Raw genomic sequence first — 57,729 nt, forward strand, 5'->3', positions numbered from 1 at the left:
CTGCTGAATTCAGGGGCATGTTTCTTCTCTCTTGAAACCCTGACACCCCTGAGGGGCAGCCCCAAGGCTGTGTCCTCACTCCATGACACTAATTTTATCCCACTGCAGAAATGCTGTCATGAATAATTTCATATCTCCTTTCCCTTAGAATATCTAAGCCAGTGAGATTAATTTTTAAAGGCAAAATACAGCTGTGTCATATGTGCTTTCTCATTCTGAGTGATGTAACCAAACTGTTCTTTTGAAAGGTGGGCAGGTTGAAGTTCCCAGCAGTGAGAGGTGACAATGTGTGTTTCCTGAACTTCAGTCTCTGTCTGTGTGTCAGTTCCCCTCACCAGTCTCTTTCTGTGTCCTTCCTCTTTCTTCAGCTCTCTCTTCTCTCTAACCCTTTGTCTCTTTCTCGACAGCAGCCACAACCCTGAGAAATGGCTCATCTCTCTCTCAGTCTCAGAGGACGAGTCTCTGCACCTGGTCTGTGCTGTCAACAGCAATCCCCCTGAGCTGAACTTGGAGGAGCCAGACCCTGAGCCCCTCACAGCCCTTGAGCCCTGGGGTGCTGGAGCTTCCCCGAGTGCACCTTGGAGATGAAGGAGAATTCACCTGCTGGGCTCAGAACCCTCTGGGCTCCCAGCACGTCTCCCTGAGCCTCTCCCTACAGAGTGAGTGCAGAGGTGTCAGGGGAGGGGCTGGGGGGAGAACACACCCGCTCCCCTCACCATCCACCCAGCAGCCCACGGGCTTCAGAGGGAGCTCAGGTACAGTCTGTGCTCAGCTGTGAGGCCTGGACATTTCCTGAACTCAGAGCACCCCTGTCCTCTTCCTGCTTGTCAAGTGATGTGGGGTGGGTGAGGGGAGAAGGGGGGTCTTGGAGAGGAAGGGCAGGGACCTGGACAAGTGTGTTAGGGAGACAAGGTCCCTGCTTTGTAGGACCTTGAGGGTGAGACATGTGAGCCGCTCGCCTTGGGCACCAAACTTTAAAAGCCAAACATAAAACAACTCAGGGAATGAGTGAAATAATATTGTGATTCAAGGATCTTTTATGAAATAACATTGCAAAGTCACTCCATGGTGAACACAATGCCAAAACTGCAAGTGAAGAAAGGACCCCCCAGCTCTCACGCCTCACTGTCCTCACCCTGTCCCATCCTCCATCCTGCCCTGTTCTCTGTGTCTGGGAAGGGGGAGGGGAACAGAAGTCCAGGGCCTCCCCAGGGAGCAGGACAGAAGAGACCAGTTTCTGGGGTGAGTCCCTCCAATAGCTCCCATCCTCCCACAGGGGGAGTGTTGCCTGTGTCAGGAGTGATGCTGGGGGTGCTCGCGGGAGCTGGAGCCACCCCCCTGGTCTTCCTGTCCTTTTGTGCCATCTTCATCGCGTGAGCATGGACCTTTGGGAAGGAAGAGGGTCCCAGAGGAGGGTAGACCAGGAGCAGAGTCCCTGGGGCAAGAGCTGGAGGGACCTAGATGGGCCAAGAGCTTGAAACAAGGGCAGGAAGGAGGTCATGGGGGTGGTGAGAATGTCCCAAGCGCTCCTGGATGTGGGGCCCACATCTGTGTAAATCTTGGGTCCCAAGTCCAGGAGGGAGATCCTGTGTTCTCAACCCTGGAGTTTCCAGGACAGGAACACCCCTCTCCCACCTCTTCACCATCTAGCCCATTAATAGAAAACACAGGTGGGCACACCGGTCTGCCCACTGCACCCCGATCCGGCCATACTGAAAGGCTCTCTGGTCTCTCACTCAGACTGAGGTCACTCAGGAGGAAGTTGGCAAGGCCAGTAGCAGGTGATGCGGATGCGAGCATGGAGGATGCAGTGGTTGTCAGAGACTCCTGCTCTCAGGTGAGTGATGTGGGCATGTCCATATTCAGCCTCCAGCTTGGACTCCTCCAACACGATGGACCCCAGGATTGCTCAACTGGACATGACCAAAGTGTCTCTCCTCCTTCTCTCCACAAGCCGCCTTCTCTCCAGGATTCCCCATCCTGCCTGACAGCAGGACGATGCCCGCCACCCACTGCAGGTCAAGGTGTAGGAGTCACCTCCTTTCTCTCCTCCCAATCCCTTCATCACCGAAGCCTTGGGATCTCACCCTTGGACCCCTCACTTCCCTGCCTCTTGCCTCCCCATCCCCACCTGGAGAGACCCTCCAGAAGCCATCACTGTCCAGTTCCTCTACATCTGGATGACTGTTTCCCACTCCACACTGTCCAGGTCAGAAGATGGAAACCCTTTTCTGTAAAGCCAGAGAGTAAAAGCATCAGCTTTCTGGGCTGTGCGGTCCTTGTCAGCTCTGCTGTTATAGCAGGAAGGCAGTCCTGGATCCTGTGGAAATGAGGCTTTGGGCTGTGTTCCAATAAAACTTTATTTGCAAAATCAGCAGTGGGCGGGACTTGACCCAAGGGCTGTAGCTTGATAACCTCTGACCTAGAGTGAAAATCCCAAACTCCTCAGCCCGTGGCCCTGCACATTCTGGTGTCTTAAGCGCCTGCCTCTCCAGTGGAGTGGGAATCAGGGTGAGGTAAGTGAGATTCTTGCCTCAGGTGCAAAATGTGAGGGGGTGTCCAAAATCTCAGTATATGAGACAATGTTTTAATGCACGATATTTTTAATGACTAAAATTAATGGAAAAGTTGATGTGCAAAATATCAAAATTGTAAATAATGGCAGTATCAGTAATATGATGTTAGGAATCATCCAAGATCATCACTTAATCAAGAGAAATTGTCAAGCAGGGTGGCATTCTGTCAAGCAGTTGAAAATAAGAGAAATTAAAAAAGGACATTTTGAAAGTATGATCTCTGCTTTGCTTGCCATAGAGTCAGGAAGACAGATGAAAATAAATTTGCTTTGAGTATACCTAGAATTTCTAAACTTTAAATGTTTTAATACATATTATTTTTCAATTCATCAGTAGTATTTCAATTATTTTAATGTTCTGGAAAAACTTATCATTAAAATACATAAAAACATATAAATAGGGAAATACTTTTTTTTTTTTTTTTTGCCTCTGACTCTATTTGGCTCAGTAGAACATTCTCACTAATCTGGGTTTTAAAATTTTTGGTTCCCTGTGGATTTTTTTCATGAATTTTGATTTTAAAGATACCTGCATGAATACATTATTCATAGCAATTACTGAGATTTCATGCACTCTGTTAACTTTGTGCTCTCTAATGAGGTTCTCACATGCCTTACCCCAATCTCTGCCCTTCCTGCCACTTCCTCTGTGCCCTGTCCATATTGCACCCTTCACTGTCACCACCAGAGCAAGGTTGAGTGTGCGTCTGGCTCCCTGCATGGGCTGTTCCTCCCTCCTCAAATGCTCTTCCCGCTCCACTTCTCCACCACCATTCTTGTTTATGCTTTGTGCTCCAGGATACTCCATTTATCAACTGGTTTCTGAGTGTGCCTGGAAGTCTGCGGAAGGTTTTTAAGCAGCTGAGTAACATCTGTCCTTTCATTCATTAATTCATTCAGGAAAAGTGTGAGCACCTTGCAAGAGATGAGCACTGTAGATGTCAGGGACCGGTGGAAACAGTAGAAATCTAGGGCTCCATGAGGTTTTATTCTAGATGTGGGCTGTGTCCAAACTAATGGATAAAAGAACCAACCAGACAATAAATAAACAAATACAGTATAAACACAGACACATAATTTGGGGAAAATGCAGAGTTCAGAAAATAGGAAGTGCTGAGGAGTCGCCTGTGGGTTTATTTTTGTTGTCTATCTGTCTACCTACCTACCTACTTGTCTATATCTACTTACCTATTTACCGATCTATTTATTTTTATCATTTATCTGTTTATCTGTCTGTCTCTATCTATCATCTATATACCTATTCTCTCTATCATCTCTATTTACTTATCATCTATTTATTCTATATCTATCAACCTATCAATCAATCTCTATCTAGCTATTCATTATCTATTATATCTATCATCTATCCACCTATTCTATCTCTCTATCATCTATTTATCCATAATCTATCATTCTATCTCTATCATCTATCTGTCTTTATCTCTATCATCTACCTACTTATTCTCTCTCTGTCATCCATGTCTAATCTATTAACCTATCATTCTGTCTCTATTATCTGTCTTTATCTCTATCATCTACCTACTTATTCTATCATCTATCTCTAACTCTATCTACCATCTCTCTACCTATTCTATTATTCAACTATCTAATCTACTATCTATCTACCTATCTACCTATCTATCTTTCTATCTATCAATCAATCATATATCATCTATCCATTTACCTATCTATCATGGTAAGAAGAAAAGTGTAACACAAGTTAACCATCTTAACCATTGTTAAGTGTACATTGGGTAACACATCCCAGAACTTACAGTTCTACAAAACTGAAACTCTGTACCCATTGAACAGCTCCTCATTTCCCCTTCTGTCCCCCTAGTCCCTGGCAGTCACCATTCTACCTTATATTTTTATGAATTTGACAATTCTAGATACCTCACAGAAGTGGAATCACACAGTGTCTATCATCTTTTGGCTGCCTTTTGTCACTTAATGTAAATACTCAAGTTTCACCCATGTTGTCATGTGTGACAGGTTTTCCTTCATTTAAAGGGTGAATGACTCCCATTATGTCTTCGCATCACATTTTCCCTATCCATGCAGCCACTGATGGATATTTGGATTGTCTTCACCTTTTGGTTATTGTGAATAATGCTGTGGTAAGCATGGGCATGCAAATCATCTTTTCCTGATCCTGCTTTCAATCCTCTTGGCCACATACCATAAGCCGAATTACTAGATCATGTATTGATTCTACTTTTATTTTTAAATGGATACATATTACTTGGTCATGTTATGGATACATGTCATATTTTGTTACACATGTTGAATGTGTAATCATGTCAGAATTTTAAGGGTATTCCTAACTTTGACCAAGTATCATTTCTATGTGTTGAGAACACCTCAAGACCTCTCTTCTAGCTATTTTGAAATAGTCAATACATTGTTGTTAACAGAAATCACCTTACTCTTCTATACAACATTAGAGCTACTCCTTCTAGCTAACTGTATGATTATACCCATCAACCAGATTCTCTTCATCCCACCACTCCTCTCCCTCTTCCCCTCTCCTCCCAAAAATTCCCATCCTCTGGTAACTGTCCTTCTATTCTACCTTCCTGAGATCAACTCTGTAGCTCCCACATGAATGACAACACCTGATATTTGATTTGATTTTCTGTGCCTGGGTTATTTCCCTTAACATAATGACCTCTGATTCCATCCCTGTTGCTGCAAATGATAGAATTTCATTCTTTTTTAATGCTGAAAAGTGTTCTATTGTGTATTTATACCACATTTTAAAATCCATTATCTGTTGATGGAAATTTAGGCTGATCACATATCTTTGTAAATAGTGATGCAATAAACACGGGGGTGCAGGTATCCACTTGATATACTAATTTCCTTTACTTTGAGTAAATACCCAGTAGTAGCATTGCTGAATCATGAGGTAATTCTAATTTCAGGGTTTTGAGAAATATCAGTATTGTTTTACATGATAGCTGTATTAATTTACATTCCTAATGACAATGCATAAGCATTCCCTTTTCTCAGCATCTTCACCAGCATCTGTTATTTTTTCATCTGTTTGATAATATCCATTTAATTGGGATAAGATGATATCTCATGGTGGTTATGATGTGCATTTCCCAGCGATTAGTGCTGTGGGGCATTTTTTCATATATCTGTTGGCCATCTGTATGTCTTCTTTTAGAAATACTTATTCCCATTCTTTGTCCATTGCTAAATGGGATTATTTTTGTTGTTGAGTTGAGTTTCTTGTATATTCTGGTTATTGGTTCCTCCTTGGATAAATCGTTTGAAAGTGTTTTCTCCCATTCAACAAATTTTCGTACTTAGTCTAGCAAGTAGTTCATCAATTTTATTTTTTTCCAAAAGCCAACTTCGTGTTTTATTGATCTTTTGTAGTTTTTTGGTCTTTATTTCATTTTGTTTTCATCTGTTGTTTATTATTTTTCCCTTCTACTAATTTCAGGTTTGGCTTGTTCTTGTTAATTTCTTCCCTTGCCTGACTGCTCTGACTAGGGCTTCCAATGCTACGTTAAATAGGAGTTGTGAGAATGAACTTCCTTTACTCGTTTAAGTTCTTAAAGGGAAAGCTTTCAACTTTTACCCATCTAGTATGATGTTGGCTGTCAGTTTGTCACAGATGGATCTTATTATTTTAAGGTATGGTCCTTTGTAACCCAGATGATTGAAGATTTTTAACATGAAAGGATGTTGGATTCCTTCAAATGTCTTCTCTGGGTCTGTTGAGATGATCCTGTGGTTGTCTCTTTTAGTTCTGTTTATGTGGTGGATCACGTTTGTTGATTTGCTTATGTTGAGCCAATTATGCATCTTAGAGATAAAACCCACTCGATCATGGTGTATAATCTTGATGTGCTGTTGGATGTGGCTTGCTAGTATTTTGTTAAGGATTTTTGCATCTATGTTCTTCAGGGCATAGGCCTGTAGCTTTCTTTCTCTACCTTTGCCAGATTATGGCATCAGTCTGCCATTTGCTTTGTAGAATGAGTTAGGGAGGAATCCCTCCACCTCAGTTTTTTGAAATGTGATCACTTGGATTGGTATCAGCTCTTCCTTGTTTGACTGGTGGAATTCAGCTGTGAATTCATCTGGTCCAGGGCTTTCTTAGCTTGGCAGATTTTTTTTTTTTTTACTGATTCAATTTTGTGACTCATTATTGGACTGTTCAGGATTTCAATTTCTTCCTGTTTCATTCTTGAGAGGTTGTATGTCTCTAGCAATTTATTTCCTTCCTCTAGACTTTCTAGTTTACATGCATGGAAATGCTGATAGTAGTCTCTGATAATCGTTTGCATTTCTGTGGGATTGGTTGTAATATTGCCTTTTTCATTTCTGATTTTACATATTTGGATCCTCTCTGTCTCTCTCTTTCTCTGTCTCTCTCTTTCTTTCTGCTAACCTGACCGTAGTATATCAATCTTATTCATCCTTTCAAAGCACCAGTTTTTCATTCCTTAATCCTTTGTAAGTTTTTTAAAATTTCAATTTCATTTACTTCTGCTCAGATTTTGATTATTTCTTTTTTCCTGCTACCTTTGAGTTTAGTTTGTTTTTGCTATTTTAGCCCCTTTCAGTGCAATGTTAGGTTGTTTCTTTGAGATTTTTCTATTTTCTTGATGTGGGCATTTAGTACTATGAACTTTCCTCTTCACTCTGTCTTTGCAGCATCCCAGATGATTTGGTATGCTTTGTCCATATTTTCATTTATCTCAAAGAATTTATTTTTAATTTCTGCCTCGACTTAGGTGTTTGCACAAAAGTAATTCATAGGTGAGTTGAGTATCTATGTATTTGTGTGATTATGAGAGTTTCTCTTGGTCCTTATTTCTATGTTTATTCTGCTGCGGTTAGAGAAGATGCCTGGTATAATTCTGATTTTCTGGAATTATTTAGACTTGATTTTTGTGTGAGCTTGTGGTCCATCTTGGAATATATTCCATGTACAGACTAGAAGAATGTGTTTTTTTCTCTTTTAATTTAAAATGTGGAGGTACAATTCAGGGTTAGATATAAAAATATTCACTGTGCAGGTACCCCTGTTAATGAGATGTGCCCCCCTTCCCTGGGCAGATATCAACTACTGTCAATCCCACCTCCCTGTCCCCCTTCCCCCCCAATGGTTTCCTGCTACTGTCAATCCTTTTCTTATAGTATTATGGTAGTTGTTCAAGGTCCACTTATGAGTGAGAAGGTGTGATACTCAGCTCTTTGTTTCTGTGAGAGATCACTCAGTATTATAAGCGCTGATTCCATCTGGGTTGCTGCAAAGTTCATTATTTTGTTCTTTTTTATGGCTGCATAATATTCCATTGTATGTACTACACTTTTTTTAACGAGTCCTCTTTTGATGGGAAGCACGGTTGGTACCACATTCTTGCTGTGAACAATGCTGTGATAAACATATGTGTGCAGATATCTTTTTTATAGAGTGGTTTGAGTTCTTCCAGGTATATACCCAGTAGGGGATTGTGGGATCATATGGAAGGTCAATTTTTAGAACTTTTAGGAATTGTCACACTGATTTCCACAGAGGCTGTACTAGTTTACACTCCCACCAACAGTGTAGAAGTGTTCAAATATTCATTGTGCGGGTACCTTTATTGATGAGGTGTGTCCTCCCTTTCCCAGGCAGATATCAACTATTGTTAATCCCAGCTCCCCACCCCTCCACTCCCCCACCCCTCAGTTTCCCGCTACTTTCAATCCTTTTTTTATAGTAATACGGTAGTTGTTCAAGGTTCACTTATGAATGAGAACATGTGGTACTCAGCTCTTTGTTTCTGTGAAAGATCACTCAGTATTTTAAACTCTAATTCCATCCAGGCTGCTGCGAAGTTCATTATTTTGTTCTTTATGGCTGCATAATATTCCATTGTGTATATGTACCACATTTTTTTATCCAATCCTCTTTTGATGGGAAGCATGATTGGTTCCATGTTCTTGCTTTGTGAACAATGCTGTGATAAACATATGTGTGCAGATATCTTTTTTATAGAGTGACCTGAGTTCTTCTGGGTATATTCCCAGTAGGGGGATTGCAGGGCCATATGCAAGTTCATTTTTAGAACTTTTAGGAATTGCCACATTGATTTCCACAGAGGCTGTACTAGTTTACACTCCCACCAACAGTGTAGAAATGTTCCCTTTTGGCCACATCTTCTCCAGCATCTGTTATTTTTGAGTTATTGTTGAGGGCCATTCTGAGTGGAGTTAGGTGGTAGCTCAGTGTAGTTTTAGTTTGCATCTCCTTGATGACTAGTGAGGCTGAACATTTTTCCATGTATCTGTTGGCTGCTCTTATGTCTTCTTTTGAGAATGTCTATTCATATCTTTGTAATGGGGTTGTTTGCTTTTTTCTTTTTAACATGTTTGAGTTCCTTGTAAGTCCTTGATGTTAGGCCTTTGTTAGACATGGAGTTGGCAAATATTTTTTCTCAGTCTGAAGGCTGTCTTCCTGCTCTCTTGATGGTTCCTTTGGCTTTGCAGAAGCTTGTCAGTTTAATGAGGTCCCACTTGTCTATCTTAACTCTTATGGCCTGGTCACTTTGGGTTTTGATCAGGAATTGGTTGCCAGTTCCAACTTTCATAAGAGTGTCGCCTGCGTTTTCTAAGGTTCTTACAGTTTGAGGTTTTGCATTTAGGTCTGTGATCCATTTAGAATTAATTTTTGTGAATGGGGATAGGTAGGGGTCCTTTTTCAACCTTCTGCCTGTGGTCAGCCAGTTTTCCCAGCACCATTTACTGAATAGGTTCTCCTCTCCCCCGTAGTGGGTGTTGGAGGCTTTGTTGAAGATGAGTTGGTTGAGAAATTGAGGTTTTGTTTCTGGAATCTCAATTCTGTTCCATTGGCCTATATACCTGTTCTTGTACCAATACTAGGCTGTTTTGATTATTGTGGCTTTATAATAAAGTTTAAAGTCTGGGAGTATGATACCTCTTGCTTTTTTTTTTTTTTTTTTGCTGAGGATTGTTTGGGCAATCTGTGGTCGTTTATGTTTCCATATGAATTCCTGTATTGTTTTTTCTAGGTCTGAGAAGAATGTGGCTGGTAATTTGATGAATATTGTGTTAAATTGTAGATTGCCTTAGATAAAATGGACATCTTAACAATGTTGATTCTTCCAGTCCATGAGCATGGAATATTTTTCCACTTATTTGTGTCATCTTTGATTTCTTTGAGCAGTGTTTTGCAGTTTTCGTTGTAAAGGTCTTTCACATATCTGGTTAGGAAGATGCCAAGGTGTTTTATTTTTTTGTGGTTATTGTGTATGGAATTGTACTTTTATTTGAGTTTCTGTTTGTTTATTATTGTGTATAGAAATGTGATTGTCTTTTGCACATTTATTTTATACCCTGAGACTTTGTCAAACTCCTTTATCAGTGCAAGGAAGTTTTTGGCAGATTCTCTTGGGTTTTCAAGGTATACAATCATGTCATCTGCAAAGGAATAGAAGAATGTTTATTCTGTGATTGTTGGCTGAAGTATTCTAGAGATGTCTATTGCATCCAATTGGTCAAGTGTTGAATTTAAGTTCTGAATTTGTTAGTTTTCCACCTTGACAGTCAGTCTAAATCTGTTAGTGTGGTGTTGAAGTCCTCACCACTAATGGGGTACTAAGGCTTCTCTTAGGTCTAGTGGTAATTGTTGTATATATCTGGATGTTCCAATGTTGGGTGCATATATATTTAGGATGGTTAAGCCTTCTTGTTGAATTGACTCTTTATCATTATGTAACGCCCTTCCCTGTCCTTTTCTGTTATCACTGGCTTGAAAATGTTTTATCTGATATAAGAATGATGACCCCTACTCCTTTTCCATTTTCCATATCATGGTAGATCTTTCTCTCTCTCTCTTTACTTTGAGCCTGTGTGTTGTTAGAAGTGAGATGGGTCTCCTGAAGAAAGCAGAAGGGTGGGTCTTGCAATTTTATCCATTTTTCCACTCTGTGTCTCTTAAGCGGGGTATTTGGGCTATTGATTTTAAAGTAACTGTTGATATGTCTGGGTTTTTTCCTGTCACAGGGTTGTTAGCTATTTGCTTTGTAATTTCAGTTTGTGGTCGTTTTTAGGATCCATGGGCTATAAGTTATGTGTGCTTGTATGTTAGGAGGTATTGTTCCTTCATTTCCATGTTTAGAACACCCTGAAGCATCTCTTCTAGGGCTGGTCTTGTGGCAAAGAATTATTTTAGTGACTAATATCTGGGAGAGACTTTATTTCTCCTCTGTTTATGAAGCTTACTTTGATGGGGTTGGAACTTCTTGGTTGGAATTTCTTTTCTTTAAGAATGCTAAAAACAGGCTTTCATTCTCCTCCACTGGTTTTTCAGGTTTCTGCTAAGAAGTCCACAATAGTCCAATGGGTCTCCCCAGTGGGTGACATGGCTCTTCTCTCTAACTGCCTTTAAGAATTTGAATAGTGTGATGACTATGTGCCCTGGGGATGGTTGCCTCATATAATATAGGAGTTCTCCCAATTTCTTGTATCTCTATGATGATCTCTCTAACAAGATGGCAGAAGTTTTATTTGATTATGCCCTCAAGTACTTTTTCTGGGTTCTTTCCAGTCTGTTCTCTCTCAAGCATGCCAGTCAGTTGTAGTTTTGTTCTCATAACAAAATCCCATATTTCTTGAAGGCTGTGTTCATTTTAAAAAATTTATTTTAAATTTATTTTTGTCTGACTGAGTTCATTTGAAGGATTGGTTTTCAAGGTCTGAAGTTCTGCTTGGTCTAGTCTTCTCTTAAGGCTTGCAACTATATTTTGAAATCCCTGAAGTGAGTTCTTCAATTCCAGAAGTTCGGTTTGGTGCTTTCTTAGTGTGGCCCTGTGCCCTTTGAGTTCTTGGATTATTTTCCTGCCTTCTTTGTTTTGGATTTCCGCTTTAATTTGGATCTCATTGGGTCTTTTCTGTCTATATTGAAATACTCTGGCTTTTGGCATTTCTGGAATTCTTACACGGGATCCTTCAAATCAGAAGAGTGGACACTTTCTTCTATTTACTTGATTTGATATCACTGGGATTAGGCTTCCTGAGATTTTTTTTCTTTTCCCTTTGGGTATGGCTGTGGTGTGTGTTTGTGTATGGTGATCAGCGTTTGTCTAGGCCCTCCACCCCACTTCTTTGTCTCCCTGATCCCCAGGCCGCAGGGTCGGAGGCAGGGGTGGTGGCATCTGGGAGGGGCCTGACAGCAAACGCTGGGCTTTGAGCCCTCAGAAGAGCTCTGTGACGCAGTTTTCAGGGAGCGGCGGGGGCGGGGGGCGCCGGCATGTTGTCTGCTCGTTTCTTCTTCCCTGGCTGAGGTGTCCGTCCGGGGGCTGCACGAAAGCGCCAGCCGGGCTTCCCGCGGGGCGGCTGCGGCCGGGGCTGGACTGCTCAGAGCAGGAGTCCGCGGGGTTCCACGTGGCCCGAGCAGTGCCCTGTCCAGACACTAGGGGGGGCCCTGCATCTGCTGGAGACCGGGGCGGGGGCAGGAGGAGGGATTTCCCAGACTCCAGTTGCAAAGTCCTGGCAGAGGCCTGGAAGCCCAGGGCTTCTCTTCCCCCAAACTCCTTCCCCGCGTTAGGATCCTCTTGCATCTCCAGCCGGAGCCGGCTCTGCGGGCTGCCGGCCTCTCTCCCCTCCACGCTCCGAGGCTCCCGGGGCTTCTCTGGTGTATTCAGCTGCTTCCCAGACGGTCCACCCGTGAACAATTCTCCCTCGCTGTTTCAGTCCCTCCCGTGATAGAGGAGCCCATCAGATGCCTCTTCTCAGGCATTTCCAAGCGGATCAGTACGGCTGGAGCAACGTATTAAATAAGGAAAGCAGGCATGAAGGAGATTTCAACAAAATGCACGTGGGATGAATGGAGGAAGGACCTCAGGGAAGACCTTCCTTGCCTCTAACTTATCCTGTCTCCATTTTTCTGCTCTGTTGCCCTTCTCTTTCTCTCCACTCAGGGCCCCCAGACTGGATCCCAGGTAGACGACAGCACCCCAGACCAGCCTCCTCCAGTGGAGGCCATCCCTTCCTCCAGGAAGGACCGAGAGCTTTAGTATGCATCCGTCACCATTGATATGAAGCCTCGGATCCCTCAGGGCCAGGAGGCCCTCAGCATCGAGTACTCAGAGATTAGGATCCACAAGTGAGAGGCTGTCGGCCTCGACCCTGGGTGAGGCATCACGGCCCCTCCAGGCAGAAAAGCAGGCAGAGGCCTATTGCTGTGGAATTTACAGCCCTCCCAGGGACACACTACACATGCAGTGAAAGAAACGCAGGCTTTGGAACCACAGGGTTTCAAATCTGAATCCACAGTCTGCCTCTTTGTTTAGTAAGTGACAGACAAATTCCTACCTCTCTGTACTTCAGTTTCCTGCTCTGTAAAACAGGAATGAGAGGCCCTACCTGCAAGGTCATGGTGAGCATTACAGGAGTGAAATCCAACGAGAGTTCCTGGTACAGGGTATAGGCTGAACACATGTTGGGTCCCCGTGCTTGGACAGGAAGACCCTGCTGGAATGTCTCCTGACTCTGGAGGTGACCGGGAACTACATGCCTGTATCACTTGCCTGCAAATAGCTGTTCCACATCTTTCCAGAAAGTGACCTCAGCCTGAGAGTCGGTGCATTCAGCACCTGCCCACCTCTTCAGCCTCCTCTCTCTTTTCCTTTGACCTCTGGGCCTCCTGAATCTCCAGTGTGTGCACCTTGTAGAGGCTAAGGAGATGGCATCATTTAGACACAGACAGCTCCCTGTTCTGTCACAGCCCCTCCATGAATCCCAGGCCCTGACCGTCCATCACAGCCTCCTCATGATGTCACTCTGCCCGTTCCCTCCATCCTCACTGCTTGACTCCCTGATCCCTCTAGCCTTTCTAAACAATTTCAACCTGCCCTGCTGATCATACCTGGGTCCTTGCACACTGATGGCCCTCCTCCTAGAATATCCTTTCCTGGGCCCACACCTGCCTCTGTTTTGAGAGCTGAGTTCAAAGACTGGACTTGTGGGCTAGGATGAGAGAGTGAGCAGCAGCTCGTGATGTCCCTCCTCGAAAGCCAAACCAGATGAGTGAGGAAAGTTTCCAAATGGTCATGGGGTCATCTGACAAGTGAAACACCGTGATCCAAAAATTTACCTGTAAACAGCACCCGAATGAGGAAAGGAGCCCCTCACAGCAATCACCCAATAAAGGAACTCTGGTGAGAACAAATTAAAGGACTGGATGAGGCACTAATGGTCCCTAAGTCTAGATTCTGGCTCATTTCTTGCAGCATCAGAAAACAAAGTACCAAGGAACTTTTTTTAAACTGAGGCAGGATCTTTCTCTGTTTCCTATGCAGAGTGCAGTGTTGTGATCATAGCTCACTACAGCCTTAAACTCCTGGGCCCAAGCGATCCTCCTGTCTCAGCCCTCCAAGTAGCTGAGACAAGTGTTGCACCACCACTCCTGGCTTAAGGGATAATTTTTAAAAATGGTATGGTTTGTATATATGTTTGACCTCCTCAAGTCTCATGTTGAAACTTGATCCCGAGTAGTGTAGGTGGGACTCATGGGAAGTGTTGTGACTGGCTTGGGGTCCCTCTCATGGTAATGAGCAAGTTCTCACTCCATTAGTTGTCATGAGAGTTCCTCGAGAGCTGGTTATAAAAACAGCCTGGCCCCTTCCTTCCCTCTCTCCTGCTTCCTCTTTTGCTATGTGATCTGCACACAGAAGCTCCCCTTTGCCTTCTGGCATGAGTGGAAGCTTCCTGAGGTCAGCATCAGGGCAGGTGCTGAAGTCCTCCTTCTTGTACAGTCTGCAGAACCATGAACAAGCAATCCTCTTTTCTTTATAAATTATCCAGCCTCTGGTATTCGTTTATAGCAACACAAATGAACTAACATAGAATACTTCTGCACTGAAAAATACAGTGAGTTATGAAAGATGTAAATGATCTTTAAAATACCATATTCATAATTAGGAGACTAATATTTAAGATTTCAGTTCTCTCTGTATTGATTTAAATATCCACAGTCAAAATTCCAACACATATGTTATATATATTATTTGCATATGTAAGTATATATTCATGTCTTTTTATGCACATATATAAGTTATATATGCACATATATATTTACAAATTGAGAATTTGATTCTAGAATCTATATGGAAATATTAAAAGGCCTAGAATAGGCAAATAGCCTTGGAAAAGAACACAGGTGGGGAAACAAGACTTGACTTTAAAGGAACAAGCTAGACATGCAGTGAAAGGAACGCAGGGTTTGGAACCACAGTGTTTCAAATCTGAATCCACACTCTGCCCCTTGGTTTAGTAAGTGACAGACAGATTCCCACCTCCTTGTACCTCAGTTTCCTGCTCTGTAAAACCGGAATGAGAGGTCCTCCCTGCAAGATTGTGATGAGCATTACAGGAGTGAAATCCCACGAGAGCTCCAGTAGTTCAGACACAGTGGTGTGGAGTAGAACAGTCTATAAATGGACCCACACATACATGGCCAAGTCAATAACATCAAATCTATTCCATTGAACAGGAAGGACTCTTCAATAAGTGGTGGTAGAACTAGTGAAAAATTATTTGGAAAAAAAATGAACCTTGATTCCTGTCACAATTACACACACAAAATTAGACTGAGGTGAATCTTAAGCCTAAAAGTAAAATTGAAAACTATGAAACTTCTATAACTGTCCGATATGGCAGCTGCTAACCACGTGTGTCTGTTGAAATGTCCTACACTTAGTGAGCAAAAAACCCCATAGATTTATTATTAATTGATATTTAATGCTGATTACATGTTGACATGATATTTTGGATATATGAGGTTAAATAAAATATTATTAAGCATAGTTTCACCTATTCCTTTTAAAATTGTAGCTTCTAAAATTTAAAATGTCATACATGGCTTGCATTATATTCCTACTGAACAGTCTGATCTAGAAGAAATCTGAGACAATATCTGTGAGTGTGCAATAATTTTTTAGGGCATATTCAAAATACTAAGAATGAAAGGATAATATAATGAGATCATCAAAACTGTAAAATGCCTGTTCATCAAAAGACATGGTTAAGAAAATGAAATGCCAATCCACATCTGGAAAAAAATTATCTCTATATAACATATGATATATGCCTGAAAAGGGGCTGGAACTTGGATTATAGGAAGAGTTCCTATCAGCTAATAACAAAATTACAACCTGATATTTAAAATGGACAAAAAGACTCGATCATATATTCTACAAAGGAAGAGATCAAGATGGCTCATAGTTACATGAAAAGGTGCCCAAAGCTACTGACATCAGGGGATGAAAATTAAAATCACACTGAGATCCCCAAACACGTCTTCTAGAATGGCCCTAGGACAGCAAATGTTGGAAAGGATGTGGAAGAACTTGAACACTCATATATTTCTGGTGGGAATGTAAATAGTATAACCATTCTAGAAAGCAATGTGGCAGTTTTGTATACAGTTAGACATAATACAACTACCCTATGGCTCAGCAATTCCACTTCTAGGTACTCACACAAGTAGAGAGAAAGCAAATGTCCACCCAAAACTTGGACATGGATGTTTACAGCAGCGTTATTCATGACACCAAAAGGTAGAAGCAACCCAAACATCCACCAACAGGGGGATGGATAACCAAAGTGTGGCATGTCCATGCAATGGCATGATACTCATCAATATAAAATAATTAGCTGTTGATACATGTAACAACATGACTGAATTTTGAAAATATGTTGAATGAATGAAGCCAGGTGCAAAAGAATACATACTTCATAATTCCACTCATATGAAGTTCGAGGACAGACCAAGCTAATCTGTGGTGACAGAAATTCACAACAGTGGCTGCCTAAGTTTGGGGGTAGGGTTTGGGATTAACTTGAATGGTGCACCAAGAAACTTTCTGTAGTCCCAGAAACATTCTATGTCTTGATTAAAATGTAGATGAATGCATTTATTAAAACATGTAAGATCTATGTGTTTCACTGTATATAAATATACCCAGACAAAAACTGCACTGCATGTGTTTAATTTATATTAAATTCTAGAATATGCAAACCACTGTACTGTGACAAAAAGCAGAAAAGCAGTGCCTGGGAGTCTTTGTCAACTGGCTGCTGCTATAACAGGTCACTCGAGACTTTATAATTTATAAAGAACAGTCAATGATTTCTCACCATTCTGGGGACTGGCAAGTCCAAGATCAAGGCACTGGCATCTGGTGTCTGATGAGGACTTTCTTGCTGCACCTTCACAGACAGAAGTGCAAGGTGCAAGGTGTCAAATCTGTGGGAAGCCTCTTTTATAAGGGCCTTAATCCCTCTAACAAGAAAGCAGCTCTTCTGGCCAAATCACCACTTAAAGGTACTATCTCTTAATATGATCACATTGACAATGCTTGGATTTTGGAGGGATATAGATAGTCAAATCATAGCACTGGGGATGGGAAGACAGGTGTGATCTAGAAATACCTTTGCACACACACCCATAAATTATGTTACATCTGGGCAACCCATGGTCCAGTCAAGTTGACACATAAAATGTATCATCACACTGGCCTAGTAGGCCCAAGTTCACTGCATACACACAGATAAGCACAGAGAGGCAGATACATATAGATAGACCCACACAGACAGATATACACATTGACTCATCCTCCCACCACACACACCATGCTTGGGGCATTATGAGTACTGAGATGGGCCATGTCCTGCCCTTTGCCCTGGGAAGGGGACGTTCTCATGAGTAGGTTAACAGCCCTATTATCAGGTCAAAGCAGTTCTGGAACAATGTTTTATTGAGAGAAATATGAGGGATGCAGTTTTCAGGATGCAGGTGCACTTCTCTCTTGGCCACCTGTGTCCACCAGGGTTACAATCCTTGCGTGAGGGCTCAATGAATCAGCTCCTGGAAACCCAGCCAGGGATTGTCCTCAACACCCTCCTTGCTGCCCAGCAGTTGAGAAGTTATGTCTCTCCAGTGAGGTGGGCCGACCACCAGCAATAATGTGCGAGAGCTGCAGGAGCCCCTGGCCCTGCCCTGACCTCAGAGCCTGAGCTACTGCCTCAACTTCCCTTCCCTGTGTCAATCTCCCCTGGGAGCAAATGAAGATGAGGATTGTGGGAAATGTAGTCCCAGCCTGGCCCAGTGGATGGAGAACAAACCCTGAACAGATGTCTGAAGGCTTCAAATTACTCGTTCAATGTAATTATTTAAACAAAGTATGTAGAGACATGAGAGAAGTAAACCTCCAACTTTACCCATTCTTTGCCATCTATGATTTGTGCATGTTATTGTTTTGTTCATCTACTGCTGCCCATCAAACCACCCCCAGATGCAGTGGATAAAATCATCATTTGACCACATCTCCCAGTGTTGAAAATGGCTAGGGCTCAGGTACAGTTTCATTCCTAGCTTTTCTTTGAGCTCATCCAAGCAGTTCTATTGAAACTGCCCTGAACGGGGCAGGATGTCTGATGTCTTCGTGCTCCTTTAAGTGGCATGTCTCTTCACCAGAGTGCCCCGAATTTCTTACAAAGAATCCCAGAGCTCCATGAGACAGGAGGAGAAGTTGCCAGCCTTCCTTAATGTTTGAGCCATGGAAGTCTCAGAACATTTTGCTCTCCAGTTTATGTTGGTCAAAGAAGTCATGGGTCCAATACGCAGTCTAGAACAGGAGATAACAGCAGCAGCAACAGCAATAATAATTCCATCCTGTTTGAGAGGAGCGCCCTGCTTGAATATGAAGCCGAACATGTTTAGAGTTGTCTTAGGAAACGAGTTCCTCCAGCTCCTCCTCTGTCTGAGAGTCAGATGCCTCCTCTATCTGATGAGCAGTTTACCCCTCTCAGTCATGGATAGTGGAGGATGACATGGGAACATGTATAAAGAGGGAAAGCACAGAGATCTCACTTTCCTTGACTTTGCATCAGTGACAACAGCCTGGAATTGTCCACAGGACAGTCAGGAAGGTATAGAAACAGACAAGGAGAAGAAACAGAGGTTGCTTCCTCTCCTGAGTGCCCGATCCCAGATGGACCTGGGCTCGCCCCAGCACATCTGACGTGGTGACCGTCTCACTCCAACCTGGAGCTCCTGCTTCATGTGATCAGGTCCCTCGGCAGAGCTGCAGACATCTCAGACGTCAGGACTCAACTCTGCCTCTGTACCACGGACAGCTCCACCGCCTTGCTTTGGCAATCCCAGAGGCCAGAGTCTGTTCTGGGCAGAGGGATCGCCCCCTGTGGGTAGTGCCTGACCCTGCTGGGGCAGAGATGGGTGGTCACATACAGAGGGCAGAACTGAGTAGCTGCTGAGGGTCTGCAGTGTCATGGGAGGGTGAGAGGGATTTGGAACACTGTCCCTGAGTCAGGAATTCCAGGGTCCTGGGAATCCATGTCCTGTGACTACCTGAGAGTCTGAGAGTCCCAATCACGTCCACACTGCCTGCTGTCTCCTGCGGACTCACCTTCTACCTCACAAGAGCAAGACCTCCCCATGCTCAGTCTGTAGCTCCCCACCACAGCCACCTGCCCTCTGGCACTGGAAAAGTCAGGTGACCTGTCTGTCTCTACATGTTGCTCTCCTCAAAGGCAAAGCTGGGTCTCTCCTACTCACCATGTGCTGGATACCTCAAGGCACAGCATAGGTGCTTGATACCTGGATGGTGACTGAAGGAATGTATGAGTGAATTAATGAATGAATGAAGTGTCTTCCCTCATCTGATCAGAGCTACTTGACAACTCTCCCCTCTAAAATCAAAATAAGCCTCCCCTCTCCATCCCAGTCAATCCTGCATAGATGAGAGAGAGGATGTGGCCTCTGGGCAGACCCCAGAGCATGAGGCAGGGTGCCTGTGTGGTTGGGGAAGGCCGCTTGCCATCTTAGTCCATTCAGGCTGCCACCTCATAAACAGGTTGGCTTAAGAACACCAGCAATTTATTTCTCACAGCTATGGAAAGGTGGAAACAACCAAGATAACTTGCGGGCAGAATCAGTGTCTGGTAAGGGCCCCCTTTCTCACAGATGGTGCCTTCTTCTGTCCTCATGGTGGAAGGGGCCAACACTCCCCCCCAGGGCTGTCTCTTGAGGACAGAAATCCCATGGGGGCTGTATCATCATGACCCAGTCACATCCCAAAGAGAAACAATTCCTAATCCCATCCCATTGGGGGTTAGAATTTCATCTTGTGAATTTGAGATCATGGCACTTGCCACTCTCGACCTTGGTATCTTCTTCTGCAAAGTGGGGAAGTGAGGTCAGAGGGCCTCCCAGCTTATCTGGTTCATGAGGATGTCATAAGCTTTTTGCACACACAGGAGATTCTCTGTGGCTTTTGCATGTTTCTCTTTTTCTTTCTTATCTTCTGATTTCTTTGTTAATCGAGGACCATGGCAAACTTCCTTTTTAAGATGACTTTCTTCCTTTCCAAATACCACTGCACAAAAGACACAACCTTAAGTTCCCAGGGTTTCTGCGAGCAGGAATCCCAGATGTCTTTGGCATGTGTTGACCCATGGAACCCTCAGTTCCACAGCCCTTTTCCCCTGCTCAGTCCTCCTGAGACCTAACTTCCAACCTAGGGGAGAGCCCCCCACTCTGCCTCTACGTTCTACACTGAAGCTCCTGTCATGGGAGATGAGACGTCAGGATTACTGGACAGTAATCCTTTGAGACACTATCCAGGTCTGGTGTGTTGACCTCCTTGTGCAGAGAGGGGATGTCCACCTCATGGTTGCTGAGACAGGAGAGACTGCCTGTCACGCCACCTGGGCCCCATCTCTCCTGACTCCCACATTTAGCCGGTCTTACCTCCATAGATGTTGAAAGTCACATGGGAGCTGCAAGAGTCGAGCCAGATGGGACCTATTTTCACCTTACAGAAAATGTCATCCCAGAGTAAGAGCATCGACAGGGAGACAGGAGATGGCGGTCAAGCCCTACATTGGGTGTGAATTTTGGTGAGTCTCACACACTCTCTAGCCAGGAGTGGATGTGGGGTGGGGGAGAGTTGATCTCCAAGGGCTGACCTGGACCGTGACATAGGCTGTTTGTGAAGTTCCTCCTCTGAGGAGGTTGGTCACTGTTCTGGCCTTGACCCCATGTGGACTCCTCTGCATCTTGAGCTCTTAGTTCCTCAGAGAAAAACCCTGAGAAACAGACTTTCCCCAGCAGCCCTGGCACCTCCCACTCCAGACATGCTGCTGCTGCTGCTTCCTGTGATCTGGGAGACAGAGGTTATGGAGGGACAGGGACAGTATGAAGGTGGTTACATGCTGAGAGTGCTTGGATCGGTGACTCTGCAGGAAGGCCTGTGTATCTCTGTGTGCTGCTCCTTCTCCTTCCCTTAGGAAGCCTGGAACGACTCTGGCCCAGTGTATGGCCATGGGTCCCAGGAAGGGACTAATGTATACTAATCCAGTGGCCATGAATAGCCCAGCTCAAAAAGTGCAGGAGGAGACCCGGGGCTGATTCCACTTCCTCAGAGACCTGTGGACCAATAACTGCACCCCAAGCATCAGAGATAACAGAAGGAGGGACCAGGGGACATACTTCTTTGGGGTGGAGAGAGGAAAAATGGAATGGTATCACAGCCCAGAAGGGAACTATAAACCTGACCAGCTGTGAATGTGACAGATAAGGCACGTGCTCCAGGAGCGACCACAGGGGAAGGTCCTGGGACACAGAGCAGAGTTGGGATGGGACCCCTATCCCAGGTGGGGGCTAAGGTGAAGTGTTTCAGGCTTAGGGAAGGATCTGGACCAGAGCCTGAGCTTTGTAGAGTCTCACCTTGAGCACTCCCTCCTGATCCTGAGTGTCCCCCCTCCTTACCAGTGCTGACTCACACACTTGACATTCTCAGCTCGGGAACCCTGGAGATCGGCCATCCCAGAAACCTGACCTGCTCTGTGCCCTGGGTCTGTGAGTAGGAGATGCACCCCACAATTTCCTGGATGGAGGCCTCCGTGTCTCCCTTGCCCCCCACCAGCACTCACTTCTCGGTGCTTATCCTCATCCTGCAGCCTCAGGACCATGGCACCAGCATCACCTGTCAGGTGACCTTGCTTGGGTCCATGAGAGGGTGACTTGTACCATCCATCTCAACATGTCCTGTGAGAGCTGGGAAAGGATGCCCAGGCCGCTGATGGGGGGTCTTGAGGGCAGTGGGATGGGAATCAGGGCTGGACACAGAGACTGGGACCTGGATTCAAGGCTGGGGATGGGAGTCAGGGCTAGACACTGGGTGCCAGGACCTGTAATCTGGGGCTCAGGAGGTTGTTGTCTACCCCTTCCCCATCTGTGCTGCTCTCAGGAGAGAGGATCAGTGGTCACCACCCCCCACACTGATGCACATCTACTATGTCTTTCTGTCTAAATGCCTCTCAGAACTTGACAGTGACTATCTTCCTAGGAGATGGCACAGGTAAGATGTAGCCCCCTCACTGGGTGGAGGAGCAGGGCTTTCAGTTAGGGCAGGAGCCCCTCCTCATCCTGAACTCACCTGGTCAGCAGAGATCCCTGTGGATGAACCCAGGGCCCCTCCCCACCTTCAGCTCCCATGGCCCCTGAGCATCTGCCCCATTCATCCCTCACTCCCCTCATCCTCCTCCACCTACGCCGCCCTCAGCCCACAGCAAGAACAGAGGGACATTCACACAAGAACGGCTTCGAGGGACTCATCTTTTGTCTCTTGAACACCCCCCCTGCCTTTACTTTTATTTTTCCCAAAAGGTCTGACCTAAGTCCTTCTAGACAGGTGATAGAGTCACTTGGGCTAAAATCCAAAATGCACAGGAGAATCTGTCCCCAGGTGCTCATCCCACTCCCCAGAATTGGCCCCAATAGTCAACTGCTGTGAGCCTTGGTGTGTTCACTTGAAGGACCTCATCATCAATTGATATCAGTAGGACAGACTGTCCTCACCTTCCTCCAGGGTGTGGTGTCCATGGAACAGATGGATCCTGATTCTGTGGACAACTCCTCATGGAGAGTCAGGACATTAATTGTGTTCTGCCAATAGACACTGCAGTGAATTGTCTTGTGTCTATTTTCATAAATATGTGTGGAGTTAGGGGATTAGTGGCCTGAATGGAGAAGAGCTGGGTCCTTATTCTTTCCAGTCTGGAGAGATGCGGACACGTTGATTTCCGTGGAAGATGGATGAGTTTCCATCCCAAAAGGGAGGTTGACGTGTGAGTGTCTTCCCAGCCTTACAACTGAGTTGGGGTGAGACAGTTTGATGTTTTCCAATATCAGGTAAAAATTGGAATCTTCACGTCGTTTTCATGAACGTTTCTCTTCTCATGAATGATATTGTGCACATTTCTATGAAAAGGAGCCGTTGGTATTTCTCTTATTCGGTGAATTGCTTGTTCATAGTCTTTGCTCAACTTTCCTGAGTGACTTGGCTTTTTGACATTTATTCTTGGAAGTTCTTTTCAGTTTGAGAAATCACCGTTTACCAGAAACATGAATTGTAAATACATTTCCAATATGCCACGTGACCTTCTTTTGACTGTCCATGATTGTTCCAATGCACAGGGTGTGAAATATTGGTCTGAACTGACATCCTACCTTGGGGTTATGTGAGCCTGAGTCCCTTCCTCTGTGATTTCTTGGCCTGAATCCTCCAAGCAGAGTCCTTTGGGGAAAAGAAGGATCTTCATGACCCTGTACAGAGATCTGAGCCCTGGGCTCTTGCTCACTCCACTCTGGACACATCAACACAGGCTGAGTTCTCTCATCTGTCTCTGGATCTGAATCTGTTCCTGCATATACATGTTTATTGCAGCACTATTCACAATAGCAAAAACATGGAACCAGTCGTGCTGTCCATCGAAACTGGACTGGGTAAAAAAATGTGGTACATATTCCCAATGGAGTATTATGCAGCCATAAAGAAGGACAAACATATGGGCTTTGCAGCAACTTGGATGGATTTAGAGTCTTTCATGTACAGTGATCTATCGCAGAAAAAAAGAACAGAGTACCACAGGTTCTCACTCATTGGTGCTCCTTGAAAAATTATCATAATTCTATGAGAAAGGAACTGGCAGTAGTGGGAAACTGCCTGGGGAGGTGGGTTTGGGCTGGCAGTTGAGGGAAACTGCCAGGGGAGGTGGGGCACACCTCATCAACAAGGGTACCTGCATAATGAACATTTGTATACCTAACCCTGAATTGTGCCCCACGTCTTTAAAATAGAAAATTTAAAAGTTAAAAATAAAAAAATTAAAAAAATAAAGTGGTGTTCTTTTAAAAGTTAAGCATTGAACCACCATGTGACCCAGCTATTCAACTCTTGGATATTTTCCCAAAAGACCTGAAAGACCTGGACTTAAGTAGGTAGGTATACACCACTGTCCATCTGCATTATTTTCAGGAGTTGAAAGGTGGACAAGACCCAAGTGTCCGTGGACTGATGAAGAGACAGAAAAAAGGCTCTACATCTGTAAAATGGGAATTCTTCATCCTGAAAAGGAATAAATGGAATTCTCATCCATATTACAGCATGATTGTACCTTGAAACAATAGGCAAAGTGAAGGAAGTCAGACACAAAACAACAAATAGAAGGTGACCCTGCCTATGTGACCTACCTAGAATAGGCAAGTTCATCAGGACAAAAAACAAAATGTGGCCCAGGGCTGGAGTTGGGAGCAATAGGGGTGATTGTACAGCAGGGGCAGAGTTTCTGTTTGTGCTGATGCGTAAGTTCTGGGGATGGACAGTGGTGAGGTGAGAGCTGCACAAACAATGGGAAAGTGCTTACTGCCACTTTAGGGTGTTAAGATGGCAAATTTTATGTTACATATATCTTGCCAAGATTAAAGCAGAAAGTAAAAGATGTCTCTGTCAAGATGCTGTCATTCCAGAAACCAGAAGAAAAAAATAATTGAAAAGAGAGCCTGTGGGGTAGTCATCTGTGTTTGGAGAAAAGTCATGCAGGGAAAGGAGGTTGTGACAGATAGGGGAGAGTTTCTGGGTCTAGTGGAGGAGATGATGTCTGGGTAAAGACGTAGAAGAGGTGAGGAAGCAGCTCTGTGTCTGCCTCAGAAAAAAGTCTCCCAGGAGGAGGGAAAGGGAACAGGAGTCAGGGCTCAGAGGCAGCAGCCGGCTTGGGCATAATGGACATGCCCACAGGCCCAAATCTGAGGTAGAGGGAGGCAGGAAGAGAGAGTAGTGGGGAGGACAGTGCAGATTGCATGGGGCCCTAAGGCCTCGCAGAAACCTGGAGGGTAGTGGACCTGGTACCCACTGGAGAATGTGTGCCCCTTATCTATCCTCCCTCCCTCTTACAGCAGTGTCTGGCGCTGTTGTTCCCACCTGAATGCTCAGGTGTCCAATGGTCAGGGCCTGCTTATGAGTGAGAACTTGCAGTATTCCGTTTTTTGTTTCTGTGATAGTGTTGATAGGCTATCCTTGAAGTTGAAGAGAAAGACAAGGAGGAGAAACAGAAGCCAATATTTCTCCCGAATGCCTCTTCCCAGATGGAACTGGGATCTCCCAGCACATCTAACATGGTGACCATCTCACTCCAACCTGGAGCCCCTGCTCTGTGTGATCAGTCCCCTCTGCAGAGCTGCAGTCATCTACAACGTCAGGGCTTAACTCTGCATCAGCACCACAGAAAGCGCCACCACTCTTGCCTGGGTATTCTCAGGAGTCAGAGTCTGTCCCCGGCAGAGGGAGCATCCCCTGTGGACAGTGCCTGGGCCTGCCTGGGCAGAGGTGGGTGGTCACATACAGAGGGCAGAACTCAGAAGCTGCTGAGGGTCTGCGGTATCATGGGAGGGTGAGAGGGATTGGAGCACAGTCCTCGAGTCAGGAATTCCAGGATTCTGGGAATCTACATCCTGTGACTGCCTAATCCCAACCACGTCCACTCGTCCGCTCCCTCCTGAGAACTCCCTTTCCACTCCAGAAGAGCAATACCTCATCCTCAGTCTGTGTCTCCCCCACCACAGCCACCTGCCCTCTGGCCTTGGGAAGGTCAGGTGACTTGTCTGTCTCCCAGCCAGATGTTGCTCTCCTCAAAGGCAACAAGGCTGGGTCTGTCCTTCTCATCATTGCTGGACACCTTGAGGCACAGCAAGGATTCTAGACACCTGGATGGTGAGTGAATGAATGCATGAAGTGTCTTCTCTCATCTATCAGAGATTTGACAGTTCTTCCTTCTAAAATCAAAACAATCCTCCCCTCTCCAGCCCTGTCGATCCTGCATAGACAAGAGAGATGACGTGGCCCCTGGGCAGCCCCCAGAGCATGAGACAGGGCGCTTGTGTGGTTGGGGGAAGTCACCTGCCATCTCAGTCCACTCAGGCTGTGATAACAAGACACATAGAAAGGTGGGGAAGACCAAGATCAATGTACGGGCTGATTCAGTGTCTGGTGAGAGCCTCCTTCCTCACAGATAGCTCCTTCTCCTGTCCTCATGTGGTGAAAGAGGACACACGCTCCCTCAGGTCTGTCTTATAAGGGACAAATTCCACGAGGGCTTCACCATCATGACCCAGTCACATCCTAAAGACTCCAAGTCCTAATACTGTCACCCTGGGGGTTAGAATTTCATCTTATGACTCACACAATTAGATCATGGCACTTGCCACTCTGAAACTTCGTGTCTTCTTCTGCAAATTGGGAAAGGGGGCTAGAGGGACTCTAACTTTCCCAGGTGATAATTGGGTAAGCAGTTCCTCTTTTGCACACAGTTAGCTTCTCTGTGGCCCTTCTGTGTCTCCCCTTCCCATTTTTCTGTTTTCTCTGCAAACCAGGAACCCCAGCACACTGAGGAGCCATGGCCCAGCCCTTCTGACCATTGAGATACAGCAAGTTCCCCTACTGTAAGAGAGGTATTGTGCAAGGATGGGGGCCCCAGGAGGCCACAGAATTCAAGGCAGCGTTCTCAAATGATAACTGAAAAGCAGGGAGGCAGAGAGCATTAATGTGATGCTGCATTTGAGGTAAGATAGACAAGTGGGACCTCATCAAACTGAAAATCTTCTGCAAAGCAAAAGAAACCATCAACAGAGCAAGAAGACAGCCTGTAGATGGGGAAAAATATTTGCCAACTGCATATCTGATAAAGGCCTACATCCAGGATCTACATGGAACTCAAAGGTGCCAAAGGAAAAAAAACAAACTGTCCTATTAAAAACGAGCAAAACATATAAATAGACACTTCTCAAAAGATGCCAACAGATACATGAAAAATGCTCAGCCACACTAATCATCAAAGAAGTGCAAATTAAAACCACACTGAGATATCACCCAACTCCAGTCAAGATGGCCGTCATCAATAATGCAAAAACCACAGATGCTGGAGAAAATGCAGGGAAAAGAGAACCTGTCTACACTGTTGGCGGGCATGTAAGCTAGTACAATCTCTGTGGAAAACAGTGTGGCAATTCCTAAAAGACCTAAAAATCGACCTTCCACAGGACACAGCAATCCCCTTTCTGGGAATATAGTTGAAGGAACTCAGGTCATTCTATAAAAAAGATAACTGCACACGCATGTTTATTGCAGCATTATTCACAACAGCAAAATTATGGAACAAACCGTGCAACCCACTGAAAGTGGATTGAATTTTGAAAATGTGGTACATATACACGAAGGAATGTTATGCAGTCATCAAGAAGGACAAACTTATGGACCTTGCAGCAACTTGGATGGATTTGGAGTCTATCATACTCAGTGATCTATCACAGACACAAAGAACTGAATGCCACATGTTCTCACTTATAAGTGAACCCTGAACATTTATCATAATACTGCAAGAAAGGGATTGGCAGTAGCAGGATGCTGCTGGGGAGGGTAGGGTGGAGGGCACATAACATCAGTAAGGGTACCTGATCCCAAATCAGGTGAAGTGGGGTCCAAGAGGAGGCCCAAAGTTTACTTGTACAATGACCACTTATCTACCTGATCCTGAACTGTACCCCACATCTTTAAAATAAAATATAACATTAAAAAAGAAAGTGAGGCTGGGGACTCCTTAGGGGAATTGGAGTGTGTCCCCTAGGAAAGGGAACAAAGTACATGCAAGGTTGTATTTTTTGAATACTGTTCACTTGTGTAAATCACTGAGCTGTTCTTTTGGGGGCACTTTATTTTTTTCTCGATTTTAAGGATGTGAGGGACAATTCAGGTTTAGGTATACGAATGTTCATTATGCAGGACCCTTGTTGATAAGGTGTGCCCCTTCCTCCCCTGGCAGTTTCCCTCAACTGCAATCCCACCCCTCCTCCCTTGGCAGTTTCCCACTACTGCCAATTCCTTTCTTATAGTATTATGATAATTGTTCAAGGGCCACTTATGAGTGAGAACATATGGTACTGTATTCTTTGTTTCTGTGATAGATCACTGAGTGTGATCAACTCTAAATCCATCCAAGTCGCTACGAAGTCCATATGTTTGTCCTTCTTTATGGCTGCATAATATTCCATTGTGTAAATGTACCACTTTTAAAAAATCCAGTCCAGCTTTGATGGGCAGCAAGGTTGGTTCCATATTTTTGCTATTGTGAATAGAGCAGCAACAAACCTGCATGTCCAGGTATCTTTTTGGTAGAATGACTATTGTTCCTCCAGGTATATTTTTTTGGGGCCCTTTAATCCTGATAGCTTCTATTAATCCAGCAAAAGGTTCAAGAAAACCTGATGTGGGTCTAAGGAGGCCCCACCTCCTAGCATCCTGCCTTCCCAGCTTAGCCACACAGTTTAAAAAATCTGCTGAATTCAGAGGCATGTTTCTCCTCCCATGAAATCCTGATACCTGAGGGGACAGCCCCAAAGCTGGTGTCCTTGTTCCATGTCTCCTGTCTACCTGGGCTTCTGGACTCCTGGGAAAGAACCTGTAGGAGCAAAGCCCTGGGATCGGCAGAACCATCATGCTCTAGAGTGACCAGGGGACGTGTGTCTTAGTGACTTGACAGTGGGAAAGAAATCCCACCTGGTGACCAGAGAGCTGTAAAGAGACAGAAATGCCCACCTTTTCAAAACCTGCCCCTTCCCTGTGAATTTTGTCCCTTCATATCCCACTGCATGATATTCAAAGCCTTAAGTTCCCAAGCCTCCTGTGACCAGGTTTCTCTGTTGTCCTTGGTGATTGTTGATACATGGAACCTTCAGCTCCACAGCCCTGTGACCCCTGCTCAGTCCTCCTGAGACCCAACCTCCAGCCTCCAACTTAGGGATGAGCCCCCACCCTGACTGTGTGCCCCCCACTGAAGTTCCTGTGGTGGGAGATTAGATGTCAGGAGACTTATCTCCCACTGGATGGTGACTCCTTGGGGACAGCATACAGGGCTGGTGGGTTGACCTTGTGTAAAGGGGATGCCCACTTCATGGACATTGGGGGAGAGAGCAGAGGTTGCCTGTTGCCCCACTTGGGCCCCATCCCTCCTGACTCTCACCTTCAGCAGGCCTAGGAGTCCCAGGGGTCTGGCCAGATGGGACCTATTTTCACTTGCAGAAAATGTCATCCCATAGGAAGGACGCCGACAGGGAGGAAGGAGATGCAGGTCAGGCCCTGCACGGGGTGTGAATTTGGGTGAGTGTCTCATCCTATATGGGTTCCTGGAGTGGACGTGAGGTGGGAGACAGTTGATCTCCAAGGACTGACCTGGCCTTGATAGCATGTGGGAGTGAAGTTCCTCAACTGAGGAGGTCACTGCTCTGGCCTCGCCCCCAGTTTCCTGTGGGGCCTCCGCTGAGTCTTGAGCTCTTAGTTCCTGAGAGAAGAACCCTGAGAAATAGACTTTCCCCAGCAGCCCCGGCACCTCCCACCCCGACATGCTGCTGCTGCTGCTGCCTCTGCTCTGGGGGACGGAGGGGATGAAGAGAGGCTATGGGGATGGCTTCACGCTGAGTGTGCAGACGTCAGTGACGGTGCAGGAGGGCCTGTGTGTCTCTGTGCCCTGCTCCTTCTCCTACCCCCATAATGGCTGGACTGACTCTGACCCAGCTTATGGCTACTGGTTCCGGGAAGGGGCCAGTGTATACTTTGATGCTCCAGTGGCCACAAACAACCTATCTCGAGAAGTGCAGGAGGAGACCCAGGGCCGATTCCGCCTCGTGGGGGACCCTCAGGTCAACAACTGCTCCCTGAGCATCAGAGACGCCAGGAGGACGGATGAGGGGACATACTTCTTTCGGGTGGAGAGAGGAAATGTAAAATGGGCCTACAGCCCATATAAGAATTACAAACCTGACCAGGTCTCTTTGCGAGTGACGGGTAAGGCTCAGGCTCCAGGAGTGGCCACAGAGGAAAGTCGCGGGGCCACTAGGCAGGGTTGGAATGGGACCTCTTTGCTGGGAGAGGCTTGGGGTGAAGTGGGTCGGGCTCAGGGGAGGAGCTGGACCAGAGTCTGAATTTCTCCAGGTCCCACCTCAGATTCTCTCGCCTGATCCTGCATGTCCCCCTCTCCTCAACAGCCCTGACTCCCAATATCCTCATCCCGGAGATCCTGGAGTCCGGACAACCCAGGAACCTGACCTGCTCTGTGCCCTGGGCCTGTGAGCAGGGGACACCCCCCAAAATCTCCTGGACAGGAGCCTCTGTGTCTCCCCTTCGCCCTGCCAGTGCTGCCTCCTCTGTGCTCACCCTCATCCCGAAGCCCCAGGATCATGGTACCAACCTCACCTGTCAGGTGACCTTGCCTGGGGTCAATGTGACCACAAGGACTGTCCATCTCAACGTGTCATGTGAGTTTGGGTCAAGATGCCAAGATCCCTGTTGGGGGGGTCCCTGAGGGCAGTGGTTTGGGGGTTATGGCTGGACATGGGCTACTGGGTCCCAGAATCCGGGCTCGGAGAGTTCGTCAGGAGGACACTGGCTCCACCTTCCCTGACTATGCAGCTCCTGGGAGAGAGGGCCAGTGCCCACCCCCCACACATTGATGTAGTTCTGTCATGTCTTTCTGTCATGTCTTTAAGACGCTCCTCAGAACTTGACGGTGACTGTCTACCAAGGAGATGACACAGGTAGGATAGAGCCCCATCCTTGTGTGGGGGAGCATGGCCTTGAGCTCAGGGGAGGGCACCTTCTCATCCTAGACTAACTTGGTCACCAGAGAGCCCTTATGGGTGAACACAAGACCCCTCCCCATCTTCAGTCTCTGTGGTCCCCTGAGCACCTGCCACATCCACCCTTCACTCCCCTCAGACTCCTTCACACGTAATCTCCTCGGCCTACAGCAAGGACAGGGTCATATTCACACAGCAGGACCAGCCTCGAGAGCCTCATCATCCATCTCCCGATCTTGCCTGTTGGCTTGGCTTTTATTTCTCCCAAGAGTTCTGATCTAAATCCTTCTGGGCATGTGAAGGAGTCACATGGGCTAAAATCCAAAATGCACTGCAGAGTCTGTCCCCAGATGCCCATCCCCCTCCCCAGAATCCACCTGTGTCCATCCAGGCTGCTCTGAGCCTTGGTGTGTTCACCAGAAGGATCTCAGAGGCTGTTTGTGGCATCTTCTAAGGGGACATCATGGCACTAAGTTTATCCCACCACAGAAACACTGTAATGAGTTATCTCGTATCTCCTTTCACATGGAATGTCTAAGTCAGTGGAACTAATTCCTAAAAGTACAGTAGGGTTATGTCTTTTGTTTGTTATAATTTTGAGTGATGTGGCCAAATTGTTCTCCTGAAAGGTGAACAGATTGACGTACCCAGCAGTGAGTGGTGATAGTGTGTGTTTCCTGCCCTTCAGACTATGTCTGTGTGTCTGCCTTCTTATCTCATTTCTGTATATTTCTTCCTTCTCTCTGTCTCTCTGACCATCTGACCCTCTGTCTCTTTCTCGACAGCAGCCAGAGACCTGAGAAATGGCTCATCTCTCTCAGTCCTAGAAGGCCAGTCTCTGCGCCTGGTCTGTACTGTCAAGAGCAATCCCCCTGCCAGTCTGAGCTGGATCCTGGGTAACCTGACCCAGAACCCATCACAGTCCTCGAGTGCTGGGGTGCTGGAGCTGCCTCGTGTGCACCTTGGGGATGAAGGAGAATATACCTGCCGAGCTCAGAGCCATCTGGGCTCCCAGCACTTCTCTCTGAGCTTTTCCCTACCAAGTGAGTGCAGTGGTGTCAGGGGAGGGGCTGGGGAGAGAACACACCTGCCACCCTCACCATCCACCCAGCAGCCCCCGGACATCAGAGGGGAGCTCAGGTCTGGTCTGTGCTCAGCTGTGAGGCCTGGATGTTCACTGGACCTAGAGCATCCCTGTCCTTTTCCTGCTGGGCCAGGGGTATGAGAGGATGAGGGAGGAGGGGGGTCTTGAAGGGGAGGGGCTGGGGCCTGGTCAGGTGTGTCAAGGAGACAAGGTCCTTGCTTTGCAGGACTTTGAGGGAGAGAAATGTGAGACACTCGCTTTGGGCACCAAACTTTAAAAGTCAAACATAAAACAACTCAGGGAGTTAATGAAATAATATTGTGATTCATGATCTTTTATAAATTAAAATTGTAAAGTATCTCCACCGTGAAACAAGACCAAATCTGAAAGTAGAGATAGGAGCCCCCAGCTCTCATGCCTCACTGGCCTCACCTCGTCCCCTCCTCTCTCTCACCCTGTTCTCTATGTTTGGGGGGGGAGACAGAAGTCCAGGGCCTCCCAGAAAGCAGGAGGGGAAGAGACCTGGTCTTGGGGTGAGCCCCCTAACAGCTCCTGTCCACCCACAGGGGGAGTGTCACCTGTGTCTGGAGTGATGCTGAGGGCTCTCGTGGGAGCTGGAGTCGTCGCCCTGGTCTTCCTTTCCTTCTGTCTCATCTTCATCATGTAAGCATTGACCTTGTGGAGGGAGGAGAGTCCTATGGGAGGGTGGGTCAGGAGCAGAGTCCCTGGGTCAGAGCTGGAAGAACCCAGATGGGCCAAGAGTTTGAAGCAAGCACAGGAAACGGGTCACAGACGCAGTGAGAATGTCTCAAGGGCCCCTGGTTGTGGGACTTGGGACCCAGTCGGTGTGAACCTTGGGTCCCAAGTCCAGGAGGAGGAGCCTGTGTTCTCACCTGTCTCCCCTCTTGGTCCCTTTTCCAGACCCTTAATAGGAAATGGGGGGTGGTGTCAGTCTACCCACTGCACCCCAATCCAGCCAGACTGAAAGGGTCTCTGGTCTCTCACTCAGAGTGAGGTCACACAGGAGGAAGTCGGCAAGGCCAGCAGCGGGCAAGGGGGCTGCAGGCATGAAGGATGCAGTTGCTGTCAGGGGCTCAGCCTCTCAGGTGAGTGTCGTGGGTGTCTCCACATCCAGCCTCCAGCCTGGACACCTCCCACACGATGGCCCCCAGGATTGCTCAGTTAGGCATGGCTAAAGCATCTCTCCTCCTCCCCACAAGCTGCCTTCTCTCCAGGATTCCCCATTTGCTGACAGCAAGATGACAACTGCCCCATACCAGGCACAGTGGAGGAGTCCCCTCCTTTCTCTCCTCCCTTTCTTGTCTATAGTCCAGGTTCACCACATCTTGTCTGTTTCCCCCTTAAGATCTACAGCATCACCCCCCACTTTTCCCCAACCCACTTGTCGCTGAGGCTTCGGGATCTTCCCCTGGGATCTCCTCACCTCCCTGCCTTTCGCCTCTCCTTTCCCACCTGGGGGGACCTTCCAGAAGCCATCATTGTCCAGTTCCTCTGCCTCTGGATGGCTGTTCCCCACCCCACACTGTCCTGGTCAGAGGATGAAAACCCTTTTCTGTAGAGCCAGAGAGTAAAAGCTTTGGCTTTCTGGACTGTGCAGTCTTTGTTGTGGCTACTCAGCTCTGCTGTTGTAGCAGGAAGGCAGCCCTGGATCCTGTGGAAATGAGGTGTTGGTCTGTGTTCCAATAAAACTTTATTCACAAAATCAGGCAGTGGGTGGGACTCGACCCAAGGGCTGTAGCTTGATAATCCCTGACCTAGAGTGAAAATCCCAAACTCCTCAGCCCGTGGCCCTGCACATTCTGGTGTCTTAAGTGCCTGCCTCTCCAGTGGGATGGGAGTCAGGGTGAGGTAACTGAGGCTCTTGCCTCAGGTGCAAAATGTGTGGGGGTGTCGAAAATATTAGTAACTTAGACAATATTTCAATGCACGATATTTTTAATAACTAAAATTAATGAAAAGTTAATGATGTGAAAATATCAAAATTTTAAATAATGGCAGGATCAGTAATCTAAAGTTAGGAATTATCTAAGATCATGACTTAGTCAAGAGAAATTGTCAAGCAGGGCAGCATTTTCAGTCGAAAATCAGAGAAATAAAAAAGGACATTTTGAAAATATGATCTCTGCTTTGCTTGTTATAGATCCAAGAATACAGATGATAATAAATTTGCTTTGAGTATACCTAGAAATTGTAAACTTAAATGTTTTCATTCATATCATTTTTTAATTCATCAGTAGTATTTCAATTATTTTAATGTTCTGGAAAAAACTGACCTTTTACAAAACATAAAAACATATAAATAGGGACATATTGCCCCCCACCCCCGACTCTATTTATCTCAGCAGAACATTGTCACTAATCTGGGTTTAAAAATTTTTTTGTTCTCTGTGGATTTTTTGCATTAATTTTGATTTTTAAAATACGACATGAGCATATTATTCATAGCAATTAATGAGATTTCACACCCTTGGTTAACTTTGTGCTCTCTACGAGGTCCTCGCATTCCTCACCCCAGTCTCTGCCCTTCCTCCTGCTGCTTTTGATACTTCCTCTGTGTCCGTCCACGCTGCACCCTTCACTGTCACTACCAGAACAAGGTTGTTTGTGCCTCTGGCTCCCTGCATGGGCTGTTCCTCCCTCCTCAAATGCTCTTCTCGCTCCACTCCTCCACCTTCATTCTTGTTTATGCTTCATGCTCCAGGGTAACACCACACTCGCCATTTATCGACTGGATTCAGAGTGTGCCTGGAAGTCTGTTGGAAGGGTTTAAAGCAGCTGAGTAAACATTCGCCCTTTCATTCATTAATTCATTCAGGAAAAGTATGCGTACCTCGCAAGAGATGAACACTGTAGATGTTGGGGACCCACCTGTGGAAACATTAGAAATCTAGGGCTCATGAGGTTTTATTCTAGATGAGGGTTGTGTCCAAACTAATGGACCAAATAACCGACCAGACAATAAATAAACAAATACAGTGTAAACACAGAAATGCAATTTGGAAATATGCAGAGTTCAGAAAATAGGAAGCACTGAGGAGTAGCCAGTGGATTTATTTTTATCTATCTATCCTATTTCTATCTATCTATCTATCTATCTATCTATCTATCTATCTATCTATCTATCTATCTATCTATCCATCTATCTATCTAATTTCTTTCTTTCTATCTTCTTTCTTTCTTTCTATCTCCCTATTCTATTTCTGTCTCTACCATCTATCTATTTTTCTATCTCTGTCTCTATCAACTACCTATCTATTCTCTGTATCATATCTATCTATATATCTATCATCTATCTATCATTCTGTATCTATCTATATATCTATCTTTCAACTATCTACCTCTATCTATTATTTAATATTTATCTACCATTTATCTACCTATTCTATCTCTCTATCCTCTATCTATTGTCTATCCATCTGTATCTATCTCTATCTCTATCATCTATCATTCTATCTCTATCATCTATCTATCTTTATCTCTATCTATCTATCATCTACCTACTTATTCTATCTCTCTATCATCCATCATCTGTCTCTAGCTCTAACTATCATCTCTCTACCTATTCTCTCTATCACCCATCTGTCTATCTAATCTATCATGTATCTATTTATCCATCATCTATCATCTATCTATTCATTCACCTATCTATCTGGGTAAGAAAAAATGTGTGACATCTTAGCCATCGTTAAGTATATATTGTGCAAGACACTCTAGAACCTACTCTTCTTGCAAAACTGAAACTCTGTATCCATTGAGCAGCTCCCCATTTCCCCTTCTGTCCCCCTAGACCCTGGCAATCACCATTCTATTTTTTGTTTTGATGAATTTGATGATCCTAGATACCTCACAGAAGCGAAATCACAGTGTCTGTCATCTTGTGACTGCCTTTTGCCACTGAACCTATGTCCTCAAGTTTCATCCATGTTGTCATGTGTGACAGGTTTTCCTTCATTTAAAGGGTGAATGACTCCCGTTGTATCCCTTTGCACCACATTTTCCCTATCTGTGTAGCCATTGGTGGACATTTGGGTGGTCTCCACCTTTTGGTTATTTTAAATAATGCTGCAGTTAACATGGGTATGCAAATCATCTTTTCCTGATCTGGCTCTTAATCTTCTTGGATATATACCAGTGGCAGAATTGCTGGATTATGTATTGATTCTCTTTTTACTTTTAAATGGATACATATTATTTGTTCATGTTATGGGTACATGCCATATTTTGTTACACGTCGAATGTGTAATCACGTCAGAATTTTCAGGGTATCCCTAAATTAGAGTATGTATCATTTCTATGTGTTGAGGACATCCCAAGACCCCTCTCCTAGCTATTTTGAAATAGTCAATACATTGTGGTTAACTGAAATCACCTTGCTTTTCTATACAACATTAGAACTATTCCTTCTTGCTAACTGTATGTGTGTGACCATTAACTAGACTCTTCATCCCACCACCCTCTCCCCCGCAAAAACAGAAAAAAACAAAACCTCCCAGTCACTGGTAACTGTCATTCTAGTCTACCTTCCTGAGATCAACTCTGTAGCTTCCACATATAAGTGACAACACCTGATATTTGACTTTCTGTACCTGGGTTATTTCCCTTAACATAATGACCTCTCATTCCATCCATGTTGCTGCAAATGATAGGATTTCATTTTTTTAATGCTAAATAGTGTTCTATTGTGTATATATACCACATATTTAATCTATTATCTGTTGATAAAAATTAAGCATGACCACATATCTTTGTAAATAATGATACCATAAACATGCGGGTGCAGGTATCCCTTTGATATACTAATTTCCTTTCCTTTGGGTAAACACCCCGAAGTGGCATTACTGGATCATGAAGTGATTTTAATTTCAGGATTTTGAGAAATATCGGTATTGTTTCGCATGATAGCTGTACTAATTTACATTCCTAACGACAATGTATAAGCATTTCCTTTTCTCAGCATCTTCACTAGCAACTATTATTTTTTGTCTGTTTGATAATATCCATTCTAATTAGGATAAGATGATATCTTATGGTGGTTTGGATTTGCATTTCCCCAATGAAGAGTGATGTGGAGCATTTTTTCATATATCTGTTGGCCATCGGTGTGTCTTCTTTTAGAAAAGTCTATTTCCATTTGTCTGCTTCTAAATGGGATTGTCTTTCTTGTTGAGTTGTCTGAGTTACGTGTATATTCTGGTTTTTGGTCCCTTCTTAGGTAAATAGTTTGAAATTATTTTCTCCCATTCAATTTATTTTCTTGTTTGTTTAGCGAGTAGTTCATCAATTTTATTTATTTTTTTCCCCAAACCAATTTTTTTTGTTTTATTGAGTCTTTGTATTTTTTTTGTCTTTATTTCATTTCATTCTCTTCTGATTTTTAGTATTTTTCCCTTATACTAACTTGGGGTTTGGTTTGTTCTTGCTTTTCTATTATCTTATGGTGCATATCATTAAGTTTTTGTCTTTCTTTTTTTTTTTTTCTTTCTCTTGCTTTACTGCTCGGACTAGGGCTTTCAATGCTACTTAAATAGGAGTTGTGAGAATGGGTATCCTGTACTTGTTTAAGTTCTTAGAGGAAATGCTCTCAACTCTTGCACATCCATTATGATCCTGGCTGTCAGCTTGTTATAGATGAATCTTATTATTTTGAGGTATGTTCCTTTGTAACCCAGATGGTTGAGAACTTTTATCATGAAGGAACATTTTATTTTATCACATGTTTTCTTCTGTGTCTGTTGAGATGATCATGCAGTGCTTGAATTTAGTTCTATTTATGTGGTGAAACACCATCATAGATTTGCATTTGTGGAACCAACCTTGCATCCCAGATAGAAAGCCCACTTGATCATGATGAATGCTCTTTCCCATGTGCTGTTAGATGCAGTTTGCTAGCATTTTGTTGAGGATTTTGGCATCTATGTTCATTGGGCGCATAGACCAGTAGTTTTCTTTTTTTGTAGTGCCTTTGCCAGATTTTGGCATCAGGCTGACATTTGCTTCATAGATTGAGTTAGGGAGGAATGCCTCGTCCTCAATTTTTTTGAATGGTTTCATTTGGACTGGTATCAGCTCTTCCTTGTTTGTCTGGTAGAATTCAGCTGTGAATCCATCTGGTCCAAGGCTTTATTTGGTTTGTAGTTTTTTTTGTTTTTGTTTTTTACTGATGCAGTTGAGTGACTTATTATTGGATGGTTCAGGATTACAATTTCTTCCTGTTTCAATCTTAAGAGGTTGGATGTTTCCAGCAATTTATCTGCTCTCTCTAGGTTTTCTAGATTCATGCATAGAAATGCTGATAGTAGTCTCTGATAAGCTTTTGTATTTCTGTTGGATCACCTTTTTCATTTCTATTTGTACATATTTGAATTATCTATCTATCTATCTATCTATCTATCTATCTATCTATCTATCTATCTATCTATCTGTCATCTATCTATCTATCTAACCGGCATTGTATCAACACTGGTTATCCTTTCAAAAAACCAACTTTTCATTTCTTGATCCTTTGTATTTTTTTCTGTTTCAATTTTATTTACTTCTGACTTGATTTTGAGTATTTTTTTTCTGTTAGCTTTGAGTTTAGTTTGTTCTTCTTTTCTAGCCCCTGTAGCTGCAATGTTAGGTTGTTTATCTGAGATCTTTTTTCTATTTTCTTGATGTGGGCATTTAGTGCTATGAACTTTCCTCTTATCTCTGTTTTTGTGGCATCTCAGATAGTTTGGTAGGTTTTGTCTGCATTTTCATATATTTCAAAGAATTTGTTTTTAATTTCGGCCTCGATTTAGGTGTTTACCCAAAAGTAATTCATAGTCAAGTTGTTTAGTTTCTATATATTTGTGTGACTATGAGAGTTTCTCTTGGTATTGATGTCTATGTTTATTCTGCTGTGGTTAGAGAATATGCCTGATATAATTTTGATTTTCTGGAATTTTTAAAGACTTTTTTTGTGTAAGTTTGTGGTCCATCTTAGAAAATATTCCATGTGCAGAATAGAAGAATGCTTGTTATGTGGTTGTTGGTTGAAGTATTCTAGAGATGTCTGTTATGTTCAGTTAGTCAAGTGTTTAAGTTCTGAATTTCTTTGTTCGTTTTCTGCCTTGATGTTCTGTCTAAATACGTTAGTGTGGTGTTGAAGTCCTTACTACTAAAAGGTTGCTGTCTAAGGCTTCCCTTAGGTCTAGTCGTAATTGTTCTATATATCTGGATGCTCCAATGTTGGGTGCATATATATTTAGTATGATTAAGACTTCTTGTTCATTGTCCCTTTATCATTATGCAGTGCCTTTCCTTGTCCTTTTCTACTATTGCTGGCTTCAAATCTGATTCATCTGATATAAGAATGGTGATCCCTGCTCCTTTTCCATTTTCTATTGTATGGTAAATCTTTTTCTATCCCTTTACCTTAATATCATATATTGTTAGATGTGAAATGAGTCTTCTGAAGAAAACAACAGGATAGGTCTTGGATTTGTATGCAGTTTCCACTTTATGTCTCTTATGTGGGGCATTTAAGTCATTGATTTTCGAGGTTACTATTGATATGTGGGCTTTCTTTTCCTGTCATAGTGTTGCCAGCTAGTTGCTTTATAGTCTCAGACTGTGGTTACTTAAGGGTTCATGGGCCATGTAGTTATGTGTGCCTGTGTATTAAGAGGTATTGTTCTTTATTTCCATGTTCAGAACTCTCTTAACCATCTCTTGTAGGGCAGGTCTGGTGTGAAGAATTCTTTAGTGAATACTTGCCTAGGAAGCTTTGTTTGACAGGGTTAGAAATTCTTGTCTGGAATTTCTTCTCTTAATAATGCTAAAAATGGGACCTCATTCTCCTTTGGTTTTTCAGGTTTTTGCTGAGAAGTTCGCTGATAATCTGATGGGTCTCCCAGATGAGTGTCATGGCCCTTCCTTCAAGCTGCATTTAAGAATTTGAAAAGTGTAATGACTATGTATCCTGGAGGTTGTCACCTCACATACTGTCTCATAAGAGTTCTCCTAATTTCTTGTATCTGGATGTTGATCTCTCTAACAAGATTGCAGAAGTTTTATTTGATTGTTCTCAAATTCTTTTTCTGGGTTGTTTCCAGTCTGTTCTCTCTCAGGAATGCCAATTAGTTGCATGGGTTTTTTTTTTTTCCTCTTTACAAAATCCCATAGTTTGTGTAGGCTTTGTTCATTTTTTTGCCAAATCTTTTAAATTTATTTTTGTTTGACTGTGCTGATTTGAAGGATTGGTTTTCAAGGTCTGAAGTTCTTTCTTCTGCCTGGCCTACTGTGCTCCGAGGCTCACAACTATATTCTGAAATTCCTGAAGTGAATTCTTCAATTCCAGAAGTTCGGTTTGGTTATTTCTTACTATGACCGTTTTCTCTTTGAATTCTTGGATTATTTTCCTGGCTTCTTTGTTTTGGATTTCCGCGTTCTCTTGTCTCTCACTGAGTTCCTATTCCATCCATATTCTCAATCCTGTGTCTGTCTGTCATTGTGGACATTTCATTCTAGGAGCCGTTGCTGGGGAGCTGGTGTGATCTTTTGGAGGAATTGAATTACTCTGGCGTTTGGTATTTCTGGAGTTCTTACACTGATTTCTTCTCATCTGGGAGAGCTGACTTTTTTCCTTTTTTGGAATTCGCTATCTTGGGATTAGGCTTCCTGAGATTTTCTTCTTTTCCTTGTGGATTGACTGTGGTGTGTATTGTGTAGAGTGATCTTCCTTGTCTAGTCCCCTCCCTGACCCACAGGCAATAGAGATGGGGGCAGTGTCAGTGGCATCTGGGAGGGGCCAGACAGCTAGCTCTGGGAGTTGGGCCCTCACGGAGCTCCGAGTGGCAGTCTTCAGGCGGGAGTGGGGAGGCTGAACCATCCGGAGGCCCAGTGGGAGGCAGAAATGCCCCAGCTGGCACGGAGTCATGGAGATGCCCTACCTCCCCCGTTTCCTCCCTGGCCTGCCTGTGGCAGGGGCGGAGGCAGTGGTGGCGGAGGCTGCAACGGCGCAGACCTTATCCGCGACCCCCGGAATTCAAGTCGCGGCTGCAGGGTTCAGGCGGGGGCGGGGCGGGGGCGGTGGGGACCTGTCTGTGAGCAGGTGAGCCCCATTTGGCAGGGAGCCGCGGAGGCGGGGGGCGCCGGCATGTTGTCTGCTCGTTTCTTCTTCCCTGGCTGAGGTGTCTGACCCGGGGCTGCACGAAAGCGCCAGCCCGGCTTCCCGCGGGGCGGCGGCAGCCGGGGCTGGACGGCTCAGAGCAAGAGCCCGCGGGGCTCCACGGGGCCCGAGCAGTGCCCTGTCCAGACACCAGGGGGCGCCTGCATCTGATGGAGACCGGGGCGGGGGCAGAGGGGAGAGATTTCCCAGACTCGGGTTGCAAAGTCCTGGCAGAGGCCTGGAAGCCCAGGGCTTCTCTTCCGGAAAACTCCTTCCCCGCGTTAGGATCCTCTTGCATCTCCAGCCGGAGCCGGCTCTGCGGGCTGCCGGCCTCGCTCCCCTCCACGCTTCGAGGCTCCCGGGGCTTCTCTGGTGGATTCAGCTGCTTCCCAGACGGTCCACCCGTGAACAATTCTCCCTCGCTGTTTCAGTCCCTCCCGTGAGAGAGGAGACCACCAGCTGCTTCCAGTCCGGCATCTCCAAGCAGAACAGTACCACTCTCACAAAGTATTACATATTTAAGGAAAGAATGAATGAAGGAGATTTCAACAAAATGCACGTGGGATGAATGGAGGAAGGACCTCAGGGGCGACCTTCCTGGCCTCTCTCTGACTTACCCTAACTCCGTGTTTCTGCTCTGATCTCTTCCTCCCCCCTTTCTCTCTCTTCACTCAGGGTCCTCTGACTGAATCTCACGTGGAGGACAACTCCCCAGCCCAGTCTTCTCCAGCTGTGGTGGCCTCCACTGAAAAGGACCAAGAACTCCAGTATGCATCCATCACCTTTGATATGAAACCTCGGGTCCCTCACGGCCAGGAGGCCCTCGGCAGCGAGTACTCGGAGATCAGGATCCACAAGTGAGAGGCTGTCGAGCCTCTGCCCTGGGGGAGGCATCACGGCCTCTCCAGGCAGAGGGCCAGGCAGAAGCCGACTCCCGTGGAATTAAAAGCCCTTTCAGCAGTACACCATAAGTGCACTGAAAGGAACACTGGCTTGGGAATCACAGCGCTTCAAATCTGAATGCATACTTTGCCCCTTTGTTTAGTAAGTGACAGATTCCTACCTCTCTGTACCTCAGTTTCCTTCTCTATAAAACAGGAACAGGAAGCCCTACCTGGAAGGCTGTGGTGAGCATTACAGGAGTGAAATCCCGTGAGAGCTCCTGGTACAGGGTGTAGACTGAGCACACATTGGATTCCTGTGCCCAGACAAAAAAACCCCGCTGGGAATGTCCCCTGACTCTGGAGGTGACCAGAAATGATATGTCTGTGCCACTTGCCTGCAAATAGCTGTTCCACATCTTTCCAGGAAGTGATCACAGCCTGAGAGTCAGGTGCATTCGACACCTGGACCTGCCCACCTCTTCAACCTCATCTCTTTTCCTTTGATCTCTGGGCCTCCTGGATCACCATAGTGTGTGCACCTTGTGTAGGCTAAGGAGAAGGTATCATTTGGACACACAGAGCTCCCTGTTCTGCTCACAGACCCTCCATGGCTCCCAGGACCTAACTAGCCCATCATGGTCTCCTCATGAGATCACTCCTCCCGCTCCTCCATCCTCTAGGGGATGGACAGTGAGAGGACAACATGGGATGGGCAGATCCATGAGGCTGAGTGTCATGAAACAAATGACAATTTTCCATTTGTACAACTTTCCTGTACAAAGTCTTCAGGAAAACACGTGCAAATTTATGGAAATAACAGCTGCATGCTCAGATGACATAGAAAACTACATAGAAAAACAAGAAGACAATTAACATTAAAGTGAGACTCGGGGCTCCTTCAAGAGGGACTGGGGCATAGCCCATAGGTAGTGGGATGCAAAGGGATAAATAAATGAATGAAATTTCCTTCATCTCAAGAAAGAGACTTGAAAATTCTCTTGTGATGTTCTATGTCTCGGAGGGTGATTATCTTCTGTAAATCACTGAGTTGCTTTTGGGGGGCACGATAACTCTGTGTCTTATATATTCCCCCAAAAACCTGGGTCTAAGGAGGCCCCACCTTCCAGGATCCCCCTTTCTCTCAGCCCAGCTACACAGTTAAAAACAATCTGCTGTTGAATTCGGTGGTGTGTTTCTCCTCCCATGAAGTCCTGACACCTGTGAAGGGACAGCCTCAAAGCTGGTGTCCTTGCTCCAAGTCTCCCATCTACCTGTGCTCATTCCTGGGACAGAACCTGCCAGAGAAAAGCTGTGGGGGTGACAGACCTGACATGCTCTGGGGTGAAAAGGGGACATGTGTGTGTGTGACCTGACAGAGTGAATGAAATCCACATTCCCAGAGAGCTGCGATGTGAAAGAAATGTCTACCTCTTTAAAAACCTGTCCTTTCCCTCTGACTCCCTTCCCTTCAAATCCTACCTAGCAACAGTCACAGCCTCAGGTTCCCAGACCTCCTGTGAGCCAGGCTCCCCTGGTGCCCATGGTGTGTGTTGACACATGGAACTCTCAGCTCCACAGCCCCATAACCCCTGCTCGGTCCTCCTGAGACCTGTCCCCAACCTAAGGGAGAGTTCCTTAACTTGCCTGCGCATGCCCCACAGAAGATTTTGACATGGGAGCTCAGACATCAGGAGACTTGGTTCAGTGACTCCTGGGGGACAGTGTCCGAGTCTGGTGGTTGACCTTGTTGTGTGGAGAGGGGATGCCCACCTCATGGAGAATGAGGAAGTGAGGAGAGGCTACTGCTTACCCTTCTGGGGCCCCACCTCTCCTTTCCTTGAGATCCTTCCCCTGAAATTTGCAACTGTTAATGGCCTGTGACTCAAGATACTGGCCAGAGGGGCACCATTCTGACTTTGCAGAAAATGTCACCAGACAGGAAGTGTGAGTCAGGAAAGTAGGACATGTGGGTTGGACACAGCATGGAGTATAAATGTGGACTTGTCTCTGGCTCTCTCTGGTTCCCCAGGAGTGGGGGTGGGGTGGGGGATGGTTGATCTCCTAGGGCTGACCCAGCCCTGACAGCAACTGGGTCTGAAGTTCCTCCTCTGAGGAGGTCACTGTTCTGGCCTCACCCCCATCTTCCTGTGGGGCCTCCTCTGAGTCTTGAGCTCTTAGTTCCTGAAAGAAGAACCCTGAGGATGAGGTTTTGCCTGGTGGCCCTGGCACCTCCCACCCCAGACATGCTTGTGCTGCTGCTGCCCCTGCTCTGGGGGATGGAGGGGACAGAGGGACAGGGACAGTTCGGAAATGGTTACATGGTGAGTGTGCAGGAATCTGTGACGGTCCAGGAGGGCCTGTGTGTCTCTGTGCCCTGCTCCTTCTCCTACCCCCAGGGTGACTGGACTGACTCTGACCCACCTTATGGCTACTGGTTCCGGGAAGGAGCCAAGACAGACTGGGATGCTCCAGTGGCCACAAACAACCCAGCTCGAAAAGTGCAGGAGGAAACCTGGGGCCGATTCCATCTCCTCGGGGACCTGTGGACCAACAATTGCTCCCTGAGCATCAGAGACGCCAGGAGAAGGGACCAGGGGACATACTTCTTTCGGATGGAGAGAAGACGTGTAAAATGGAGTTACAATTTCTACCTGCTCTCTGTGTATGTGATGGGTAAGGCACAGACTCCTGGAATGGCCATAGGGGAAGGTCATGGGGCTGCAGAGCAGGGATGGGATGGGATCCCTCTCCTGGGAGGGGGTTGGGGTGAAGCATGTTGGGTTCAGAGAGGAGCTGGACCAGAGCTGGGCTTCTCTCAGAGTCACTCCCTCCTGATCCTGTGTGTCCCCCTCTCTTCACCAGCCCTGACCCACGTGCCCACGTCCTCATCCTACTCTGACCTTGTTATTGATGACCCCTGAGGTTGGACACCCCTTCCTAGCTAAGGGTTGTCCTGTGCTCAACAGATGTGCAGCGTCAAGGCCTCTATGCACCAGATACCAGTGGCACCACTGCGCCCCAACCCAGTGTGACAGTAGAAACTGTCCCCACACGTTGTCAAATGGCCTTGAGGGTAGAATCTTCCCCAATTGCGACCCTTAGGTCTAGACAACACCATGACACTCTGGTAGGTCAGAAAGGGACCATTCCTGGTGCAAAATCAGGGGCCCCAGAGGCATCTCAGCCTGAGGAGCAAGACCCTTAGATCATGGACCTGTCCACCCTTCATGTCCTGGAGGTCCTCAGGGATCCTTGTTGAGCCCCTTAAAGACAGGAGGAAGTTTCGTGGGGATCCACTGATCTGTCATGCAGGGACCCATGTGTTTGCTCTGGGCTCTGGTGTTCCAAGGAAGCTCAGAATTGGGGGGTGGGACGTGGTCTCTTCTCCTCTGCTCCCTTCTACATGGGTCTCTGGGGTCTCTGGGCCTTGGGGTTTCTCTCCTTTCTGTGTAGAGGAGGATGAGTTCTGACCATGTGTGAGTTGAGGCTCCTCTTCTGTGAATCTCCAAGTTCTCCTGCTCTTCCCAGCCCCCGTGGGTCCCCAGCCCTCCGTCTCCACTCGCTCACCTTCTCTGCTCACACAGGGAGCCCAAGAACCCCCACCTCAGAGATGCTGCTGCTGCTGTGGCAGACAAAGAGAGGGCCCGTAGGGGCTGGGGCAGAAGTGACCCTCATTGACCCTCATTTCCCCACAGGGCAGCCAACTCAGGATCCAAGATTCCAGCTGGAAGTGCCCAAGTTGGTGACGGTGCAGGAGGGTCTGTGTGTCTTCGTGCCCTGCAGGGTGTTCTACCCTGACTGCTGGACTGACTCTACCCCAGCTCATGGCTACTGGTTCCAAGAAGGGGCCGATATATACAGAGACCCACCCGTGGCCACAAACAACCCAGCTCGAGAAGTGCTGAAGGAGACCCAGGCCCAATTTCACCTACTTGGGGACCCCAGGAACAACAACTGCTCCCTGATCATCAGAGATGCCAGGAGGACAGACCAGGGGACATACTTCTTTCGAGTGGAGAGAGGAAGCATGAAAAGAAACTACACTTATCACAAGTTTTCTGTTCATGTGACGGGTAAGGCACAGGCTCCAGGAGTGACCACAAGTGGTCAGGGGGCCACAGGGCAGGGCTAAGATGGGATCCCTGTCCTGGAAGTGGGTTTGGGGTGAAGCATGCTGGGCTCAGGGGAAGAGCTGGACCAGAGCTGAGTTTCTCTGAGGGACACACTTCGCACCCTCCCTCCTGATCTTGGGGTGTCATGCTCTCCTTGCCAGATCTAACTCCCGATATTCTCATCCCGGAGACCTGGGAGTCTGGTCGCCTCTGGAACCTGACCTGTTCTGTGCCCCAGGCCTGTGAGCAGAGGATGCCTCTAATGATCTCCTAGATAGGAGACTCCATGGCCCCCCTGAGCCCCACTAGCACCACCTCCTTAGTGCTCCCCCTCATCCCGCAGCCCCAGGACCATGGTACCAGCCTCACCTGTCAGGTGAGCTTGCCTGTGGCTGGTGTGACCACAATGAGGACTGTCCATCTCAATGTGTCCTGTGAGAGCTGGGCCCAGGTCCCTGATGGGGAGGAGGGTTCCCTGAGGGCAGCAGGATAGGAGTTAGGGCTGGACACTGGGTGCTGGGCCCTAGAATCTGGACTGGGAGTAGGGGGTCAGCAGGATGCTGGCTCCACCTTCCTGGTCTATGCAGCTCCCAGGAGAGAGGGCCAGTGTCCACCACCCCTACAATGATGCTGATCTGCTGTGTCTTTTTGTCCAGATGCTCCTCAGATCTTGACCGTGACTGTCTTCCGAGGAGATGACACAGGTAGGAAAGTGCCCCCTCCCTGGGTGGGGGAGCCCCTTCAGCTCAGGGCAGGACTTTTCCTCATTCAGGACTCTTCTGGTAACCAGAAACTTCCTGTGGGTGAACCTAGGGGCCCTCCCTACCCTCAGCCCCTGTGGCCCCCAGAGCATCTGCCCTATTCATTCTTACTCCCCTCCAACTCCTCCACACACATTCCCCTTGGCTTACAGCAAGGACAGGGTGACATTCACATAGCAGGACCAACCTCCAGAGCCTCCTCGTCCATCTCCTGAACTTGTCTCATGCCCTGACTTTTTCCTTTCCCTAGTAGTTCTGACCTAAGTCCTTCTGGATAGACGACGGAGTCACGTGGCTAAAGTTGAAAACACACAGCAGAGTCTGTTCCCAGATGCCTGTCCTCCTCCCTTGTCCATCCAGGCTGCTGTGAGCCTTGGCGTGTTCACCTGAAGGATCTCACAGGTCGTTTGACATCAGTGGGACAGACTGTCCTCACCCTCCTCCAGGACCACGTGGTGTCCATGGAACAGATGGATCCTGATTCTGTGGCCATCTTCTCCTCATGGAGAGTCAGGGCCTTAACTGTGTTCTACCACAGACACTCTGCAGTGAATAATCTTGTATATCTTTTTATAAATATGTGTGGAGCTGGGGAATTAATGTCCTAAATGGAAAAGAGCTGGGTCATTATTCTTTCAGGAGAGAGGAGGGCACATAGATCTCTGTGGAGGATGGACGAGTTTCCGTCCCAATGGGGAAGGTGACGTGTGAGGGTCTCCCCAGTCTGTGTCCTGTCGCTAAACTCTAACCCCGCTCCTGCCCTGCAGGTCTATTAACTTTCCTATGGATGAATTCCAATCTGGGTCATCTTTGCACTCTATGTTCCTTCTTTTTGAAATGCCCTTACATCCCTCACCATCCTGCGACCCTGTGTACCTAAGGCATGAATCAGATGTGCCTCCTCCAGGAAGACATTCTGGACTACAACATTTACACGGTCCCATTCCATTATCATCGTCATCCCTCAGGGTGGCACAGTCTGCATCATCGCCTTCACATGTCATGTGATCTTGTAAGCTCTGTTCCTGGGTTCCCATGCCCCATCAGAATCGGAGTTTCTAGAAGCGAGCCCCACTCAGAAGCACAACGATAAATAAACTGAAGTCTCAAGAAGAGGTGGATGAAGAAGAGGAATGATCAGGGTGAACCTGAATTCTAGTTGTCAGCAAGAATGGTGGGATAAGAGCCTGAACTGACATCTTACCTGGGTTCCAGTGGGCCCAAGACCCTCCTTCTGTGATTTCCTGGTCATGTTTCAAGCTGCACACGGCCCAAAGCACAGAGACGAATCCACACGACCCTACCATAGATTCTGGGGTCTGACCAGGCTCTGACTCCTGCTCTCTCCCTCCCTGGGTCCCTCTCCCAGAGCCTCTGACGCTGTGGGTCTGAATCTGTTCCTCTCCTCCGGCTTCAGTGTTCTTCTCCTTTCTCTCCATCTCCCTGTCTCTCTGACTCTCTGTCTCTCTCTCTTTTGACAGCAGCCACAGTCCTGGGGAATGGCTCATCTCTCTCAGTCCTGGAGGGCCAGTCTCTGCGCCTGGTCTGTTCCATTGACAGCAACCCCCCTGCCAGACTGAGCTGGACCCGGGGTAGCCTGACCCTCAGCCCCTCACAGCCCTCGAACCCTGGGGTGCTGGAGCTGCCCCGCGTGTACCTCAGGGATGAAGGAGAATTCATCTGCCGAGCTCAGAACGCTCTGGGCTCTCAGCATGTGTCCCTGAGACTCTCCCTGCAGAGTGAGTGCCAAGGGGCTGCACACCAGACCCTTCCCAATGACCTTCAGCTCCCAGGTCTCTGAGCAAGCCCCACCCTGGGGTCAGTGGGGAATTGGGTGTGTTCAGCTCAATCTCACATGCAGCCATGGGGCCTGGATTCCCACTGGCCCAGAGCCCTCTTTTTACTGCCTGACATGCTTGAGAGGGGGTGGGATGAGGCCTGGACTGATCGTACCCCACATCCAGTGATGCAGGAAGGGTCTGAAGACCCCATGTCCCAGTAAGAGAAGAAGCACCCAGGATTGTGGTTTAGCAGGTGAATCAGCCTCATCCCGGTTTTCGGCAGGGAAACCAGAGCCCTGGGCAGAGGTGCTGCTGGTGGCCCTCGGGGAGGCGGCTGTGAAGATCCTGCTTCTCTGTCTCTGCCTCATCTTCCTCAGGTGAGCACTGCCCCAGGGACCGGGGGAGGCTCATGAAGGACAGGGGACATAACACTGAGTATGAGTCCCAGGGTTGGAAGTAACAAGTTGAGCCAGGAAGGAGGCGGAGTTGTAGTGAGAATCCACACCGGCCAATTGCTGTCTGTCCCTGACTCTGGCCAAGGGTCCAGGGTGGGGAAGTTCCTGCTCTCCTCAAGAAAGTTTTGTGAGCTAGACCTGCTCTCTCTACCTTGTTCTCTTCCTGCCCTTTAGCAGGGCACAGGGTAGTGATTCTGCTGCCCTCTAACCCCGATCTGGTCACACTGACAGTCTCTGGTCTCTTCACTCAGAGTGAGGTCCTTCTGGAGGAAGACGGAGCAGGCAGCAGTGGGAGTGGAAGATGCAAACACCGTCAAGGGTTAATCTCTCAGGTGAGCATCGTGGGTGTCTCACCATCCAACATCCCTCTGGATGCCTTTCCCAGGGATCTCCAGGGTTGCTCTGCTCAGCATGACTGAAGTTGAGCCGCCCATCCTCCTTCCAAAACATGGTGGCCTCATCTCTAAAGCCAGAACCAGGTGTGTTCCTCACCTTGAACTCCCTCCCCCAGATCGCATTCATCACTGATTCCCACCGCTCCTTCTCTTAAGTACAGCCCCCTTAGTGCCCTCTTCTGTATCCTGTCCCTGGTCATTTCTGCGGCCTCACCTCTTCCCTGGTCACTAACCCCCCACCCTTCCTGCCTCCCTTTCTCCTCAATGCAGGCCTGCAGACTGTGCTTCCAGATGCCTCCTCAGCCAGGTCCCCCACAGTCTGAAAGGCCGTGTTTCCTCCATTGCTGGAGAGCGAGGTGCCACTGCCACCGCCTGGACTGAGGGCCACACACGGTTTGTCCCCCACTGAATTCTGCTCCCAGGTAATGTGCAAATGACCAAATCACACAGGGGAAAATGCTCAACATCGTGAGTTATGTGAGAAGTGCACATCGAACCTACAAAGGAGATACTTCTTCACATCCATTCGGAGAGCTGTGAAAAAAAAAATCAAAGATAAAGGAAACAGAATTTTTACTTGTTTACAAGGATGTGGAGAAATTGGAGTATTTTCCCCACTGCCTGTGAAAAGGTCTTGCCTATGGAAGACTTAATGTTCCCTCAAAAAGTAAATGAGGAATCATCATGTAATCCCTATCATTCACTCCTGTGTCTTTTCTCAAAGGAATTGACACCACAGACTTCAAGAGATCCACGACCACCATGCACAGCTTGTCACTACAGCAGCCACTGTGGTGGATCAACCCATGTCCCTGGATGGAGAACGGATACACTGAAGGGGCTATGCTCATGGAACGGAATCTTTTCCATCCTTGCAGGGGACGGAATGGAATTTGGATACATGCTCCAAACGACTGAACTTTGGAACAATATGTGAAGTGAAAGAAGCCTGACCTGAGCCCTCACAATTGTATGATCCTGCTTATAATACCAGCCTAGAATTGGCAATCCACTGGAACAGAAAGTAGCATGTGGTCCAGAGGCTGAGGACAAGGCGAGGACGAGGAGTGTTGTGCAACAAGGGCCGAGTTTCTGTTTGTGTTGATGCGTAAGTTCTGAAAATACATTGTGGTGATGGTTGCACAACAACGGGAATGTGCTTAATGCCACTGAATTGTACCTTCTGGAATGTTACAAATGACAAATTATAGGGCACATATATTTTACTAACATTTTTAAAGAATATAAAAATTATGTTTCATCAAGGTTTTGTCATACTGCAGCCAAATAATAATAATAATAGTAATAATAATAATAAATAATGAGAGCCTGTGGAATGGTGACATGTGCTTGGAGACAAATTATGCAGGAAAAAGACCTTGAGATAGATTGGGGACAGTTTCTGGATCAGTGAATGTGAGGAGGTAGTGTTTGGGTAAAGATGAGGAGGAGGTGAGGAAGCAGGCTCTGTGTCTGCTGAAGAGAAGAACCCCCAGAGGGAGGGAAGAGGGGAACAGGAGTGTAGTGTTCAGAGGTAGCAGCAGGCCTGGGAGCTGTGGACACACTCAGAGACCTGTATCTGATAGCAGAGGGAGGCAGGAGGAGGGAGTAGTGGGGAGAATGGTGGAGACTATGTGTGGCCCTAAGACCATGCAGAAACCTGGAGCCCTGGGGAGAGCAGAGATGTGACTGAACTTTCCCTGTAAGAGGATCCCATAGCTGCCCTGGTCAGAACAGGCCTGAGTGATTCACTGCAGTCACAGAGATGGGAGAGTTCCACTGGATCCTCCAGGATGAGGGATGGAGGCTTGAGCCAGGGAGGCAGGGTTGGGTGGGGACACATTTTGGATTGTGTGTAGAAGGGCAAGCTCACAAAACTTTCTAACAGTGTGGTGAGTGAGGGGAAGATAAGGAACGGATGATGGCAGAATTTTGCCCTGAGCACTTGGTAGGAGCTGTCCACAGAGGACGTTAGAGGGAGGGCTTTGCTGGAGGATGTTAATTCTGAGAATCTCTCTGACATCCAAATGGAGACAGGAGGGAGACAGCTGGATGTAAATGTTTGGATATCAGGAGTGGGACCAGCCTGGAGATGTTGAGAGTATACTGCCTATAATAGCATATAACCTTTAAATAGTTGCCCCCTTATCAGAGCCTTTGATTTCTGTGGTTTCATTTCCTATGGGATAGTACACTGACATATTTTAATTGAGGAAGAACATATTCACATAACTTTATTAATAATACCTAGTTATCATTGTTTTATTTTATCATTAGTTATTGTTGTTACTCTTTACCATCTCAAACTTATAAATTAAAGTTTATCAACCATTCCTATTCAACATAGTACTGGGAGTCCTAGCCAGAGCAATCAGGCAAGAGAGAGAAATAAAGGGATCCAAAGTCCTTTTCAGTACAAGGAGGTTTTTGACCAAATTCTCTTGGATTTTCAAGGTACACAATCATGTCGTCTGCAAAGAGAGATAACTTGACTTCCTCTTTGGATATCCCTGATCACCTTCTCTTTTCTGATTGCTCTAGCCAGGACATCCAATACTATATTGAACAGGAGGGGTGAGAGTGGGCATCCTTGTCTTGTTCCAGTTTTCAAGAGAAATGGTTCCAATTTTTGTCTGTTTAGGAGTATGCTGGCTGTGGGTTTCTCGTAGATGGCTTTTACTATTTTGAGCTATGTTCCACGTATGCCTAGATGTTTGACAGTTTTTATCAAGAAGGGGTACTGTACTTTATCAAAAACTTTTTCTGCATCTAATGATATAATCATGTGGTTTTTGTTTTGACATCTGTTGATGTATTTAATTACATGTATGGTTTTACGAATGTTGAACCAGATTTGCATCCCAGAGATGAAGCCTATTTGGTCATGATGGATGATTTTTGAGATGTGATGTTGAATCCGCTTTGCTAGGATCTTGTTGAGAATTTTAGCATCTATATTCATCAAAGATATTGGCCTGTAGTTCTCTTTCTTTGTTGGGTCTTTACCTGGCTTGGGTTTCAATGTGATGTTAGCTTCATAAAATGATTTGGGGAGAGTTCCATCTTTCTCAATCACCTGGAATACTTTCAGTAGTGTTGGTATCAGCTCCTCCTTAAATGTCTTATAGAATTCTTCTGGAAAGCCATCTGTTCCAGGGCCTTTTTTTTTGTAGGTAGTTTTCTTATTACACAGTCAATTCCTGGATTGCTGTTGGTCTATTTAGGGTCTTGATTTCTTCTTGTTTCAACCTAGGCAGGTTGTGTGATGTCAGAAAGTCCTCCATTTCCTTAAGGTTTTCAAGTTTGTTTCTATACAAGTGTACATAGTAGTCTCTAATGATCTTTTGTATTTCTTCAGGGTCAGATGTGACTTCATTTTTTGTGTTTCCAGTTTACTTGGAGTTTTGTTCTCTTTTTCTTGGTCAGTCTAGCTAGGGGACCATCGATCTTATTTATCCTTTCAAAGAACCCTAACCCTAACCCTAACCCTAACCCAAAGATGACACAAACATATGGAAAAATATTCCATGCTCATGGTTTAGAAGAATCAACATTGTGAAGATGTCTATCTTACCTAAAGCAATCTACAGATCTAATGCAATACCCATCAAATTACCAGTAACATTCTTCTCAGATCTAGAAAAAACAGTACAGGAATTCATATGGAAACACAAACGACCAAGAATAGCCAGAACAATCCTCAGCAAAAAAAAAAAAAAAAAAAAAAACAAAGCAGGAGGTGTCACACTACCAGACTTTAAACTTTACTATAAAGCTACAATAATCAAAACAGCTTGGTAATTGTACAAGAACAGGCATATAGACCAATGGAATAGAATTGAGATTCCAGAAGCAAAACCTCAATTTCTCAACCAACTCATCTTTGACAAAGCCTCCAACAACAACCACCGGGGAGAGGACAATCTATTCAGTAAATGGTGCTGGGAAAACTGGCTGACCACATGCAGAAGATTCAAACAAGACCCCTATCTATCCCCATACACAAAAATTAACTCTAAATGGATCATAGACCTAAATGGAAAACCTGAAACCATAAGAACTTTAAAAAATGCAGGACACACCCTTATGGAAGTTGGAACTGGCATCCAATTCCTGAGCAAAACCCGAAATGCACGGGCCATAAGAGATAAGATAGACAAGTGGGACCTCATCAAACTGACAAGCTTCTGCAAAATCAAAGAAACCATCAAGAGAGCAGGGAGAAAGTCCACAGACTGGGAAAAATATTTGCCAACTCCATGTCTGACAAAGGCCTAACATCTAGGACCTACAAGGAACTCAAACATGCTGAAAAGAAAAAAACAAACAACCCCATTACAAAGTGGGCAAAAGACATGAACAGACACTTCTCAAAAGAAGACATGATACATGAAGAAATGTTCAACCTCACTAGTCATCAAGGAAATGCAAATTAAAACTACACTGAGATACCACCTAACTCCAGTCAGAATGGCCATTATCAATAACAGAAAATAACAGATGCTGGAGAGGATGTGGTGAAAAGGGAACACTTCTACACTGTTGGTGGGAGTGTAAACTAGTGCAGCCTCTGGGGAAATCAGTGTGGTGATTCCTAAAAGCTCTAAAAATCTACCTTCCATATGACCCTGCAATCCCCCTACTGGGAATATACCCTGAAGAACTCAAATCACTCTATAGAAAAGATACCTGCACACGTATGTTTATCACAGCATTGTTCACAATAGCAAGATCATGGAACCAACCATAAGGCCATCAAAAGAGGACTGTATTTTAAAAATGTGGTACATATACACAATGAAATATTACGCAGCCATAAAAAAGAACAAAATCATGAATTTCGCAGCAACCTGGATGGAATTAGAGTTTATAATACTGAGGGATCTCTCACAGAAACAAAGATCTGACTATCACATGTTCTCACTCATAAGTGGACCTTGAACAACTATCATAATACTATAAGTAAAGGATTGACAGTGGCGGGAAACTATGAGGGGGCAGAGAGGGGAAGGGAGGTGGGATTAACGGTAGTCAATATCTGTCTGGAGATGGGGAGGGGCACACCTCATCAACAAGGGTACCTGCACAATGCATATTTGTATACCTAACCCTTAACTGTACCCCACAATTTTAAAATAAAAAATATGTTTAAAAAGATAGTAGAAAACATTAAAAGAAAGAAAAATAAAGGGTATCCAAATTGGAAAAGAAGACATCACACATATGCATGCTGATAATATGATCTTATACATATAAAATGTAAAAGATTCCTCCAAGTACTTCTGAACTTGATAGATGAATAGAGTGAACTTCCAGGATGCAACACCAACACACACAAAACCGTAGCACTGTTATATGCTAATAGCAGCCAAGCCGAGCATCAGATTGAGAACTCAATTCCATTTGTAATAGTAACCAAAAAAAAAACAAGACAAAATGAAAATACCCAGGAATATATTTAACCAAGGAGGTAAAAGATCTCTACCAGGAGAACTACAAAACACTGATAAAAATATTTGTAGAAAACACAAACAAATTGCAAAACATTCTGTGAATATAGATTGGAAGACTCAATATTGTTAAAATGACCATGCAACTCAAAGTAACCTGCAGATTCAATGCAATCCCTAGAAAACAACCAATGTTATTTTTCACAGAATTAGAATAAGTGATCCTAAAATTCATATGGATCAACAACAAAAAAGCCAGAATAGCCAAAACAATCCTAAGCAAGAGAAACAAAGCTGGAGGTATCACATTGCCTGGCTTCAAATTATACTGCAAGGCTATAGTAACCAAAATAGCACAGTACTGGTAAAAGATCAGACACATGAACCAATGGGACAGAATAGAGAATCCAGAAATAAACCCAAATGCCTATAGCTAACTGATCTTCGACAAAACAGACAAAAATACACTACCAAAAGGACACCCTCGTCAACAAATGGCGCTGGAAAATTGGATAGCTACATGCAGAAAAATGAAACACGATCCCTATCTCACATCATATACAGAAATCAACTCAAGATGGATTAAAAATTTAAATGCCAGGCCTGGAATCATCAAAGTGATAGAAGAAAATCTAGGAAAAACTCTTCTGGTTGTTGGCCTAGGCAAGGAATTTATGGCTAAGCAAAAGAAAAATGCAGCAAAACCAAAAAATAATTAACTAGGACTTAATTAAACTAAAAACCTTCACACAGCAAAATAAGTAATCAGCAGAGTCAATAGGCAATCTACAGGATGGGAAAAGATATTTGCAAACCACACAGCCAACAAAGGACTTATATCCAGAAACTACAAAGAACTCAAGCAAATCCTTTAAAAAGAACAAATGAGACATCTCTCAAAAGAAGATGTGTAAATGCCCAACAAACATATTAAAAATTGCTCACATCATGGAAGTGCAAATTAAAACCACAATGAGATACCACTCAGTCAGAATGATTATTATTATTATTTTTTAAAATAGATTTTGATGGGAGTGTAAATTAGTACAAGCGCTATTTAAATCTGTATGGAGATTTCTAAAAAAACCCAAAAACCCTAAAAGTAAATCCATCATTAGACCCAGCAATCCTTTTACTAGGTATCATCCTAAAGGAAGAGAGATTGTTGTACAAAAAGACAGCTGCATTCATATGGTTGTCACATTACAATTCACAATTGTAAAGAGATGGAATCAACCTAAATACTGATCAGCTGATCAGTGAATAATGAAAGTGGTTGTGTGTGTGTGTGTGTGTGTGAGTGTGTGTGTGTGTGTGTGAGTGTGTGTATCTCATATACATAAGCATACCACAGAATACTGTTGAGACATTAAAAAAGAATGAAATAATGTGTTTTGCAGCAACTTGGATGGAATTGGGGACCATCATTCTAAGTGAAGTAACACAGGAACAGAAAAGCAAATAACATAAGTTCTCACTTATAAGTGGGAGCTAAACTAAGTATATACAAATGCACATTGAATACGATAATGGACACTGTAGAATTAGAGAGGGGAGAGTGGGAGGTGGGGAAGAAATGAAAAATAACCTATCAGGGACAATGTGCACACGTGGGAATGGTGGCGACACTTAAAACCTAGACTTCTTCACTGTGATACGATGCATTTAAATGACTACAAATTATTTGTACCCTCTCATGCTGTGGATATAATGAAATGAAATAAAATACAAGTCTATCCTAGGTTGGGGTATGCAGGAAAACTCATAGTGCATACAGGTTTAGGAATATTTGCCATTTGAGTCATCTATGGAGTCTTGCAATGTATTCACCACAAATGAGGGGACCCCTGGGCATATATCTTTATGTGTCAAATGTCACTTGCTCAAACACTTAAAAATAGAAGTAACACATAATCCAGCCATTTCACTTCAGATTTTACACCCAGGGAAACAAAAGAAGAAACTTGAGCGGGTATTTGCCTACCCATGTATAGGGCAGCATTATTCACCATAACCAAGAAATAGAAAGAACTCAAGCTTTTTTGAACAGATGACTAGACAAATCAAAGTTTTCTATAAATATGTAGAACATGACTGAGCCTTACAAAGGAAGGACATTCTGATGTCTGCTTCCCCGTGGATGAAGATTGAAAACATCATGCTAAGAGAAATACACCAGTCATGAAAAATCAAACATTGTTAGATACAAGATCCATGAGGTTCCCAGAGGAGTCACACTTGTAGACAGTAACTGCAGGGGTGGGAGCCAGGGACTGAGAAGGAGAAGGGAGAGTTACTATTTCGTGGGGAGAGAGTCTCAGTGTTGCAATATGAAAGATTGCTGAAAGCTGATTGCACAACCATGTGAGTATGCCTAACGGTACTGAACCGTGCACTTAAAATAGTTACAGTGCTGACGTCTGTTTTCTCTGTATTTTACTGGAGTTAAACTTTTTTGAAAAGAGGGAAGCTGATTGTAGGTAGAGAAGAGAATGTCCTAGGACAGAGCCTGGGAGAATTCAATGAGGAAGAAGAAGCTGAGAAGAACCAACTGAGAACTAGGCTGCATTGGTCTCCCTCATCCTAGTACAGCCTCTAACTGTAGTATCCTGATCCCATTTCCCATGACACTGGGGCCTCCTGGATCCCAGAGGCTGTATCCTACTAGGACCCTGTTATTCTCTCAAACTGAACCTGTGCCCATCCATCAGACAATAATTCATTGCTACATAATTATTTGTTTGTTGTTTATGGTCTGCTTCCTGTGCCAAAAAGTAAGTTGGATAAAGTCAAAGGTGGCATCTTCTTGGGGATTTCTTCTCCACCCCACACCTTCCCAAATTCTGGTCCTTAGGCATACTCAGTAGAAAAACATAATTTAGCTGGGCTCGGTGGCTCAGCCTGTAATCCCGCGCCTTTGGGAGGCTGAGTTGAGTGGATTGCCTGAGCCCGCGGGTTTGAGACCCGCCCAGGCAAGCAAGACCTCATCTCCACAATAAATAAAAAATCAGCCGGGCGTGGTAGTGCGCGCCTGTAGTTCCAGCTACTTGGAAGGCTGAG

At 45.5% G+C, this 57,729-nt stretch overlaps 3 protein-coding genes across 3 annotated transcripts in view; all 3 read left to right on the forward strand.

Moving 5' to 3' along the window:
* The window catches only part of LOC103274750 (sialic acid-binding Ig-like lectin 7), a 37,417-nt gene extending 24,796 nt beyond the window's left edge, over positions 1-12,621 (forward strand). Inside the window, exons 11-14 of the mRNA XM_021705988.1 lie at positions 1,235-1,246; positions 1,283-1,373; positions 1,741-1,837; positions 12,526-12,621. Of these exons, the coding sequence (XP_021561663.1) occupies positions 1,235-1,246; positions 1,283-1,373; positions 1,741-1,837; positions 12,526-12,621 (296 nt within the window). The remainder of the gene's footprint in view (positions 1-1,234; positions 1,247-1,282; positions 1,374-1,740; positions 1,838-12,525) is intronic.
* Positions 12,622-29,360: 16,739 nt separating this feature from the next.
* LOC103274737 (sialic acid-binding Ig-like lectin 8) lies at positions 29,361-41,692 on the forward strand. The gene is made up of 7 exons (XM_008072158.1): positions 29,361-29,802; positions 30,003-30,272; positions 30,504-30,551; positions 31,379-31,648; positions 32,244-32,340; positions 32,687-32,783; positions 41,507-41,692. The coding sequence occupies exons 1-7, from the start codon at positions 29,361-29,363 to the stop codon at positions 41,690-41,692; spliced, it is 1,410 nt and encodes a 469-aa protein (XP_008070349.1).
* Positions 41,693-43,916: 2,224 nt separating this feature from the next.
* LOC103274751 (sialic acid-binding Ig-like lectin 13) lies at positions 43,917-49,531 on the forward strand. Its single transcript, XM_021705989.1, is given in 8 exon segments — positions 43,917-44,257; positions 45,244-45,788; positions 45,989-46,261; positions 46,484-46,531; positions 48,070-48,327; positions 48,653-48,746; positions 49,076-49,156; positions 49,490-49,531. Coding segments are annotated over 7 exon segments (1,632 nt in total). The 3' UTR covers positions 49,149-49,156; positions 49,490-49,531.
* Positions 49,532-57,729: the final 8,198 nt, after the last annotated feature.

The sequence above is a fragment of the Carlito syrichta genome, unplaced genomic scaffold, assembly GCF_000164805.1.
Source record: "Carlito syrichta isolate Samal-C Ts95f unplaced genomic scaffold, Tarsius_syrichta-2.0.1 Scaffold314869, whole genome shotgun sequence".
Classification (NCBI taxonomy): Eukaryota; Metazoa; Chordata; class Mammalia; order Primates; family Tarsiidae; genus Carlito; species Carlito syrichta.

Bases quoted from the DNA above. Each gene is read 5' to 3' on its own strand.
- LOC103274737 (XM_008072158.1), top strand. From the start codon at position 29,361: ATGCTGCTGCTGCTGCTGCCTCTGCTCTGGGGGACGGAGGGGATGAAG. The intron at 29,803-30,002 runs GTAAGGCTCAGG...TCTCCTCAACAG, and splicing joins GGTCTCTTTGCGAGTGACGG to CCCTGACTCCCAATATCCTC. The intron at 31,649-32,243 runs GTGTCAGGGGAG...GTCCACCCACAG, and splicing joins CCTACCAAGTGAGTGCAGTG to GGGGAGTGTCACCTGTGTCT.